The sequence below is a fragment of the Lytechinus pictus genome, chromosome 5, assembly GCF_037042905.1.
Source record: "Lytechinus pictus isolate F3 Inbred chromosome 5, Lp3.0, whole genome shotgun sequence".
NCBI lineage: Eukaryota > Metazoa > Echinodermata > Echinoidea > Temnopleuroida > Toxopneustidae > Lytechinus > Lytechinus pictus.
In genome coordinates this window covers 21,850,045-21,910,992 of record NC_087249.1, presented here as the reverse complement: position 1 = coordinate 21,910,992, position 60,948 = coordinate 21,850,045, and the positions used below count along the sequence as shown (strand labels likewise).

Here is a 60,948-nt window from a genome sequence, read left to right as displayed (position 1 = left end):
TCAAAGTTCGTTGACCCTAAATGACCTTTGACCTTAATAATGTGACCTGAAACTTGCACTAGCTGGATACACTGTTAGAAAATGTCTACGTATAAAAACAAAGGCACAAAAATTCCTGCAGCAGAGTCTCGAGAACACCTGTTATCTTACTGCACTGTTTCATCTTACATGCATTTGTGTAAAATTACAGAAAATTGGTATTTGGTGTATGTAACCTTACAAATTTATTGTAATTAAACTGTTTTCCATTTTTTTAAACAGACCTGTTCTGTAAAATTGTAGAAAATCTTTCCTGTTATAACAATTTACAGAATGATTTGGTTATTTCTTTCTGTAAAATCTGTTTTTTTTTCTTCTGTAAAATCTTCTGTTTTTTTCTAACAGTGTATTCTGGGGTACATCTCATGTCCAAGTTTCAATAGTTATGATGACAATTCCACAAATACCCCCAATATTATCATTGACCCTAATATAGTAAATGACCTTTGAACTTGGTCATGTGACCTGAAACTCGCACAGGGTGTTCAGGGATACTTAATTGCTCTTTTATATGTTTAGTTTCACGAACTAGATCCATACAATTTTAAAGTTATGACGACAATTCCACAAAGTCCACCAACATAGCCAAAGTTCATTGACCCTAAGTGACCTTTGAACTTGGTAATGTGACCTGAACCTCAGGCAGGATCTTTACTTATACACTATTAGCCTTATGTCTAAGTTTCATGTACAAGGTCCACATACTTTCTAAGTTATGATGACTTTTCAAAAACTTAACTTAAGATTTCAATGTTGATGACCCCATAAAGTTGAGATTGATCGAATCACTCGTAGTTCTATAACTCTTTATATGTGGCCCTGATCTCGATGGAGAAGAAGAAGGGGGGGGGGGGGGTGAGGAGAGGGAAAATGAGCTAGATTATGCCAAAGCCTTTAGCGGCCTTTTTATTTTCTTCTATTTCGTTTTGTAGGAAGGCCTACATAATTATTCTAATTTGACCTTTTAAACCTCTTTTTGAACCATATTTCTTAATTTCTTATCTTTTAGAGAGCGCGTCATAAGCCACATTCCTTCATCAAATAATCGAAATAATATCTTATAGTCATCCAAATTTCTTATCTCTGTTTAATTCTTATCCGTTTTGTGGCGCTATCATATTTGAAATGAAAGTATTTTGAAAAACTGACCAAGCCTTATTTACGTCAATGCATTTTGTCAAATTTGACCAATCAGTATCAGACAGTTTAAGCATGGATCTAGGCCTACTAACGGAGATTGAATGATTCCTTTTCGCTATATTTTTTTTCAACAATCTAAAAGTATAATTTCGTAATCTTTCTTTAATGTATCGAGAATACTTGACATCTTCTCAATAAACTGCTTGTTTTTCGGAGGCCTAAATGACGCCAGCTATGATTGGTTTTGATCTTGGTAGAAGCAAATTAATCCACTGTGATGCAGAATCACCTTGTACTTAAAACATCTATGATATTGAATGCAATATCACTTCTGACTGACATAAAAACATACACCACCCCATGAAGAGCCTGATAATCTATCATTGTATAACTTTGTATCCATCTATATTAATTTCTTCGTTCACCGAGTCATTTAACCATATTTCTGTGAAAACATGCAATGACTGCAAGATTCTTTCTCTTTAAAAGAATTCGAAGTTCTGAATTTTTTGGTAAAAAATAGATCTAACTTGAGATGCACAAAGTGCGAAGACCTTTTACAGCAAATGTGTTTTCAAAATCTTGATAAAGTGTGGTTGAATCCTTTTTTGTTGTATATTTGACTCTGGAATATTTTCGGGTACCCGAATTTCTTTCTCACAGCTTTCTATAATATTATCATAGTCGTCAAATAAAGATTCACAAAAGAAGGAGGAGAAGAAGAAGCCAGACTTTGGCCATGATTCCATATGTTTTTTTTTTTAAATATAATAAAAGTGTATTTTTGATTGACTGAAGTAACTATGCCGACAAAAATAATTAAGTCAAAAGCCAACTTTCAACATGCTTAACTTTATCGACCGTTTCATCCAATTACCTAAACGACAACGAATTTGTCTATCATGACCTTGCTGTGTATCGAGGCAGATCGTTATGAAAGATATTGTGTGACTGTGGAGCTATTTACCGGGTTTTAATAACATTGATAATTACAGTTTACTAACTTCATCAAAATATATACAATGATGCAATATACCTACCCTAATTAATTTGTTAACTCTTTATGGATCCAGGGAGCCAAATAGAGTAGGCCTATATACATCTCTACCTAAACGCACAAATTCTCTTCCAATAACTTTGTCCTCAGATGACGCTCCAATGGTTACTGTGCATCAGTATCTGCAAATCGAATATTTTCCACTTTTATATTGAGTGGCAAGAAACTGTGTGTGTACACGAGTTCGGTGACGTATTTTTTGCCTGTGCATGCATCTTAAACATTTAGCAAAATAATTATTTTTTATTATATGATCAAGCGTTGTGTTTTTAATACAATTAAACACATTTTCCTTAATATACGCATTGGATCACCGGTTGGATCATATATAATATGCTTTCGGGAACATTAGGCAAGACGAAATCATATAATTACACTATATTGTGCTATGAGATTATTTTAACTCACAGTCTGGTCAGCCAGATCAGTGGTGCAATGCATGAGGCAACAATTTTGAGGGGTTCAGTACGTACAGGAGGCCTGTGCTCTCTGCCAGATTTTGCGCGAGCTATAGTCCCAAAATGTTTTCATATAACTAAATGACTTTGTCATACATTTAAGGAGTAAAATTTATGAAATGGAAAACAAAATATATCGTCGAAAATTGCAAAGATTGGATCTAAGGGGGCGATTACTACATAACCCTCGAACAGGCATATTCACATCGGGTATTCAGAAGTGATGATGTATTTTCAATTTTCAATTTATGCAGGCTAAATACTCGTCTACTGAATATTTTATGACACAATACAGTTTTACGGTGGTGGACAGTTGTAAAGGATTTCATTTCTGAAAATGTTCGATCTGTTTGACCGATCAAAATGGTGAGTAGGCCTAGAGATACTTGTCTTTTTACATTGTAATTTATTTCATATACACTTAAGATAATTGGAATGGTTACCATTCACTAAATTTATTAAATGGGTAATTTATTCGTTTAATAAGTGTAAAATTGAATATTGTAATGACCGAATGTACTAGTAATTGAAATGTCTTTTGGTTGTACGACGCGTTATGTTTTAAACATAATGATGCCGATTTTTGTTCTTTCTTTCCTTAGCAATTGTTTTTTTTCTCTCAGAAAACGTGCCCCTCGATCTCGGCCTTGTATCCAAATCACTCCATTGATAGTTAAACACTTAATGAGATTCGTCTCATACAGGACCAGCAAAGTTAAGAGTTTTATATGTTTTTACATATAAAAAAGCCAGTATACGATGTGTGATTTTTGGTTCGGTGTGCCATCCGAAACGACATTATTTTTTAATAAATCACATTTTGCATTAAATATGAAAGTTAAAAAAAATTAGTTTATTTGAAGTTTGGCATAATGTTAGGAACAATTAATGAAATCATAATATTGCTTTGCGGCAATACAAGTCCTGTAATCCAGATTCAAGTCACAGCCGATGATGACTTCATTACGATTTGGAATTGAATTTGCTTTTATTCATACATTGAGGCTCGAACTACATTTAATTTTGAATTCAGTAGTCCTAGCCTACAACTATTCCATATGCGGATCCAGGGGGGGCCCGAGGGGCCCGGGCCCCCCTATTGGCGGAGCAAAAGAAAAAGAAAAAAAGGAAAGAAAGAAAAAAAGGGGAAAAGGAGGGAAAAGATAGGAGAAAAAAGAAGAAGAGGAAGATGAGTTAATAAAATAAGATGAGGGGAAGACTTGGAAAATAAAAAGAATCTTTCATGTCACTGTATAAAATTTTTGCTCGCGCTTCGCGCTCGCATTGCCTTTTAGGTGGTTTTCATATCTTGTTCAATATGGAGTTTAAATATCAAGTTTGGAAGTCAATATACAAAACATATTTCACCCTGGAAATCGAACTTTCATTATTTTGTGTGATTTACAAATTGTTTTTATAAAGTTTCAGATCACAATATCAAACATTTTCCGCTCACGATTTGTGCTCGCATTATTAATGTAGATAGACCCCCTATTACTCATTCTTTTCATGATTTACAAATCATGAATAGAGTGTCCCGTTTTAAGGTCTAAATCTCGATTTTTTCCGCTCGCGCTTCGCGCTCGGATCAATTGTTTAGTTATAATCCTGTTCACGATTACAAAAATTGATTAAAATTTTACATTCTTTATGTAGAAAAATCAAAAAATTTCAACTCGCGCTTCGCGCTCGCATTATTTGATTGTTGAAATATGTAACGTCTTCATGGCTAATTGCAAGCAGTCCTTAACAGGTACATTTTCGATCAGTTCAAAACGTATTTAAAAAATTTCTGCTCGCGCTCTGCGCTCGCATTATTAATGTAAGGAAGATCCCCACTTACTCATCCTTTTCATGATTTACAAAACCTGAATAGAGTGTCTCGTTCAGTAGGTTTAAATCTCGAATTTTTCCGCCCGCACTTCGCGCTCGCATCATTATTGTTTAGTTATACCTATTCTTTTTAAGTTACAAAAAGTGCTTAGAATTTCCATTCCTTAGGTAAAGTTGTAAAAAAAATTCAGCTGGCGCTTCGCGCTCGCATTATTTGATTTTTAAAATATGTAGCGTCTTCATATGGCTAACTGCAAGCAGTCTTTAACAGTACCTTTTCCATCAGTTCGATTCTGCTCGCGCTTCACGTTTGTAGTAATTTTTCATTTGCATACACCTCTTTTTCAGGATAACAAACATTGCCCAGAATGTTCAAGATTTTAGAAAAAAAAAACATATTTCCCAAAAAATGTTAGCTCGCACTTCGCGCTCGCATTGTATAAATAAGGATTATGGTATTATATATTTATGTTTATTCATAAGAATAAAGCTAAGAAGTGACTATTAGGACTACCCCTTCAAAGCAACCAAAAATCCCGGCAAAAATCATCTTCGAGCGGCCGATCGGGGAAAATATTGCTGAAAAAAATTCCGGCCCCCCCCCCCCCTATTGGCGAAGGCTGGATCCGCCCCTGTATTCTGACCTCGGATCGCTAAGATTTTATTGGTTGGAAAGTTCATGTTAAATGTTATGAGGATTTCTTTGAAAATCTGATCGCAACGAATCGCATAGTGTGAGCCGGGCAAAAGAGGGGGGGGGGGGGGGAGGCGTGTCTAGTTTAGATGTGATACCGGTGCGGTATCAATACGCCATGAGATAAACGAATTTTAATAAAAAGATAGAGAGGCGTAAATTTTGATAATAGTGTTTATGTGATGTTTTTTAAAACTTTGTACCTTTCAGCGAATTTGGCACCTTCAACGATTTCCTCAGCATGTTTGCATCATACCAGTATTCATCACACTTGTCTTCTCGACAGGTAATGAGGAACGATTTACCAAATATTTTGTTTTCTAATACATTATACAAAATTAGGGCATATTAGGTCCTATTTTGAGACCATTACGGGTAACATTGTAACATAAATAATTTATTCATGGAAAAAAAAACAATAGAGATTACGCGGTTAACACCGCAGAGGTGTCAATATAATAAATCTCCGGGGATAATGCATGTTCACTTGCGAAAATCTTAACTCAAAAGCACTATATATCTTTAGTGTCCCCGATTCATTATGATAAACCACTGTAAATTCATCATCAATTTACACATGGACGCTTGAAGTGTGTGGGAGGGGGGGGGGGTCGCCCAATACCCTCTGCAAAAAATCAAAATCTTAATTGAATTCTTGTTCAATGGTTAGGCCTAATTGCAGGATTGGGTTCAGAAATCGAGAAAAGGACGCGACGGGAAATATCAGAATCGCCGAGTTCATCTGAAGGCTTGGTCATCCTGCCACGAGGAGTTTCATGTCAGTCGATTACAAATTTGGATGGGACAAAAATACAACTTCTACCCAAACTCATCTTCGTATCACAATTCCATCTAGGCCTATCGGTTCAGCATCTCCTTTGCCGATTACCTGGTTAGCAGACACTGCTCTTTCTCACTTTTACCTCTCCCCCTCCACCTCACACACTGACACACCCACCCACCCTCACACACACACCCTCACTCACAAAGACACACATACACCTTCACCCCTTTTACGTGTAGACCAGGCCGGGGAGCGTTTCATGAAAGGCCTTGTCGGACGTTTTATCTGACAAGTCCTGTTTTATCCGACAGTTGTCATAGGGACACTGCTTCTCGATCAGCCAATCAAAATCAAGGAAAGTTGTCAGATCTGAAAACTTGTCTGATGTTGATGAAACGCTCCCCTGCCTATACCGGCGAGGACGTCCTCAGTATACGCGGGCCCATTTCAAACGGATGCTAGTGGTCCTAAATCATCCCTTTTATGCAGTTGCTTGTTATCATGCATGGTACGGTCAAAGTGTCCTCGCTTGTTTGATAAAATATGGAGTGATGATTTTTTTTTTCTCTGATAACACGTCCTTGATTACCTCCTTTTGAATTTGTACAAGATTGTGTATGTGCGTGTGCCTTGTGGGCAATTATTTCGTAATTTACGGCCTTGAATTTATGTAAATTATTTGAATGAAATCCTTGATAAAAACATGCATGTTGCAATATATACGAGCATCTTGGTTTTCCACGTATTGGCAATAATAAGACATCAAATGCGAAACAAACGATAATTTTTACGAGTAATGCAAATTCTCAATACCAACAAGTTCTTTATTATTGTGTGTATATATATATATATATTATAGATTGCTACAAAAGACCGTGTACGAATGGAAATTGTGAAGAAACAATTGACGGGCGCAGGTGTGTTTGTTCCCCAGGATCAATGGGAGAAAACTGCGAAATTGGTAAATATACATTAATTTCCATTATCATACTTCCTATAAGTGATAGGAGCAATTTTAGTTATTTGAAAAATTGTGTTTCCCAATTTTCAATGAAGAAGGTACAATCTTGAGTCTTTTATTAGTCCTATATTCTGATATTGAGATTAGGTGGACTTCACGAAATTTTAAAGCATTGTATTTGTACTCTAATTCTTTATTACATTGTCGAGGATATAGTTCTATTTTTTTATCATTTTTATTTAAATCAGAGTCAGCTACTACAACATCTGCTACCCTTACCAATAGGCCTACTACGAGTAGTCATATAATACAGGATGCAACAACATTGTCTTTATCAGAATTCATCAGCACACAAATTACAACGACAGCAATCTGTAAGAAAAACTTAATCTCATTCTCTCTATATTCATATCTTAATAATATCTATAGACCAACCTTATAAAGATAATGGCCATGAGTTATAGTATGGTGGTTCCTTAAAAACAAGATATGTATCTTACTAAAAAAAAGGCCTTATATTGTGAACGCGAAGCGCGAGCTGTTTTTTTAGACCTAAAACTGTTACATGTAGCTATCTAACAATGGATGCGCGAAGCGCAAGCTAAAAAATACTGATATTCCAACTAAAAATTGATTTTCTAATTAAGCACTTTTGTAAACATGAATAGGAAAGGTCGTTAACTTATTCATGCACCGCAAAGCGTGAATTTGAATTTTTTAATAGTTCGATAATGAAAACAAGACAATTTAATTTTGTTTTTAAATAAAGGAGTTGTGTCCCTATAGGCCTATATCAATGGACAATTAATGCGAGCGAAAAGCGCGACTTGAAATTTTTGATACATCACTGTCTCAAAAGGGATCACGATAGGCACCGTTGAGAATGAAATGTAAATTTTGAAGAAGATGTGGATCTCATTAATGGTCCGAGCGTGAAGCACGAGCAGAGTTTTCTATTTCGATTTAGACATAAAACCGGGATATTCTAAGCATTTTTTTTTTTTTTGGGGGGGGGGGGAATTCACGAAAATGAGGATGCGTACCTCACTTTCGATGCAGAGAGCTCGCAAAGTCACAATTTCCAATTGCAATCACGAATAAAAGAGTAAAATTTCACATTAACCGACAAGGATGGTGCAACAGGTCCTCGAAGCAATTGGAACAGCTCTGCAGTGACTCGACAGTTTATCATTTTTCTGACAGGCGAAAATTTATCGTTTTCCCAACTCGATCCCTATTTGTATAATTACACAGATACTTTAATCTTCTTTCTTTTTTATCCTTCCTTGATTTATGTATTCCTCTTTCTCTCTGGTTTTCTCCATTATTCTCGGCGGTAGTGCAATTTTATCATATCCAGGTCCCCCCCCCCTTTAGTGGCTGCCCTGGGCACAACGCAATGATTATGGCCACTGGTCATAGTACCACCTTTCTATCAAATCGTCAGTTTATCATCTTTCTTGTGATGTAATGTATAAGGGTTCATCTGTCATGTTTGTAAAGCGCATATAGATCACGAATATTATGCGCGTTATAAGTACCCTATTATTAGTGTCATCATCATTATATATCTCCATCTATCTATCTGTCTATCTATCTATCTTTATTCTATTTTATTTTTATTTCATTTTATTTTATTTTATATTCGGAATATCTTCTCCCTATATGATTTCCTGATGTTTGATTATATCATAATTTCATGAAGCTCTTTATCTTTGACCATATTATACTGGTAGTATTGCCGTTTTAACCACTTCCAATTCTTTGTGTTTTCTTCCCAATCAATTCTGGTTCTCCCTTTGACGTGATAGCTTTATTTTGGTGCCGTTTATTATTTCTCCAAATTATTTGATTCCCTCCCATAACTCACAAAACCAATTGAAATGTCCCTGCTTTTACTGGTCGTCATCCAAATTCCGAAAAAGTTACTATTTTCTATGGAGTTGTTTAATCACCGAGTGGTTTGCTCTGCACACGAAAGGATACCATAATTTTACAAAACCAATTTAAATTAGATCCGTTTCAGTAGTTGACGGCGAAATTGATCAACTGATGATGAGATAATACTTATATTACTGTAATAGAACAACTCATCAGGCTAATTGATCTGCTTTATGGAAGAGTATACTGGCATTGATGAAATTAAATAGTCCATGACATGTTACAGACCACTGACGTGTGAAAGCGAGGACAGGACTATCCTGTACCAACTTCATAACACAATTGCCACTGTTGTATTTTATCTTAAAGGTCAAGTCCACCACAGAAAATGTTGATTAATATCAAATAGAGGAAAATCAAACAAGCATAACAATGAATGAAAATTTCATCAAAATTGGATGTAAAATAAGAAAGTTATGACATTTCAAAATTTCGCTTTCGTGATAAGCAAAAACTGTTCATTAATACATTTTGCCAAGACACAAGACGTGTTCTTATAGGTCCGAAAAAGTGGAACAATTTATCTAAAGACATCAGAAATGCACCATCTTTGAATTACTTTTAGACAGACAAAAATTATGTCCGGTCTCTAAATTGAGTGATTTGCTTAGTTTCAGTTGCAGGATGTTGGTTTGACGATTTATTTACTCTTTCATTTGATATTATGTATATAAAGTTGCCCTCAGTTTTGCCCCCCTTTTTTTATTTTTATTTTATGTATAATGTCTCCCCGCGTGTTATGCTACTGATTAAAACAACTTCTGGTAATCTTGTCATTAATTTTAATGAATACGATTTAAACATCCGCTTACCCGATGTGTTTATAACCCAAACCAATAGGCCCTATGGATTTCTTTTTTGGTATAGTTCTTCGATTTAATCCATCACATTTTCATTTAACATGTTTAAATTGTTCTTTCACAGCGGCTTAGCAACAAACTGTAATCATGGCAATATCTATAATCACCGGAGCAAGCCAATTGTTTCTCTCCCTTTTTTTTCAGCATCGAATGTAAAGATCTTTGTTACAGATATCGATAGGAAAGAGATATTCGTAACGGATCTGACGGATAGTAAGTTACGCTTCATGTCTATCAATGCAACAAGGGAACCGGATGGATATATCACATACTACTCCGCAGGGAGTAGAATCTGCTGGACATACACGAAGACTCGCATCTATTGTGCTGACGAGAATGGCGCCAACATGATGACGACTTATAGTTTTTACGAAAAGGGCACAGAACAGAACGGTAAAAAGTATATGCCTACATGTATGGGCGGATCCAAGATTTCAAAGGAGGGGGGGGGGACATTTTTGTACAGGAAAAATATGACAAGCAAAAAAAAAACACGAAAAGGCGTAACTACTAAAGGAGGACATTTCGTTCCAGAACAAAACTTAATAAGCAAAAAAGAAGGAGGGGGGGGGGGAAGGATCCTCACTTGCATAAGAATGCTGGCATATATATTCTATGTGGAACCGCCAGTGCATGATGTGGATGTAGTGTAAGGGGAAGTCCATCCTAAGAAAATATTATTTTTTAATGAAAACAGAAAAAAAATCAAAGCTTAATTTTTAGACTAGGAATTTCTTTCCCTTTCACCTGCCCTCCCCCGCCTGTTGCGCCACTGATTTCTTTAGGCTAGTTTGACACCTGAGAAGACGGCGGGGGTATATTAAAAGCCGATAAATAGACAAAAGCACTTAAGGTTGGGGACAAATCCATCAAAGTAACAACTGTTAAGAGCTTTATGCATTGATTTCTTTATGTTTAGAAACAGAAATACGAGGACTTGCTGTAGCAGAGGAATCTCACAATCTCTACATGGCGAGTACAGACCCTCCAAAAATAATATATACATACATTGGTCCGGCGGAAACTGGGTTTCATGGGGATTTTGCGTTGTTGTCTGATGAACCAGGATCTTTAGAAGTTGATGACGAACTAGGGTGAGTGATATATTTTGGTATATCCACGATGCATATAACTTTATAATTCGTTTCCAATGGTCCATTATATTTCCTTTTCTACCAAAATGACTAACCACGACATATTTTTATGGATTGTGCGATTTAAATATTTAGACAATCAAAGCCGCACGCAGCGGGGTGGGGGTGGAAGAAATAAAATTGTAGTCAAAATCAATTTTGTACTTTTCCCCTTCAATTTTTTTGCGAAAACCCACGTAAAGTGTGATACTTTTCATTTCAATTTAATGTGCAAAAAAGTCTTTGTGGCCTTGAAGTTTGGTGGCTCTTCTCCCTCAATCAGTTTAGATAGTTCATTTTATTTTATCATTAATCTTAATACGTGGTAGTTTAAAGAACATAACAAGATAAAACAGATTGTCAGCATAACAAATATAGAGTGAATTGTTTACATAAAATCAATATTTTGAAAGAAATAGAAGCTGGGCTTGTCTGAACAAGTTCTCCAAATATTCTACCTCTTGAAATCATCTTGTGTAAGGCTATGTTTAAATGTGATCAATGCGATTATTACCCCCCAAAAAATGTTGAACTTTGTGGAAGTAGCTAGACGCAGCGGATTCATGAGATTTCAATAGCTTTTGTGAGATGGAAATTAATGGGTTCCAAAATGCATAGGGCCATTAAACCCCATATGGCGCCGCCCATGATCAAGTGTATAATCATATCTACCGGTACATACATGGGGACAGGCTCTGGCATAGTGGACGGAATGTTGCCAACAGTACAAAACAGTCTTGATTTTCACAGGTTCCTGTATTGGTCAATGAAAGGAAACATCCAACGCAAACGTCTCATGCCAGAAGACGGTTTCATACAAACCATATACAACGACACCAAGAACACAGACCTCCTCGAGATCACTGGACTAAGTATTGATCTCAGCCGTATGTATTTAAATAAATAATTTGAATGATTTAGACAAAACTTTTTATTTCACTATTTAAGATTCAATACTGCATCTATTGTATATTAAAGGTCAAGTCCACCTCAGAAAAAAATGTCGATTTGAATCAATAGAGAAAAATCATGCAAGCGTAACGCTAAAAATTTCATCAAAATCGGATTTAAAATAAAAAAGCTATGACATTTTGTAGATACGCTTATTTTTCACAAAACAATTATATGCACAAATCAGTGAGATTCGGGATTCGATGATGTCCCTCACTCACTAGTTCTTTCTTTTTTTGTTTGAATTATACAATTTTTCAATTTTTACAGATTTTACAATAAGGACCAACAGACTGAACAATAAAATGTTAATGGCAGTTGTACATGTTCAGGGAAGAAAAACTTGGTTTCACATGACAACAAGGAGAAAGTTTGAATATTTTAATAAAATACAAAAGGCATAGTGAGTGGATGACGTCATCATTACCTCATTTGCATACCAACGAAATTAAACGTCATAAATTTCTCATTTTACATCCGATTTGGATGAAATTTTCAGTGTTATGCTTGTTAGATTTTTCTCTTTTTATATTCAAATCAACTTTTTGTTGGGGTGGACTTGTTAGGCTTACAGTGCAATTGCGTAACATGGAGGTACGTGGTCGATTGATTGATTGAATCTAACAAAATCCTACAATATACGCATGTTGAAGAATTAATCAGTAAACATGAGATTTGACAATTAAAAACTCAATATTTCAAGTCAGATTTTTTATGTGTTCCAAATCCTTAGATGTCAAGGAAATCATCTAAGATATTTCAAATCAAATGTTCAAAAAGGTTTTGAAGGGGATTTTCAACACCCGAACCATCAAACTACTATACAGGCCCACAATAGTTCCATCTTATAATCTTTCAAACTTTACCTTTTCCCTTTCACTTTTAGGGGCCCACTTACATCTTTTATTTTGACCAGGCCCCTCCATATTCAAAGAAAGTCAGGATTTTTGAATGAATATCACAATCATATCCCTATCAATTATGCTGGGGTTACATAACTTTTTATTTTTTACTGTTACAGTAATTGTATTTTTGTGAGCTGTTGTTAAGAAAATCTAATAGGCCCTAATCCTGAATTAGGCATTTTTCATGGTACATAATGATCCGAAAACTGAAAGATTCTTTTAATTTTGTAAATTATAACTTATATAATTTGAACATTTCATTTTGAATATTAAAAAGTTTCCATGTAAGCTTTTTCTTAAGTTTCCCCAGGAAATCCACGACGCATATTTTTCTGCGACTTCGACCAAATTTTTTACAAGGACGTGACATCACCTTTCTACATATATGAAGCAGTGGAAATAGCTGGTGACATGATGAACCTTAGAGAAATCAGATTCTTCAATGGCATGCTCTATTGGACAAAAGCATTAGAGGATACAGCGATCGCTGTATTGACAGATTATGAAAACACCAACAGATCATTCAACACCCTCCAAAACACTGACGGAGTAAAACCCTTCAAGTTTGTCATTGTTAAAACTTAGTTCCATTCAATAAGGATTGACAGAAAGCATATGCTCTCTCATTTTACATACTAAATGCTAGGTGAATGATTGGGTTTGTGTTGGAGTTGTTTGATTATAAGTGTTTAAATACCTTATGATCACAAATAAATTATACTGGCAGCTCTAATACTATTTTAATACTGTGTAAATATGTGCAAGTATGCTGTAACTAAATCTATGTGCTTCATATTTCATTTTTTGTTTAAATGGTCCTCTAGCTAGTCGGCCTATTTGAGCACGGTATGTTTTGAAGGGGTGTGCATCATAAAACTCTGAAATTGGTGTCCAAGGAACTGACTACAAGGGTACAAAACAAATCATGGTGCAGTTGGAATTAACTTATTTTTTATTATCAAGAGAAATGGACAAAGGGTAACCCCAAAACACAATGCATTCCTGCAACCCACCTAGTGAGCAGAGGCATAACACGAATTGGTAATCACAATATATAAATATTTTTTTCTTTAGAATCGTGATTCATAATCATGCTCTTGAAAAGAAAGACAATCAAAGATACATGTTATCATTTTGATATAAATCAATGTGCTCCTAAAGACATTATTACTTTGTGGTCTTTAGTTATTGTGAATATCGTTGATTATAACATGTGGCACAACCAACAGGTTGGTAGACCAGCAATTCATCATCACATTTCCTCTGACAACTTTTCTAGATTTTCATTGGCTGAGAAGCACAGTTCCTATGGCAACTGTCGGATAAAACAGGACTTGTCGGATAAAACGTCTAGCTGACAAGTCCTTTCATGAGACACTCCCCTAATGTTATACTTGTGCATGATTTCTATCAAATAAAGAGTGATTTTATCATTATTCCATATAATTTGTGTAAAGTGTTTTTTTAATGTCTATAATGACATTAATATCATGTTAGCTACAAAATTGTAGCTGAATTTTGAACATAATAATGGACTCTTTTTGTATTATAATAAAGTGGGGGCCAAGTTGGACACCATGATAATACACAAAAGCAAATAAAAAGGGATGTTTTTCACGGCAGGGCCGGTATATGTGTACAAAGAAAAAAAATATAGAAAAAAAAAACGGAAAATCCTGAAAAACATTGTACACTTTTAAAACAGCTTGAATGTGTGTTAAGGCTATGTATTTTACCCTTTAATGAAAACAAAATATAGAGAGCATTGATAATTCAGGGTAAGGAAAACATACCAGAACAATAGGGAAAATATACCAGTAAAGGGTATTCTGAGATGTATACACAAAAGGTATAAAAATTGCAAAAATGAAAATCCTGAAAAACATTGTACACTTTTCAAACAGCTTGAATATGTGTTAAGGGTATGTGTTTCACCCTTTAATGAAAACAAAATATTGAGAGCATTGATTATTCAGGGTAGGGAAAACATACCAGAACAATATACTTGTTAAGGGTATTCTGAGATCAAAGGATAATTTAGGGTCTCCTTTGAAATCTCATGTTTATGCATGGTTCTACCGTATTCTAATGACAATGTATCCCCTGGTCCCACTTGGAACGATAAATTATACAAATTACTATTATACAGACAGGTCAAAACAGACACAAATTCTGAGAATTCATACACGTATATCTAGTTTGCCATACAAAACTTTTCATGCAACAATAATGATTGCAAGAATTTACGTACAGAATTAATATACCAAGTGAGTCAGAAATTTTTTTAAAAGAGTGTCGATGGGGCGAGCACATAATACCCCTGCCTGTAGCGTGGAAAACGGACTTGGATTGAATTGGATTTTTATTCATTAAGCCGTGGTACAATGAAGAAACAGTCTAAAGTCCCCAACACAATTAAAGGTTGGTTCACTTTTGATCATATTCAGATTTTCCAAGGTGGGGATCAAGTGCTTTCTTAGCAGTCAGGTAAAACAACCTCGGTATAACCTCGGTATAAAGTCATTTTACAATTCAACATCATTTCCTGGAAATGCTTACACCTACTTTTTTTACAAGTGCAAAGAGGAAAATCATTCAAATCGACTTTGGTCTCTTTTGATAGTAAAATTATTTGAAAGACAAGATTAAAGGAGAATGAAACCCTGGGAACAAGTTAGCTTGTGTGAAAACAGAAAAATCAAAGAAACAAATCAATGAAAATTTGAGAAAAAATGAACAAAAAAAAAGGTTATGAGCCTTTGAATGTTGACATCACTAATGATGTGGACATCAGCCCATTGGCAATGCAACCAACACTTATGCAACGTTAGAGTTGCACAACTCCCCAATCACCTTTCTACAAATTTCACTTTAATTGCGAATTTTATCAAGTCAACTGATACAGGGTGTCTTCAACTGTTATTTTTTGTCAACATTTATTAATAATTTATTTTCCTCATATTTTATTTAAAATTTCTAGTAAAACAATATATAAGTTAACAAATTAGTTTTGTTCAGACAGCAATGAATTCCATTTGTGTACTTGCTTATTTCTAACAGCTAAAATTCTAAATTTTCATATTCTCCATTGATGAAATTGGAATGGAATTTTCTCTTTTTGGCTTCTCTTAACAATTCTAAACATCAAAGAATAATTCCCCTTCCACAGAAAACCACTGGTTTGCATAAAATATCCTTACATATGACTATCACACGAGAACATGTATCATGATGTCTTGTCTTGCGGTCTACCACGTCTTGTCCTAACCGTGGATTTATCTTCTGTTGATGGGTCCATACTTGTTCCAGTGCTTACCGATTTGGGTTTTCTCTTTGACGATGGTTCGGTGTCAGATGCTGATAAATGAGAATGAAATCAAGAGAATAAGAACTAACAGAGATATGATAGGACTTACTTACAGGCAGCAGTTTTACATGGGATCAATGTTCACTGATGTTCATCACAAGCATTGATTACCTAACTGGATAGTGTAAATCAGGGGCGGATCCAGGATTTCTCAAAGGGGGGGGGGGCACATTTTCCCAATGAAAATTTTGACACGCCAACAAAAGAAAAAGGTTTCTACCTAAAATTGTTGGGTCATTTCGTCTGCGAAAAATTTGACAAGCAAAAAAAAAGGTCTTCACTTTCAAAAGGGGGGGGGGGGGGCACGGGCCGGATAAGCCCCCTCCCCCTGGATCCGCCACTGGTGTACATGAATATTTGTTGGTATTATTCAGCATACGCACATTTAGAAAATCACGTACAGATGCACAACCTATTGAAATTCATGCAATACTTTCCTGTTAATTCCATTTATCCCCACACACATACCTTTTCCAATCCAGACTGTGCATTTGGCACTATATACATACATTGTGTAGGTTACATTTATGATAATAAAGTAATATCAATGTGTCGATCTAAATTGCACAATCTCTAGAAAAGCATTATACTAAAGACAACATTACCATACAGTGCAAAGTGCACTATACATAGGTTACATTTATGATATTGATAATTTGTCAATCTACATTGCACAATTTCCAGAAAAGCATTACATCATGTATACTCAAAAGAACATTATTATACAGACTATGCAAAGAATTTCATACTATTCTGAAATTAAATATAATATAAAAATGTTAATGGAATGTTGACCAACAGAGTCTTGACAAACTATTGTATAACAGATTCAATTAGAAAATATGATCTCTAAGCCATGTAAATCTTTATATTCAATGTAACTAGAGTTTTTAGTTAAGGTTACATACATGTATATGGCTTGGTGAAAGTCTAATGGTGAGTATACCCTAAAGAAGTCTCATGATGAAAAAGAAAATTATGTTACAAACTGTATTTGCCTAATTCAAAACTCTGTTCTCTAATCCATGTAAATCTTTATATCCAATGTGACTAGAGTTTTTGTCATATGTAACCTTAACTAAACAATATGTGCAAGTTACTTTGTCTTGTGTTTTCATTACCGCTGGAAGAAACATAAAGTGCAAAAAAATACCAGTTTAACATTATGAGGTATAAGGAGCATTGTCTCACATGAAGTACAATGAAGGGTCATCTTAATGTTAGAAGTTCACTAAGATAAACATTACAGGTACATGTGCTAACCATTCATTTAAATTGACCTTGCCTTCCTTCAATTCAAGTTCAACACGTTTTTCATCATATGCATACAAATGTAGGTAGATATCTTTCATAACTTACTAAATGGAAATAAATCATCAGGAGCTATCAATCTTTGGTTTCTGTCATTTTCTAGCATAGTGATATACTTCTTGGCAAGTTCTGTCCCGGCATAACCCCATGCAGAAAACAGTATAAATTTCAGGAATACATTCTGGAGGAGAAAAAAATGATATATATATATTAGAAAATAAATTTTTGGAGTTGCAGTCAATGTTATTCCTATTGAATTGAACCCATTCAATATGAAATGCAAAATTGCATGCCATCAAAGCTGGAAGTGTCGGCTTCATGAGCAAAAAAAAAAGCCCAACAAAGAAACATGCTAGCAGACTGAGCAGTCATTGAAAAAGATTGATTTTGTGATCAATAAAATATGCAATATGACCTTTTGACCCCTATATGACATTTGACCCCATCATCCTTAACAACACACATGTTGTATTGCCCAAGGATCATTTGAAAGTATGATCAAAATTGATGAAGAAATGAATAAATGAGAGCAAGTTGAAAAAACACATTATTGTATTTACAGACTAACAGGGAGAAAAAAGATCACTAGGTCTCTGCCGAACTTTGTTCAGGCAAGATGAAAACTATCAAAACATCAAATTGCCCAGTTGTATGAAAGTGATACAATTTTATTTCCAGAACTTCCTTCTCTTTCGTAACAAGGATCCTTATATTTATGAAAATTGTTTGAAACTGATGCCAGCACATATACACCAGCACATTCACTGCATTGGTATGTACTGTTAAAATTAATTCAAGATCGCTATACATTTCAATAAGAGCAAAATAAGAACACTGAAAATGATAATTCTGGTTGATGAAGACTCAATTTACCTCACCTTTACTATTGGATTTGGAAGCAGAAAGTCATTAGCAGCTACAGCAAGAGCACCAACTAAACATCCAAAGAAGAAACCTTTAATAACTCTGCCTCTATTTGCTGACACAAGAAAGGGTCAAAACAAATGAAATTAAAGTAAAGATATAAAGTTCTGAATATGCATTACATTTTCTCACTTACAATATCTAAGCATATCAAATGAGAAAAATTTGTTCATTCAGAAGGCATTATAACACTTGTCACTTTGAGCATACAAATGAGCTGAGAATTTCTGAAGAATTATCTGCCTAGATAAATTTTCTATTACAGAATGCCCCCCTCCTTCTTCTTGTCTTCTTCTTTTTCTTCTTTGCCTTTTCTTCTCCTTTGCTTTCTTCTTCTTTCCCTTCTTCTTTGCCACCACCTCCTTCTTCTCCTCCCCCTCTTTCTTCTCCTTCTTGGTTATTACACTGATTACTATATGAAGAAATGTGTTGTGCAGTGCTCACTTTGCATAATTTTTTTTCTAAATTAGAATTTAATTTTAACAAAATGATTGCCCATTAAAATATCTAAAATTGAATCTCTACTAAAACAATATACTAGGAAACTTTCATCTTACACAGAGAAAAACTTACTCATTCTATTAGAAAATATTGCTCTGTTTGCTTGCTTTAATGCTTTTAACAAAGCTTCATCTGGTTCATGCTGTAACCCATTCTGTGAATATATTACAAGGAAGATGAGAAAGATGACAATAACGTGTGATAAATGCAATGATAATAATGATTAATAACATGCAAACCTCAGCTCTTCACTTACATGTAACTTGCTAATGGTAAATCATCTCTTTTCATTCAGACAAAACTTAATTGATTAACCTTCAAACTGTAATACCTGGGGGACGTTTCATAAAGCTGTTAGTAAGATAAGAGCGACTTTAAGAACGACTGGTGAACCTTTCTAACACACTTAACCATTGCCAACGAACATTTTGCTTCATACCATTTTCCACAAATAAGGATCACCAGTCGTTCTTAAAGTCGCTCTTACTTAGGAACAGCTTTATGAAACACCGACCAGGACAATGTTTAACCCTATCTAGGCCGGGGGGGGGGGGGCCTCCGAGGCCGCCCCCCCTCAATGATTCAAGCAATATTTTTGCCGCGCGAATTTTTTGACCGCGCCGCTCGCTGACTTTTTACTTTTAAGTCTTGCGCAACTTTTGAGACCAATTTTGCGTCACCCGGGTACGTGGTTCCGAAATTACGCAACATTATGTAAGTGCATGTCAGACCAAAAATTGCTCAAAATCGTAATTTTGTGTACAAAGTCAATGCAAATTGTGTTTTCAACCAAAAATCATAAATGTATGATTATTTTTAGTTTTGCTGGTCTAAATGTATTTATTTTATGCTTTTTATGATCTCAGAAGAGTCCTAAAAATTTTCATTTAAAAAAACAATGAAAAATAAAAGGTCAAAAAACAAAGAAATACATAAAAAATTGCAAAAAACAATACATAAGAAAATGATTTGATATCACAATTTTGTTCATGTACACTTGCTAATAACACCACAAAGAGTTTCTATACCTAAAATTAGAACATTTGGAGCTTTATTTAGGGAGTTAGAGGAAAAAGTATGATTTCGCATACTAATTACGCATAAATTAGTATAATCATTTAATAGCGATTCGTATGAAATAAATTACTATGTAATTTTGTAGATCATGTCCCAGACAACCCGCGTGCCAATTTTCGGCGCGATCGCACGATCGACGGCCGAGATCTCAAGGGGGGCCTGGGAGGCCCATCCCCGGCCATATGAACTCCAAAAATACCCCGGCCTATATAGGGTTAATACATAAAACTTGTTTGTTATTAATTGCAAGTTACAATGTAAAACTATAAATAACAGCTTTCATTCTCTTGGTTGGCTTAGAGCTTATATGTAATTCTAGTATTCGTTACTGATATCAAGCTTAGTCCTGTAGGCTTCATCAGAAAAGCATTCAATATATGTTTCATGAAATGTCTTGTCAAACATTTTATCCAAGAATTCCTGTTTTATCTTGACATTTACCATAGAAACTGGGCTTCTCTACCAATCAAAATCAGGGGGAAATGCTCCCCTGAAATGACAATCTGTTTAACTTCCCATGGGCCATCCTTTGCAGTGACTTTAAATTCTTTTTAAACAGTGTTAGTGTGTAATATACCAGCTGGAATTTCAAATTTGGTGTGTGTGTGTGTGTGAATGTGATATGCTTACCTCAAATGATTCTACCGCTGCTCTATAGTGTTCTGCACCAAACTCGGCTAACCCTTTGTAGTAATAACCCTGGGGAACATACAAATAGAAACATGAGCTTTAGACATAGATTTCATTAATATTTATCTGATATTATCACTATGTAGAAGAATAAACTTCATGTCAATCACCGCCATCATCAATTATTAGCATCGTCATAATCATCAACACCACAACCACTACTACCACAGTTATCATAACCATCATCATCACCATGTTTCATCACCACAACCACCATCATCACTATCAAGAAACAGACCACCGTTACCATCATAATAATCATTAAACTATTATCACCCACCACCACCATCATTGTATGCATCGCCACCACCACCACCATTACCACCACCATTATCATCATCACGACCACTTCAACAATGCTTCAACCAATATCCTCACTACCATCATCATCACCGACACTGACATCACTTCCCACAACACTATCCCTCCCATCATTAGCAACATCCTCATCATCGCTATCACAACCATCATTGACATACATGTAATCAGCCTCACCAATACCACCACGAGGCCATCACAATCACCACTAATCACCAAAATCACTTCCACCACCACATCCATCATGGCCTAAAGCATCATTGTCATATTTTAACCATAAATATTATTCACATAATTTCACAGCTTCACTTGCAAATTGGCCAGTGAAATCATCGACCGTATGTCTATCGTTATCATCATTCCTTGACACCACCCAGTGTTACCTTGTACCAGTCTGGCCTTAGGTCAATGACCTTATCTGCATCCCTGACTGCGTGGTAATGCTGCTGGATGATCCTGAAGCATTCTGAACGTTGGGCGTACAACAGAGCATTGTCTGGATCTCCTTTGATCTCTTTGGTGAGCTCGATGATGGAACCCACTCCTCCTGGGCCAGGGCGGTATGTCTCTTCTTCCCCCATGTTCAGTCACGCCTTAAGATTGGTTTGTATCTCTAAGCAAAAGATTGCAATCAAGAAGCTTTTGTTATTCAGAGGCAAGAGGAAAATTTTTTCTAGAGGGAGGGGGGGGGGGGGGCAAGACGTGTACATCCAATTTTTAAGAGCCTGTAAGCATTGGGAGTGAAGCATGTCCTGATAGCGCTTTTGCATCTTCTTAAGTGCAATTGTAGGATTTCGTGCACACTTTTGGTGAATATTTCAAAATTGCTGGGGGGGGGGGGGGAGCTGCATATTGCCATGTTCAGAGTTAGCATTTAACGAGGATGAAGAAATATTGTACATCATTAAAGCGGTCCCACAGGCCACAACTCATCCATCTTCAAGGGGGGGGGGCCGGGGCAAAATGCTTATTTAACATAGTACATACCCTGCCAAAAGAAAGCTCAGTGCCTTATTTGATTCACTATCTTTAAGAAACCTTTTTCAGGCCTAAAATCAGTCTATATTGGGGAGGGATATGCTCTGCTGAGACTTACTTCTGGCTCCGCAGCCTCCCCTTTGTCAAACAATAGTCAGAGACAGAAGCTTTTGGTCTATACTTTTATTATTTCTAGTTTAAAATTTGCCCCAAAATTTTAAGCTCTAGTCTCTGTACATTGGTTGTTCTGCTGAACTATGTTGGCTCCTCTCACTAATACAGAAATCGTTAAATAATCCCCAGAAACGATGGTAATTCATGTAGATTATGAGGTGAGAAAAGTTTGAAAAAAGCCTAAAAAGTAAAAATTAAAAAAGAAAGGGTAGGGTGTCTAGTCTAGATCTACTAGCCCAATACTGCCCAAACCAAAATCCATACTACCATAGACTCTAATTAATTGGTGAGTGGAAGCCAACGGAGCTGAGTTCAGCGGAACAACCAATTGAGAGACCGAAGTTCTAACTCGATCTGTATAGGGACTCAATGGCCATATGTTCATGTATTAAATTCGGATAAACCAGGGAATGGGAGTTGCACGACAGCCGAAGTTAGGCCTACTGTTTTTTCCTTTTAAGTTTTAAATTTTTTCCCGTTTTGGTGCATTTCAGGCCAAAATGGAATATTAATCCTATTTTTGGTCCAGCTCTTTTTACATATATTTATGAAAAAAAAAAAAAATCGATGAGCCCTGTCTGGGGGATTTTGCATTGTTAACCCCCTAATGGCGGCTGCACGGCCGCGAGCCGTCTGTGTACGAGAAATATTTTTTTTTTTAAACTCCTCGAAACAGACGGCTGCCAGCTGTCTAATAGTACTACCATCTGACCATAGCTGGATTCAGGACGTACATTTATTCATAAGACGCATAAAGGAAAGGACGACGAACAGACAGGGACCAGGCCAGGGTTCAGGAATGGGATAAATCATAAACGGCCATGGCCCGGGCCATGGCCATGGGCATGAGATTGAGATTTGAGATGACGAGGATCGAGCTGGCGGGGCTCAGAAATTTCTAGACAGGAATAACCGTCGTTTCTGGGGATTTATCTAGCAATTTCTGACATTTTACTATCATCCCAACCAAAATACAGAGTGAAGCTTTTGTTCTAAGATTTCTTGCTCTCACTTCTCATCTCAGACTCAGATCTCCGAGTCCGATAACAACATGCTGCCGACAAGGCGCGGCGCTAACCCAAAGCGAGGTCGGTTCTCCACCGGAATGGCAGGGGTGGTGGATGGGCTGGACTCTCCGACTCTGACGTTAATGTGCATGTCATGGTGCCGGTTGCTGCGTGACGGATTTTGATAACATGAAATTCCATACCTTACCAAACTATCAGTGCCAAGTAAAAAAATGACGTGTATTATCATTTCAGCAAAACTACAACCATATACAAATTCTTACCACAATTCTGCAAGTAACAAATCCCGAAATAGTAACAGTTAAGACAGGAATAGAACGCAGCTAACTCGACAAAAAGTGGGCGGGGTTTGTCCAGTAAATTAATTGACCTGGGCGTGGCCCCGTGGTATGTATATAAGTTCTGCATTTATAATACTGTTTTCTGGCAAAATATACGAAACTTGAGAAGATAACTACCTTTCTTAATTTATTTTTCTAATTTCGATGAACTTTTCAACATATTCTTGTTATTCAGCATATCCACTTTTTCTTCGAGTGGACATGCCCCCCCCCCTTGCATCGCTTTTTTGCCCCTATTTTCGAGTTGACCAGCTTTTATTTATAAACATTCCGATAAACATGTGGTTTGATAACGATTTTTTTTATTTGGGATCCGAAAGAACCTTTGAACTTCTTTGGTCCAAATGATCGGTTAGTGAACAGATTGATTAATCATGTTAATATTTAACCAAGCCTTCATGATTGTTAAAATGCAATTCTCATAATAGCCTAATGACCTTTCGGCGCAAAACTTGAAGGAAACCTCTTAATAAATGAATAGCACAATGGAAGATAAATGTACAAATCCCAGCTATTTGAATATAGGGCCAGTCTTTAAAAAAGGACAAGGTCTCTTAATAATTATTATAATAATAACATCAACAACAACAACATGTTAGCATCAATGATAATACTAAGTGATAACAACAATATTAATGTTATAATAAAAATGATGATACTACTACTACTATACTACTACTACTACTAATAATAATAATGATAATAATGGACAATACAGAGAGAACATATATATATGCTGACCCTATAGGTGATTGCTTTTTAATATATAAGTGATAGATGCCGAACTTGACCTTCATTTCACAATATAGTCAAGCACTGACGGTCTCATAGGCCATGTACAAGAACTGCATGGAAAAAGTTGAAAAGTACAAGGGTGTTTTTTTTTGGTTGATTCGTGTTCTAGATGGGCATTGAAGTAAATTCAGCGTGGTTGCCACCATGATCATTCTGGTTAATGAGCCTTATTAGCATAGTATAGCATATATGCAATATGTATGCTACTACTATTACACCAGAAAGACAGAAAACATAGATAATACAATTTTCCAGGGTTCCTGTCATGAAGAATTCATTCATTGCAATATTTGCTATTTTCAAGTAATGCAATCATCCTAATTAGCCAGCGGCGTAACAGGGGTCGTTGGCCAGGGGGGGGGGGGGGGGGCAAGAGCCAAAAATTTCCCGGTCATATCATCAACAGGCGTAATGAGGCGACTTTTTTGAGAAGGCCAGATAAAATTTTTGACCTTTTTGATACAAAAGTCCATTTTTGTGATAGATTTTGACATTATATCCAGAGAATAATATATTTCACTCTTGAATTCTCTCTTTAGATTCCCTTTGTTGTGGTCTGTACGTGAACAGGATTCTTTGCGGCAGTATATACTTCGCGTGAAGAGTAAAAAATAAAGAAATAAAAAAACGAGGGGCACAGTATAGCCCATGTGCTAAAAAGCTGCTTTATATAAGTCCCGAGCCAGCGAAGCGAGCGAGAAAATATCACCTTTTCATGAGAATCTAACTTTGATCTATTTTTTTTTACATTATATTCAGTAAATAAAATCATATTCTACACTTTTCCTTTGCTTATCTTTCCTCCTTTTTTAATTTTTGTTCTTGTTTGTAGAAGTTTTTGGGGCCATGGCTCAACCCTTCTATACGCAGTGCTGTGCGGTTGGGGTCCGGGGCGGAGCCCCCGGAACTTCTTGATATCAAAGCCATTTAAACCTCGCAGATTGCCGCTATTTTAATCAAATCGCGGGCATATACAGAATATAGCTTTTACACAACACATTTATTCAACCTAGTTACGTAATGAACCAAATATTTTGAGGGGGCAAAACATAGCAATGTGGGAAAAATTTGTAAAAAGTTGCCAGTGTGCAAAGCGAGCTGGAAAAAAAATGCCTATTGAAATTAAATTCAAATTATGTGATAGATTTTTCCATTATATTCAGCAAATAACACATTTCATTGTTTCCATTAATTTAATTATACGTTGTCTCCTATTATTTCTTTTATTTCCTCTTGGGTGTGGAACCAAGACCCCCCCTCCCCTCATGTCAGTGATTGAACGGGTGGCGTTATAGAGCCATTTGAAAGTTATAAGTGAAGAGCCCATACTGCGTGGGGTCTGGGGCAAAGCCCCGGTAGCTTATTTGCATAAAATTTAGCAAGCTTATACAGCACCATGTTGTTTGCAGTACATCTTTCTTCCCGCTTTTTAATTTCAATCATCGGCAGCCCGGTCGTGTTATTATTTTGTTTTTATTGTCCCTTTTCTTTGTTTTCCAATTTAGCTTTTGACTAATTACATTCTACTTTCGTTTCCCGCTATAATTTGCCATTTTGTCATCTTTTAATTTATTTCCCACCTTGCTATTGCATGACATATAGGCCTATTTCGGAATGATTTGTTCTTTCTCAAATGTTTTTCTTTCGTTCATTTTCCCACTTTCCTTCCTTTTCCACTAAAAAAAAGGTTTTCTTCGTTTTCTTTTCACTTTTCCCTTTTCCCCTTTCCGTTTCTTTTCCCTCCTTTTTTTCCTTTTCCCGTTTTTCTTTTATTTTCCCGTTGAAATCCCGCCTGTTACGCCACTGTAATTAGCATAATGAGCTAATTAGTACGTATGAAGTGTAATATATATGTATTTGTGATTGTCTATCCAGAAACCTCCAAAACATAGATAATGCAGCCCTTCAAAGGTTTTTCTATGGCGAGGAATTCATTTATGCAATAGTTTTCCATAATTGTAGTAATTAGCATAATCAATGCGGTAATTAACATATATATGTGCAAAAATATATATTCTTTGGTAATTTTATTTTTTGAGAATACCTGAAAACATCATGAATAATACATCTATCATATTGTTTTCTATGATGAGGAATTAATTAATGACATTATTTTCCCTTTTAACCAATGTAGGCATTGTGATAAGCATAATTAACATGATAAGCTAATTAAGATTTTATTGTCAAAGTATTGTCTACAACGGCCTGAAAACATAAATAATACAGCTAATCTTATGTTTTCTATGAGAAATTCATTTATCACACTAAATGTCCCTTTTAACCAATGAAAAAGTCTTAATTAGAATATTCAGCATAATATATGTGCAATATATATGTAAATATACATTCCTTTGTCACTTTATTTTCAGAATACCTACAAACATGAATAATACAGCTATCCCAATTTTATTGTATCCTATACGGTTTTATATGACAAGGAATTCATCTATGACATTATTTACTATTTGAATCAATTTAGGCATTTTAATTAGCATAATGCAAAAATTAGCATAAATGTGCAACATATAGATTTATCTAAAACAGCTTGAAAACAAGGATAAAACATCTGTTCTCAAGTTTTGCACAACAGGGAATACATTTATGACTCTAGTTTTAATTTTTAATCAATGTTATTGTTTTAATGAGCATAATGCACTAGTTTGCATAATTATGTTCAGTAAATCAACTGTGAATCAAGAAAGCCTGAAAATATAAATAATAAGGCATAGATCATACGGCTTTCTATGACTTTGGTCCTGCAGTTCCTATGGTTGTTAACTGGGATCCTAACTCTATTGCACCTATATGTTATAATTAGCACATTATGTTAGTTACGTTAATTACAATAACATTGGTGTAAAGGGAAACCTATTTTGTGTCATGAATGAATTCGTCATCTAGGAAACCTTTATAAGAGCTGTATCATTCATGTTTTTAGGGTTTCTAGATATTACAGTTACAATTAAATCTATACATTGCACTTATAGGTTAATTAGCACAGTATGCTAATTACACTGCCTACATTTGTTCAAATGGAAAAAAATAATGCCATTAATGAATTCCTTGTCATACAAAACCATATAATAGCTGTATTATTCATGTTTTCTCAATATAAAAGGAATAGTTATTAATTCATGTATATATATATTTCACATATACATTAATTAGTGCATTATCATAATTATTCTAATTAAGACATTGTCATTGGTTAAAAGGGAAATCTATTGTCATAAATGAATTCCTCATCATAGAAAAAATTCGAAGAGTTGTATTGTGTATGTCTTTCAGGCCACTGTAGACCACATTTTGACAAAGAAATCTATATATTGCACATATATGCTACTGAACACATGCTTATTATGCTAATTAGTGTCATAAATGAATTCCTCTAAATAGAAAACCCCAAAAGAGCTGTTTATCTGTGTTTTGGGGTTTTCTGGATAGACATTCACAAATACATATATTACACTAAAGCTAATTATGTTGATTACAATGATTGCATTACTTAAAAATGAAAACTATTGTCATGAATGAATACCTTAGAAAAATTGTAACATTTATGTTTTCAGTCTCTCTGGTTTAAGATTAGGAGCATATGCTAATTAAGGTAAAAAAAATTGCTCAAGGTTGCCATGGTGGCAACCAAGCTGAATTCCCATCTAGTCCATGAATCAACAAAAACTTTCCAGGTGTAAACATTTCTTCTGGACTATTATGAAACAACATAATGGTCCTTGTGAGTTTATATATAGTGATCCTCATGATCCAAATATATTCTGACAAGAAATCTGGTCAATATTCACTCAGTCTACGTCTCATCAGGTTTTGGTCTAAAATACACCCGGGGGCCACTTACATTGGCGAGTGGATACCATGCGCGACTAAAAAAACATGTAGAGGATGTCTTTTTCCAGATAGGGCATGTTACGTACGTAACGTAATAAGGGTGTCAAAAACACTAAAATAATGAAAAAAGGGTATCTATTTTTCGCTAGGAAAGCTACGTGTTTAGGGTCAAATTTGCGAGGGTGTAAAAAATTAAGAATAAAATGTTTCATAAAGAATGTACTTTTTGCCCCAATAGTCAACACTACGTGTTTAGGGTACGATTTGCGCGAGATGTAGGAGGTGGGGCATTACTAAACCCTATGATAGGTAAAGGTAAAACTGAGTTAACTGACGACCGACGTCCGTGACATAACAATAAAAATATCGCTGTACTTGTTTAGGGGTTCAATTCAGGGAGTACTTGGCAAGAGTATCGTTTTGTTGCCAATACTTGTTAAGGGTAGGGTTTCACACGCCAATACTTGTTAAGGGGTGCATTTTCAGAATATGGAAAATACGTGTTTCGGGTGCTTTTCGAGACCCCATGGTCGCGCATGGTATCCACTCGTCAATGGAAGTGGCCCCCCCCCCCCCGGGAAAATACACTTGGTCTAATACCAAGATGGTCTAATTTCCACTTGGTCTACTTATCACTTTGCACACTGACAAATGGAAATGTGATTCATTAACAGGTTGTCTATGATACTAGACTAAATGGTGTTTGACCAAGTGAATAATATACAAAATGGGTATAACCAAACTAGAATTTGACAAATTGGAATGTCGGACTACATGACAGTTAGACCAAATGGTCAATTCACAAACTGGAAGTAGAATTACCGGGATTAGACCATGTAGTACGAGACCAAATGGAAAATAGACAAAGTGGGTGTCCACCAAATGGAAATTTAAAAAGGAAATTTCAGTTATGACTAGCTATCATTAGAAATGTGGTACTTATATCTATAGTGGTCTTCACTCATCTAAAATTGGTAATCAATTGACTAATTCATGGCTAAGAGCAAAAATAAGAAAAAGATGATCACAGTTAGAAATCCAATACTCAAAGTTTAACAGAAATCAGACAAGAAATAAAGAGAAAAATGATCACTAAATCTAATAAATTAAATAAAGAAAATTGGCAATTTACACATAAATACAAAAATATTAACAATTCATTAAGTCACTAGGACATATTGTTAAATATACGTTAAGGGATATCTACTAATGCTACAGAGAATAAATTGACCTATAATTGTATTTGCATAGAGAAACTAGAATGTTTCGAGAGGAAAATTGTTTCTCTTCTTGTTAACATGATTATTGCAGTATTAATGTACTGAGTAGTTGATTAACATATCATTCAACTGGGTCTATATTACTTGACTACACTAGCATTATGGGTAGGGAAACTGGCCAGGTATGAGTAGTTGAGGATTCGAGATGGCGCTATTGGTTCGTATCTACTTTAAATTTTCCATTAGAATTAAATACAGGAACCACACAGGATCTTAGAATTCATGTTTTATTAAAAATATACAGAAGTATTTACATTATTTGAAGTACGAATACAAGAAACATAATAATAAAAATAAGTGCAACTTATACGTATGATAACATGAAATAGTCATGTTGTGAACCCCACTCTAAAACAAAACTTGAGGATGTATCTATCTGACCCATCACTGACATAAGTTTTACTTTCACTCCTTTTTAAATTCACCGTTCCACATACCCATGTATTATTGTACCTAAATTCTTGAAATTACCTTGATGTTCCAAATGCATAAATACCAGTGATTCTGTTCTGTTATTTTAGGCTGATGAGGTGTGAACCTCGAAACATGTTCCATTTATAAAAAATTTATGTTCTTTTCCTTATTTTTTTTGTCTCTAAGTTGGTATCGTGTCTTTCTTTTGGAAAAATTGAGGATGTAATGTATGTTAATTACATCGGGTCTATCAAGGCAGTTAGTAAGGTTTTCCGGCATTCACAATCAAAATCACCTTTCCAGCTACTGTTGTAATTATAATTGTAGATCTTAAGGACAGAATCACTTGAGCTTTACAGATTAAGCGATTATTCACGCATATTCATAGAGATGTTTCAAGGAATAGAAAGTTCATGTCTCATTAGCCTATCGCCATTCCATTAAGAAAAGAAGTTTTTTAAAATATTCATGACGAAATGAAATATCCATAGTAGTTGATTTAGCACCTAATGTAATGTGAAAAGACATGCATCACATATTCAATAATATATCAATACATAATCAATACTTAATCAATACTTCTACAGAAAGTATAACAGGAAACTGTTTGTTTACCAACTCCAACTTTCTTAATAAAGTATTACTCATTTTTCTTCTAGCTAAACTTCTGATGCACACACATTTTATGGGTTTTTTATTCACTACATTCCTCCTTTTCACTAAAAGGTTCACTCCAGAGTAAAGTTATGGCGTGCAGATTGTTTAGGTCAAGGGTCCAAGGTTGATCAATAGCTGTTTGGCTGAAGAGAGTCTCGACCAGAACATTATAAAAAGAGTTCATTTGTCAACGCAAGTCAGATTGGTTGCAGATTACAGAATGGTTTTGAGATTAGAGATTGGGTTTTAGAGCTACAGAAGAGTTTATATTTTATAGTACATCAGTTTGCAGCATTTATTTTATCTTCATCTTCAGAGTATAGTCACCATTTGACTTACTCATGTATATGTCATCATCATCAAGTTATACTTATCTTCAATAAATATAAGAACTGTACACCTTCCATTGCTTTGTCTTCATTTAAGACTGGTTGAAAATAAATGCGCAATAGATCCAATGATAACATAACACTAAGAACAGGTTCCGGTCAAGTTCTAAGTTGCGAACTTACCTTACACACAGCTTAATTCATCATAATTGATTATCCTTGATTTATTGCAGTACAATGCCATTACCATGGCACCACAGTTCCAACACATACATATAAACAAAGTACATGAAGTTGAACCCATCTTCTTGATCATCTGGAGTCCACTACATGTGTAAGTTTGCCAAGTCTCAAGACCAAATGACAAAGTACCGAGATGAGCATCATTTTCCCAATTAATGAAAAATTGTCTTATGGCAACACTGCTTTGGGTACATTTACAATTGATAATCCCTTGCACATCTTCAAAATAAACCTAATCTGCAATTTCTCCTGATTTCTATCAACTTTGTAATTCATGCAGATCCTGGTATAGTGAAAAAATACTCATTTTTCAGCTCTTCATTGAAAGATCAAATGAACAAGGCTTGAAAAGTATTAAGGGTGCAGTTTTTTAACTGTAATATTTTCCAATGATCTAATGCAATCATGCTGTTAGCAGACATTTTCTGCCACATCAACATGGTATGTCTGGCATGTCTAGGTATACAATACAATGGTATCAAATATTGGAATAATTTACATAACTCAATCCAGGAAAGTACTACTTTATCTAGATTTAAAAAACTCTGTAAAAAACAATTACTTAATGAAATATAGGATCCTTGTTTGCATGTGTGTCTGTGAGTGTATGGGTGTTTCTAGGTTGTGTATGTATGTAAGTATTTCTTAATCGATTAGTTGTTAATTTAATTTGTTGACATTGTTTTCATCATGTATTTTATATATTTTATGTAAAGGGCCAATATTCACAAGCTTCGGCTTCATTTTGGTCCTAACCATCTTATGATATATGTTTTGTATTTGATTTTATATTGTTTATTGGTTTTAATAAATGAAATAGAACTGAACTTCATTCTTCAGCTATGTGTGCTGCATTTTCTGGAATATTGTTTGAAAATGGAAAACCGAACTGGATTCACAATGTTATTACAGCGGCACAGCCATTGTAAAACACGAACGTTGAAATGTTTCAATTTATTTGAGAAAACCCTCAGCCTTCTCAAATCAATCTGAATCATGAAAAATACAAATACATGTAGCTTTAATAACTTAATACCTGCAATGTGAGAAAATGTAACAAAAAATATCAAACTACATGTAAGCTCTGAAGTAAAAATATTACCGTTTTATAGAGTTGTCAACTATGAAACAAAAACCTCCCCCGATAGTATACAAGCTCTTTTCCTGCATCTACTTATAATGAGATAAAAACAGTTTAATCATTTTTTTTCTGCTTTAGTCTTTGGTCATAATACTCTATTAATTCAGCAACATACAAGCGTATGACTGCGTGAATGCAAGTTCTTTCACCGAAGAGACATTTAATCCAAATGAATCTTTCTCATTGCTTTCACTAATAAATGTACACAAAGAGGTATTTTAGTCAAATGACAGAGTTACATGTACATTTAGGAAACTTTTTTTTTTCTTTCATCAACACCTAACCTACAATAATGAATCAAAGTGGGTATGCACTTATTATAATACATGTAAATAGACTCCATTTACAGTACTTAACCAATTCCTGGCTTTCAGAAAAGAACATCTAAATGAATTCTTTTCAGGGGAAACTCTGTCTCATGTTTCATCCAAGTCCAAACCTGTCTTCATTATTAGAATGTAGAACAAATTTTAGTCCACTGAAAAGATTCCAATTAAGAAACCGTCGCTTTCAGCTTCCATCAAGTTCTATCCTTCACTCATGAACTCGTCCCCAAACAAGGATTTCTTTTCGATGAATAGAAGTCATTTGGAATGGGGGGGAAACCTCATTGCCGCCTTACACGGAGTCCTTGCATTCATTAGTGGATGTCCAGAATGTGACATTGATATCACTTGGGAGTCCTTCTGTTTGAGCTACATGTATTCTGATCCGGCATATCAATGACGATAGAACCCCTATCCGATGTGCTTCCACTGATGTTCTCCATTGTAGTATGGCCAGTCACACCAATTTCATCATTCGCTTTTGAGTAGAATCCAATTCAGTCAGTATTTTACGCAGTAGTTTTGTCCCTCATCTTCAATCAGGTCGAAAACCCATTTCCTTTTGCATCTGCAGACAGGTCCGCACTTGACCGACCCGCATTCCTTGCATGGATAGTGACATCCTGGGCAGTCTTTACCTAAACAATCACACAGATCTTGACCGTTGGATGATAAATGACCATTAGCATCATACATGGTTCGATTCCTGTAAGAATGAAAGGCAGATCAGATTTTCAGATAGCAAATTTTTTTTTTTTTTTTTGGGGGGGGGGCAAATTAGTGTTTCAATTTCAATGTTTCACAAAATATATATATCAAAAGAATGACATATGATCCCCCTGCACAAGTTGTGTATATCCCCCAAAATAATTATGATAATAATGAATAAATATAAATAAAACTTGAATAAAATTAAAATCAAATTGAATAATATAAAATTAAATATATTACAAGTAAAAAAAAATTAACCCTGAAAAACTGCCAAATAATTGTATCAATAATTTTTCAGGGAAGTTATATATATGCAATCATATGGAAAGCTGAAGCTGAATAACCACAAAATATATGACATAACTTTGAGAGGACAATGGATATTTTATTATATTTGATGTAATGTTTCTTAAAGGAAAAGTCCACCCCAACAAAAAGTTAATAAAAAGAGAAAAATTCAACAAGCATAACACTGAAAATTTCATCAAAATCAGATGTAAAATAAGAAAATTATGACATTTTAAGGTTTCGCTTCATTTCTCAAAACAGTTCCTGGTAGGTATGCAATTGAGGAGACTGATGATGTCATCCACTCACTATCACATGTGGAATTAGCACTATTTAATACTATATGGTTCAGTCAAGTTGGTCCTATTGTCAAATATGTAAAAATGAAATATTCATATCGTATAATTCAAACAATAAAAAACAAAAGAAATAGTGAGGGACATCATCGTCTGTCTCATTTGCATTTCACTGAGTTGTGCATATCACTGTTTTGTGAAAATTAAGCGAAAATTGAAAATGCCATAACATTCTTATTTTACATCCGATTTTGATGAAATTTTCAGCGTTATGCTACATGTAGTTTGATTTTTCTCTATTTTTATTCAAGCAACATTTTTCTGGGGTGGACTTGACCTTTAAAAACATCAACCTTAGATTTGCCAATGGTATAATGAGATTATCCACTCTACCACATGTATGACATGATGACATGAGTTATGTTGTCTGATGCATAAAAAAAAGAAGAAGTTCATTAAGGAGTATCACTGGCTTTCATCGAAAATGACTATTAACCCTAAATAGACTGGGCTATTTTGATGCCTAAGAAGACTGGGGGGGGGGGGGGGGCTGATTCAGCCCCCCCCTATGATCTCGGCCGTCGACTGCGCGATTGCGACAAAAATAGGCACGTGCATTACCCATGGCATAATCTCCAAGACTGTAGGATCAAATTTTCCGAAAAATCTCATAATTCATTAATTATGCTAAGTTATGTGTAAAATCAAAGATTTGGTCTAATTAACTAAATAAGGCCTCTAAACTGATATATTCCCTACATCAATTGAAAATATCAACTGTCGTGTTCGGGTAACATTTGATTAACAAATTAATAAAATTTATGATATATTGAAAATAAAATAGCTCATTCCTGCTAAATAAAGGAAACTGGAAAACGTGCTTACTGCAAGTGGCGTTGATACTCTTCTTCCTGTAGTCGACGAAGTTTACGCTTTTCCCTCTCACTTTCTTCTGGTTTGAAGTTAGCAAACTCTGCTACTTTCCTGCCAGGGTTCTTGAACATTAAACTCTCTAAGATTTTTGAGTTCTGTTTAATAAAGGGTGATAAATAAAGCATTTAATTACTTTAAAAAGAATTCACATGAGTTATATGTTACCTTTATTGACTTAATATATTATCTCTAATTGTATGTGAAAATTGTGAAGTATTTCTAAATAAAATTAATAACAACCGAACCAATCTTTGAAAATGATCTCAAAAAATATTTTTGATCGCTTTATCTATATATGTAATCTAGGCAAATCAAGCATTTCATTTTTGTCTAGGTTATCACAGAGAATAAATTTGCTCTACAAATTTGAATAGCATTTTTGGTCATAAGAGAAAAGCTCTCAACAAATAATGTACAGTCATATGTAAAAATATGCTATACAAAATACTTTATGCATAGCAGTCTTCAAAATTGTGGAGGATATTGCGATGCGATACCAAGAAAGTTATTCCCCGTTTCATTATATACATGTACATGTACTAATATCATTGCCACATCATGCAGCCAAAGTAATCATACCTCTCTTCTACTGCTGCGTGATCTATTCCTGCTTTCTGCCATATTAACTTCAGATCTCTGCTCTTCAACTCTGATCAAGACTTGATTTATCCAAGTTCCGATTTCAATATATCTTTCAAGTAAAAAAAAAAATGGAAAAAGGAAACAGGTAAATTCAGCCTGCGTTTAGCCCCAACCACTACTAAAAATGAAATTAACAAATCAACATTTTTTTTCTACTGTTCATGGGGTCAGTAATTCGGTCAGGGTGGACTTCCCCATACTACTTTTTAGATACAGTATTCTAGACTAGGCCTACACTTCAACAAGTGAGTAGCCCACAGACTCTGTCTCTAGTACATTAGGCTGGACACTCATCCAATGTATGACTACATTGCGATTCATCTGAAAGAGTTCCTCTTGCTACAACCACCCAAAATAACAAAAGATTGTCGCGACTTCCGGTTCATTCACTTCCTGTTTCTTTATCATTTTTTTTTAGTGTTTCTTCCCGCTATGCTAGCTAATATCGCAAGGGGTTTTCTGGCGATCATAAGTCTATACTTCGACTAGTCTAGGCTTTCAGACCCTTTAGACTCTACCAAGAAGCTGACTACATAAACTGATGTCTATTACCCACACTCGATTCTGCTCGATTTTGACGGAATTAAGTCATATTTTGATATGTATTCCACTCTCCCATCTCAGGCCTTAAATTTCATCATTTTTAGGGCAAGGCCAGTGTGGCCTTGAAATACCTCATATTTTGGAGGGCACCAAGGCCAAAACCTTTTTCCAAGAAGGGCATCGAAAGCCAATTTTTTTTCGGTATCCTTTTTTTTTAGGATGTCAAATGTACTTACTCTTGTACAGGGTGCTACATAACTTTTTTGAAGCACTTGCCCAGTTTTGAAATAATTGGAAAATACTTGCCCGAATATATATTTCACTTGCCCCCCCCCAAAAAAAAAATCTTTCAAAACAAGATTTTACCGCTTCAAAAGAAAGTAGTGCTGTTCTATGTACATGTACCATTGCCCTTTTCCTCTCTATTTAACATGAACTGATGTACCTTGTATTTGTAAAATTGTATTTTTTTTTCAAAGTGACTTTATCTTGCCTGCCATGACCGAAATTAGTGTGCTGATAGTGCGTTGATGTGTGCTCATATATTTTTTTGTACTTTTGTCAGTTTTGTGACCATGGCACAAAAATAAAAAAGGGAATCACTGAAAATGATTATAAAGAAAGAAAGGAAGTGAAGGAAGGAAGAAAGAAAGAAAAGAGAAAAATCCAAGAAAGGAAAAAATAGAAAAGAAAAGGGAGTGTGAATGAATGGATGAAAGAATGAAGGAGATAAAGAAATGAGAGGAATGGAGAAGAAAGAAAGTAAAAATGAAAGAGAAAATGAAGTAAAGAAAATTAAGGAGAAAAAATAAAGAAAAAAGTGAAATGAAAGAAAGTTAGAATAAAAGAAGGATGAAAGAAATAATAAAGGAAAGAAAAAAGGTTTCCTTCATTCTTTGAAATAAATAAAGAAAAAAGGGAAAGAAAGGAAGGGAAGATGAATTAATGTTGGAAAGAAAAAACAGAAATGAAAAAGAGAGTAAAAAAAAGAGGATGAAAGAATGAATGAAGCAAAGAAAATTTTTCCTTCATTCTTTGAAAGAAAGAAAAAAAACAGGAAAGGAGGAAGGAAATATGTAAATTTATAAGAAAATAAAGAATGAAAGAAACAATGAAAGAGAGGGAGGAAAGAATGAATGGAGAGAATGTAAAAAAAGGAAAATTAATGGAAACAGAGAAAGAATGAAAAGAAAAAGGAGAGGAAGTGAGAAGGAAATATAGAAAACTCAAGAAGAAAGAAGGAAATTTAAAAAATAAGGAAAGTAAGAGAAAGAAGGAGAGAAAAAAAAAACAATGATGGACTTAAAGAAGGAAGAAAATAAATGAACACAGAAAGGAAATGATAAGAAATAAAGATAGATGGAATGGAAAAAGGAATTCAGGAAGGATAGGATGAAGAAAAAGGAATGGAAAAAAGAAAGAGAAAAAAAATCAGGAAGGTAAAAAAGAACAAAGGGGAAAAGGGAAGGAAAGAATGAATGAAGAGAGAATGAAAGTAAGAAAGGAATGGAAGAAAAAAGAAAGATGACAGAAAGAATGGAAAGTAAAAGGAGAGGAAGGGAGCAAAGAAAATTTTAAGAAAGAGGAATTAAGAAAAAAGAAAAGGAAAGAAAGAAAAACGAACAGAGAGAAAGGATCAGGAAAGAAAGCTAGGAAAGCTTGGAAATAAAGATAGATGGAACAAAAAAAAGGCAAGCAGGAATTAAAGAAGAAAAGTTGAAGAACGATAGAAAAGAAAGAAAAAATGAAAGAGGAAAAAAGTTCAAACTTCAAGCAAAGAAAAATGTAACCATGAACTAACGAAAATCTTACTGATTTTTTTTTTTTTTCAAATTGTTAGAAAACTAAAAATGTTTTAAAAATGAAAAGATTTCAAAGTGAAACCTTATTTGATTTTTAAATCAAACTTAAAAATTAGGTGAAACATCGCGGCATCACACGTGTGTATGTAAAAGAAAATAGCGGAAAAATGGCTTGCAAATGCAATTTGAATTGAGGGAAGTTGTTAACTTTTTTTTCTCTCTCTCTCTCTTCTGCATTTCTTGTGAAATATTAAGAGATCTTTGTATTAAAAACTTAAATTTCAGTGAGAAAGGTCACGGCCGGCTAGCGGCTTGCCTTTGGAGTTTGAGTTTGAAAAAAGGGCACGCGCGTCTCCAGTTTCAAAGAGGTCATGAATTGATCAGTCAGCTCCCACAAACAACACAATTGTCAGTATATCGGACCACACATAATTCAATAAACTTTAAGTAACGTTAGTTTCAGAATCGGGTAATCATGGTAATGATTAGTAATGTGTTATGACTTATGTGATCAGTCAGCTGACTCAGCTCCCACAAACAACACAATTGTCATTGTATCGGACCACACATAATTTAATAAGTTTCAGTTTAGTTTCAGAATCGGGTAGCATATAAATGAATCGCAAAGTAAGAAATCTTAATGGTAGTACGTCAGTTGTCGGGCTTCAAAATACAGTCTCGGTACTTCAACACTTACTGACTGGCTTGAGCTCGAGGTCCTATGGATCTAACTCTTTAACCATAATTTAGCATTGAAAAACGACATACCGTTACACCATGTAAGCTGCCATGTTTGGCTCGTTTCATTAAACAAAGTATATTTATCATCAAGCCAATATTTTATTTATTTTTACTATTGTATTCATATAGTAAATAATATTTTAATTGTAAATTTTAAAAATAATTGAAAAATGAACAAGAATGTAATAAAAAATAATTGTTTAAATCTTAAATTTTAATACTGATTGGCAAATGTGTCAGTGACGGGTTTCATAATTTGGTTGCACGCTCGTACGTACCGGCACTGGCTGAGTTTCTCCGCTAGCCATTTTTGCAATAGGACAGACCAGAAAGATGGCCCAGGTTTCTGTTCGTTTAGCTGCGGCCGCAGCTAGGAGTTTGTCTCGGCAAGCTCCTCAGGTAAATTATCGCTTTTTGTTTTATCAAATAATCCAGCACCAAGTAATATTATTATGCAAGTGAAAATAGCGAGGACATTTTCTAGACCCTTGTCGATCATCGACCTGAAAAATTTTCAGCGGTGAGCAGGTGAGCGCTAGCTAGCACTAGTAGCAGGCGCCGTCGCCGCGCTGTCCGCAGGCGCATCTCGCTCGCGATCTTCATCATGATCTGAGACCCCCGCGTTGCGTTGGCCGCGGCCGGCCCGGGGTCTACCTCGGGTAGGAAAGAAATCAGATATATATATACATCTTAAACTTACCATGGGCTACCTTTACTTGGCTTTAAATCTAGAGAACCTACCTGACTCCCAAGATCTACCACCTCAACTGCTCCAAGTCGACTAGACAGCTGGCAGCCGTCTGTTTCGAGGAGTTTGTTAACTTTTTTTTTTTTTTTTTTTCTCCTCGTACACAGACGGCTCGCTAGCTAGACAGGAATAACCGTCGTTTCTGGGGATTTATTCAACAATTTCTGACATTTTACTGTAATCCCCATTTACCGACGGTAGGGTGTACGTGTGGGCTCGCATGTGTTCTCATTCCCTCCCTTTTGTCAATTCACAGTCCAAAGTTTGATGTAATTTTACACATCGAATTTACAATCTAAGGATGTATAAACAACAAACTTTTAATTATTTATATTCCAACATTTAAATACTTTAAACGATATAGATGAAAAAGGCATGAAAAATATACTTTACCGATGTTTAATTGGGTTGAACACGATAAAAAAGGTCAAAATGGCAGCCAAACTATAAAATATTTACAAACGAACGTCAACAATCACGAATGTGATATCGATATTGCTTTCGATATTATACGATCTGCTCCATATGCGAACGAAACCGAAGATAAACGATACTAGTTATACTAGTACTAGTACTAGTTATAATCGCGATATATCGATTCGAGACATTAAGTTAATAACGATAATGACGTCATTCAAGATGGCAACTTGCAAGAAAAACCGTCAGGTCAGGTGAAAATCACTTGTTCACTGCAACCATCCTGCCTGTGGAGAATCTACAGGTAGGACTATGGCATGCCAATGCTGTACACAGCACACACTTTAAAAAATGATTAAAATATCACTTTTGTGACCAAAATTACTAATTTCCATACAGTTGCAATTTATTTTTCATCAGTAACTTGGGAATAATTTTTGTATTCACTAGAGCGCTCAAAAACTTGAATTTTGGGCATATTTTTGTGTACGCCCTCTATTGATAGAAAATAATATGGCAAGAAAATTTTCATTTTTTAATCTCTATTTTTAATTAAGAAAAAATAATTTAAAGAATCAAATTTACTTAAGGGCCAAGTTGTATGACGAATAACTGTGATGGAAACTGTCAGTGTAAAAAAATCAAGCATTTTTCCCAAAGAAAAAGAGAAAATAAGCCAAACATTGCCATCCTTATTTTGCCACACATGGAGATATAACTGAGAACAAGGTTATATCATAACCTTGTTCATTGAATGAGTGGTGAAAATGTCTTAGATGACAGATTTCTCAATCATCCAGAGGATTTTTTTCAATAACTCCGGCCCAAGGTATGCAATTACTTAATTTATTTATATTTCCCTGATAATGGAAACCATGAAACTTTCAATTTTGCTTAAAAAACAGTTTTAAATCGCGATCTATCAAACGCTAGTTCACTATACGTTGGCTGTAGGTACGGGGCCCCATCCCCTTCAGTCTATGTATGGTGAGTGGAGCCAACGTAGTTCAGCGGAACAACCAAAATACAGAGACTGAAGCTTTTGGTCTACTCGCTAGCGTGCAGCCACCATTAGGGGACTTGCAATGCAAAATCCCCCCGTCGGGGCTCTTCAATTTTTGTCTTTAATGAATAAAAATTTTGAAAATTAAAGCGACCAAAATGAAAATTGATATTCCCTCTTGTAGTCTTGTCATTAATTGCCAAAAAACGAAGAAAAATCAAGTTAAAAGGAACAAAAACAGTGACTTACCTCGGCTGTCGCGCAAATTCACTTCCCCGTTTTATCCGATCTTAAGTACATAAACATATTGCCATTGAGTCCCCTGTACAGATCGCGCTAGAACTTCGGTCTCTGTATTTGGTGAGTGAAGCCAACGGAGTTCAGCTGAACAACCAACATAACAGAGACCGAAGCTTTTGGTCTACAAGTCGACAAGAGGTAGTCTTGAGACTTGGCCGGTCCTCTCTCGGGCAGGCTCCGGGCCGGCCCCATTCCACCGATTTGCAGATGTAAATAATGCAAACCTAAAGTCGTCATGTAACTCAAACCCAAGTCGGTCCGTTCGCCAGCTGTCGCAAATTACGTCTAGCAACGCAAATTTCCAGATAATCTAACCTAGTCTAAGAGGGGAAAAGTGTGATTAGCGAGAGGAAGAAGATAAAAATGGAAGACCGAAGAGAAAGGAGAAGCAGCAGGAGGAGAAGGGAAAGGAGATGTAAAGGAAGAAGAGGAATAAGATAAAAGAAGAGGAAAAGAAGAAGAGAAGAGGAGGAAGGAGAAGAATAGTCTAGTACATTTTAATAAGAGAAGAAGGGGGGGGGGGGGGAAGAAGGAGGAGAAAAAAAGAGGAAGAAGAGGAAAGAGAAGTAGAGGTCCATAGGCATTTAGGCAAGAGTGGAATACAAAGTATCGTGAATAAGATGATATTGCATTATTAAAGGGATGCTGTGCCGGGCTGAAAATATTTATACAATAGCTAAATAAATATGAGTAAAATTGACAGAGCAAAATTACTGAAAATTTCATCAAAATCAGATAAGTTATGCCTTATGGAATTTCAAAGATTTGCATTATTCTGGTGAAACAGTTCTAGGAATAGGGTGTCTGGAGAAAAAACAATTTTTCTTATTTCAAGAAAATATCGCATTTTCTTTGTGAATTTGAAGAGAAATAACCATCAGACTGACAGAAATATAACATTTTTTGTTTAAAGTGATTGGTTAACATTGGTTTGACTTGTAAAAAATCTGAGCTAGAACTTAAGGTCACACTTGTCGCTAGTCACTGTGTCTGTGGGTCCCGTGTCTGTGATATGTTACAAAAATGAAGCCCAGAAAAAATTGCGTTCGAAAATAATTATTTAGTGCTTCAAAAATTGAAATATAAAGTGACCGAAAACACCATCTTAATTTCATCTCATACACTTATGTGTACTATTTACAAAATCGGGGTTTGCCTTGTAGTTTTAGCTTTTCATTGTCAATAATGGTTGTTTTCATGGTTTAAAACTAATACATGCACTTGTACACATGTTTCAGCTTGGTTTGAGAATTTTTTTAATCGGCTGCTCACAAAGTTAAACAATACCTTTAAATCCAATTATTGGCTGCAAAAAAAGAAGAATGAAATTAGGTCAATTTTCAGCAGTTCCCTGCCATAGACTGTGTAGTTAAGAAATGGACACACACAGATCCAAATTTTTAGCTTCCGAGGGCTGTTATAAATTTATTACAGAGATGCCAACTTTTGGAAATCAGAATTAGGGAGGATTTGCAACCGACACCAAATTATGTGCGCGTAGCGCACATCTCGAGCGCGGAGCTCTCGACCCTTGCGGCCGGGGACCCGCCTTAGGGCCCTGGAAGCTCTGGGTTTCTAGATGCTCTCTGGTGCAATCTGACCCTTATTTTGGAGCATTTCACATGATTTAAAAAAAACATTGTTCCCACTTTTTTAACATAAAAATTAAAGAAAAATATCAAATATGCATTTTTACATGTAAAAAAAATGATTGGACAATAGAAGAAAAGTACCTGTTCAACAATAATAATGAGGAATTATCCTCTTTATTATTATTAAAGCGCGGGTAACGTCTTCCTCCTCGCTGGTCCCTTGCTTGGTGAAATAAGTCAACAGGGTACTAGTGGAGCTCGAAGATCTCGTCTTCGCAATGTCCGTATGCCGTTTGCTCCCTACGTGCTTCCGAATATCTTCACGACCTCCGTGCTCAACTGAAATGTCCACGCTGCAAATTGTGCAAAATGCATGGTAAATTCCTCTTTCCGACTTCCGAATGCACGGGTACTGGAGACTGTATTCAGTCTTATACTTCTGAGACCATTTCTTGGTCTTCTTTTGTTGATTTTCCGCCATTTCGTGTCAATATCAACCCATCGATACACCGAAATCACACACCGATATTCCACCGCACGACTCGACAAATCCAGCGGCCGCGAGCGCACACGCTTCGCGAAGCTAGCCGGGCCTACCGACCTGGTGCACAGTGGATTCCCGTTGGGCATATCACATGCACCAGCTTTTCGCTGCTCCTTATTTGTCTCCCTTTCACACAGAATTTAGTAGCAGCGAACGTAATGGAGTTACTACATGCTAAAGTTAGCAGACGATGCATGTACTTCCAATCCAATTTGATCATTGCAAAAAAAATCGTAATTTTGGGAGGATAAGGATGGTAATCGTAAGGGCGGGAGTTGGGATGAATTTTTGGGAGCCTCCCGATGAAATCGGGAGGGTTGGCATCTCTGTTATTATTAATGCCAAGAACTTGTCCATAAAGTGCCTAATAGGAATTTTTATGCTCTTTCTGATGGTATGATTTTTATAAAGATTTGGAAACCAGATCACAATGAAAAATTGCGACAAAGTAAAAAAAATTGTGCAAAACAAAAATTTCATTTTCCCATAGAAAACGCATGGGGGAAATGGCAATCTCAACACACACACAAATAAGGGTTTGTAATTTATCTCTAAATCCTCATTTCAAATAATCCTATAAACTTGTCCGTACTGTCAAAAGAAGCCCCTGAATTTTCTCTCTCCATACATACACCAAACACAAGTTAATAATTAATTCAGATCACATTTTTATAGCAGCCTGAATTTCCAGAAAAAATGTGCCATATTTTCCCCTAAATCAGCCTGTTTTATGCTGACACTTTTCAGTGTGGCTTCAGACACCCTACTATGAAACAGGGGTGTGAGAGTTCAGATTTTTTTTTTTTTGATTTTCAGCTTAATTTCAGCTTATTTTTGGCTTTCCTCTGTACAAAAAGTATGGGAGCTCTTTCTATTTCAGACTTTTTCAACACTCTACAGCTTTCTTCAGATCTTTTTATTTGTGACCACTCACACCCCTGCTATGAATGTCTTCATGAATATTCATTAAGTGGGCTGAAGATGTCAGATCCCCACTTCCCTTTTAATGTTATTACATGAAATCATAATTGTTTCATTTAAAAAAAAAAAATAAATGATTTGTCTCCATTATTATGAAATAAGTTGCAGCAAGAAATTACTAATGCACTTAAAGGGATGGTCCAGGCTAGAGATATTTATATCTCAATAAATAGAGTAAAATTCACAAAGCAAAATGCTGAAATTTGATCAAAATCGGGTTACAAATAACAAAGTTATTGAATTTTAAAGATTTGCATTATTCCGGTAAACAGTTTGATTAAAGAGAGAATAACGAAATGAGCATTACACTGAAAATTTAAGTAAAACGTATGTTACAGTAAGGACATTTTGAAATATTTTTTTTTTAAATACAGTGATATATGCAAATGAGAGAGTTGATTTCACCTTTTCCTATGCATTGTTTGAATTATTACATATTTTTTTTTTTTTTCAGGTATCAAGACTTAATAAAATCACAATAGGTTGCAACATTACCAATTACACAAATTCAGGGAGGAACCAAACTCTTTTTCATAATGAAATTTATCACATCTTAATGAGATGAAAATCAAATTAAAGAATAGTGAGTGGTTGACATCATTGGTTCCCTTATTTGCATACTGGCCAGTAAAGGATTATCACTACCCTGTATAGGCCTATATTGAATGATACCACTTAACTCTTAAAACCCTTGATGTTCTTATTCGCTTTTATTGATTTTTTTTCCTTCCTCGTACTTGATGTATCCTTTATTTACACACTCTCTTGCATTTTTTACCATGTACATGTATTTGAAGTAACCCAATCAGTCTATCCTTATCCTTATTTGCAATCCTGTTTTCATTATGTGACCTTGATAATGAATTTGAGACATTATGATTTCCAGGTTGCCAAGAGATGTATAGGTGCCGCCTTTGTATCACACAGAAATCTCACAACATCATCGCCGAGGCCGAGTAAGAAGAATTTTTTGAAAAGATTTCGATTTCTTGAAACACTTCTTGTGTTGAAACCTATATTTGATAGTAACAGGTCAAAGTCTTGTACATTTGCATTTGGTTTCAAGCTTCTTGATGACGTGTATTTCCCCCATTTTCATTGAGCAATGAAAAATATGGTATATTGGTAAATAGGTTTTTTATCAATAGAATGGGCTTGCATGTTTTTGTTATATCAACAACAGGTCTAACTTTTAATGTGAAATATTTTAGATCAGGCTATTGAAGAGGGATTTAAATTTCATCTGGATGTAGTAGAAAAAAATTAGTTTCTTTAGAAAAATAGTTCATCTTTGATTTGTTCAAATTGTGCATTATTTGTCAACAAAATATTCTTGGTAAATGAATGATCTTTCACTTTATAAGAATCAAAGAAAATTTACTATTCATGTGTCTAGAATTCTTTTAAATCATGGAAGTCATTGTTATGCTCTGTCTATCTTATTTTTCTAGGTACGGCCGAGGTGTCTAGCATATTAGAAGAAAGAATTCTTGGTCACACACCCAAAGAAAACCTTGAAGAAACGGGGCGTGTATTGTCAATCGGAGATGGTATTGCTCGTGTGTACGGTCTGAAAAACATTCAGGCAGAAGAAATGGTAGAATTCTCCAGTGGTCTCAAGGTAATTTTTATTTAAATTAAAAAAAAAGAAGGAAAAAGTCTGATTTGTTGGGCATCTTTTTCTTTGATTTATTATTTAAGGATGAGATAACCATATTCAGAATTTTGAATTATTAGAATATGTGAAGGTAAATTTCTGATTTCAAATTGCTTTTAAGAGCCATTTTTACAAAACACTTGCATGTAACCACTAGGGACAGTGTTCTTCTATTTATCAGTACTTTCATATAAAAATTCATTGAATTTACCATTGCAAAACTGAAATGATTTTGCTGTGTAAATTTTCTGTGACAATGGAATTTCCATTTTAGATCCAGTTTGAAATGAAATTGCAGGTCTTCAGAAATGGGGGATTTTTTAAAAGGAAAATCGCTATCCACAAACCACTCCTCCCTCCCCCTCTCCCCTAGAGGAAAAGAATAAATTTCAGCTTATTATTTCAATGTATTATAATTTATTGGTTGGGCTGCCTTATGTATTTGACAAAGTGTTATTACCTTGATGCGAGTTACATTTTTAGGTATATTTTAGCTCTTAGCAAACAAGAATAAAAGCAGGAAGCATTTTATGGCAACCTAATTTAGACGAAGAACTAGTATGAAAATAATTTCAGAGAGCGGATATTTTCTGTCTTTTTTGTACTTTCATGATTATGCCGAGATATATACTTGATATTTGCAGGGTATGGCATTGAATTTGGAACCCGACAACGTTGGTGTTGTAGTGTTCGGTAACGACAAACTCATCAAAGAAGGTGATGTTGTCAAGAGGTCAGGAGCTATCGTAGACGTTCCAGTTGGTGAGCAGATCTTGGGCAGAGTAGTTGATGCCTTGGGTACACCCATTGATGGCAAGGTGAGTCATTGTTGTGGTATTGTAGTAAGGCACAGTGCACTCAAGCTTCTTCTATTGTCCTTGCGGGTTCATTCTTCACATTTAATGATCTAAACCATTTGGCACTGTGAAAATATTAACTAACTTCTTGAATTACATGAGCTTGCATGCAGAAGATTTAAAATGAATTCAACTTTGAGAAATTCTTGAAAACTCATACAGATATTTAACTCTTATAAATCCTCTACCAGTTGGCTAAACATTTTTTATCCAAATGTTAAATGGATTCTGAAACTTCCAACATTTGATTGAAATTTAAAGGAAAATGGTTCTGTATTTTTTTCAAGTTTGTACTTGAGAATGCTACAAGTGTATGTTACCTAGTGTGTCAAGAACAACAATGTTGATGATGCAATATTCTAGAGTTATTTCCAATTTAAACACATTTTGTTGTATATGTACATTAAAAGAGTCATTCAGTTCAACCATTTTCTAATATTCCCTTGTGATTCTCCAGGGTCCACTCAACACAGAACAGCGTGCCCGTGTAGGTACCAAGGCCCCTGGTATCATCCCCCGTATCTCAGTACGTGAGCCTATGCAGACGGGTATCAAGGCTGTAGATAGTCTGGTACCCATCGGAAGAGGACAGAGAGAACTCATCATTGGTGACAGACAGACAGGGTAAATTGATGGCCATATTTTGCAGAAATGTTACTTTTCCAAATGGCTGAAAATATAAGAAAATTGCAAGTCTTCTTACCTTGACAATCAAATATTGCCATGTTTATGTTAAAAGTGCAGCATTTTAAACTTTGAATTTGGGATTGAGGATATTTTAGTGATTGGAAAATATAGAAGGATGGTTAAAACGTTTTTATTCTTGAGAAAAAAAAACACCTTAGATGAAAAAAAATATTGCATATTTTTCCCCTCCATGTTTTTACCCATATGGGCACTTTATTTGAAATGAGTGTAAAACAGACGAAAAATAAAAGTACACGTTAGATATGTATATCATTGTTTCAACCTGAATTTTAAAATAAATTTCCTGTAATCTCAATCTGCCTTGCGTATTTTCATAAAATTAGGCAGTATGCATTTTAAATGTTTATCCATTCCAAAATGGTCATTATCTGTAGGAAAGGAGCTGCAGGAAGCTTGCTATGCATGATTCATCAGGAATTTGACGTCTAAAGGAGTTAAGTTTTTTAAAACATTTTTTAAGCTATAGCTGAAATTGATTTGCTTTGTCCTATTAAGTAACTTGTGAATCTTTTTTTATCTTGTAGAAAAACTGCTGTAGCCATCGACACAATCATCAACCAGAAGAGGTTCAATGAAGGAGCTGAGGAGAAGAACAAACTCTATTGTATCTATGTTGCCATCGGACAGAAGAGATCAACTGTAGCACAGATTGTCAAGAGGCTACAAGACTCTGGTATGTTGTTTAGAAATTGAATAGAGGGGAGTGGTGGGGTGGGTGGATCTGTCTAAGTTATTTGCCTGCCTTCGTTGTGTATTTTTTTGTCCGGTGGAATCTAGTTAAAAGTGAACAAGAGAAGAATAATCTGGCATTATCAACTAAGTAAGTTTCATGATATCATCTTTTTGTTATATCTTGAACATTTTTGCCAATGTTTGATGTGTGTAATAAAAGCAACCAAAGCATTGTTAGTTTATATGATGTTATAGTTTATATGATGTAAATTAAAATAGCTTTTTAACTAAATCAACTAAATGTTGGATTTTATTGTCCAACTTAAAGTTTTTTAATAAAAATGAATACATAATGAAGTTACTGTTTTATCAGTCTAATGGAGTTTATTCTTGATTACCAGATGCCTTGAAATACACCATCATCGTGTCTGCCACTGCTTCTGATGCTGCCCCTCTACAGTACCTTGCTCCCTACTCTGGATGTGCCATGGGAGAATTCTTCAGGGATAACGGCAAGCACGCCCTCATCATCTATGACGATCTTTCCAAACAGGTACGTCATTTTCTAGTTGGATATCGAGGTACATGTAGATCATGGTCCTGTTTGATTAGATTTGGTAGTGTAGGGTGCAAAGTGATTTATTTGAAGTTTAGAATGTCCTCATCCAGTGAGGGTAATCATATCATGAACTCTAATTGCAATGACAAATCAAATCGCTGACCACATACATATATGATATCACAGTAGAAATCTTCACAGTTGAACAAATTGTTTGCAAAGGTCATCCGTCACATTCCATTGCCTTTTGGAAATGCAAAAAAAATTATTGAACACATTTATTATGCCAAACATAGATAGCTATACTATCCAGATCAAAGAAGAACATTTGAATTAATTGTATTTTTTTTTACATCGTTCAGACACCAATGCAAGACGACACCAAATTGTAATTAATAAATGGCAGCTGGCTGTAAACCCCAGACACCCCATGTTCAACCTTCCTCAGTTCAGGGGAAAGGGTCGTAAAAAGTGTAAAATCTAACCTTATCCACTTTTTCCATGTTTCTCCCTTTCCCCCAAGTATGCTACATTGTAACGCTAATGAGTGAGCTCTTTTTGTTGTGTGTAACATAGGCTGTAGCCTACCGTCAGATGTCACTGCTTCTGCGTCGTCCCCCTGGTCGTGAGGCCTACCCTGGTGATGTGTTCTACCTTCACTCCCGTCTCTTGGAGAGAGCCGCCAAGATGAACCCTGACTTCGGTGGTGGATCGCTGACTGCCCTGCCTGTCATCGAGACCCAGGCTGGAGATGTGTCTGCTTACATCCCTACCAATGTGATCTCCATCACTGATGGACAGGTACGGCTCTTACTCTACATTATAATTTTAAGATGCTTCAACAAGGCAGTTTAATTCACCTTCATTTTGTTCATGAAAAAAAAAGAATACATGCCATAGGGATTGACAGGGAGAATAATTAGTGACACTTTAAGTGGAAAATGTTTGTATTTGAGGATTCAAAGAGTTTTTAAGTGTTCTTAGATTCATATTTATCATTTTATAGAGCCTTTGTAATCCTTCAGACAGCTTACATTTTTCATGAATGTTTGGATTAAATACATATTCTGTCAGCACTTGAAATAATATCCTTAGGATGTCAACCAGGTGCACCTGGCATCTGACTCAATACAGGTACATGGCATACAAAAATCTTTCAAGATAGTGGAAGCAAGATTTAGCGTTAGATGGTATGTCTTCGTCTCTTTCATGATTGTCATAATGATTATCTTGCAGATCTTCTTGGAGACCGAGTTGTTCTACAAGGGTATCCGCCCAGCCATCAACGTCGGTCTTTCTGTGAGCCGGGTAGGTTCAGCTGCTCAAGTCAAGGCCATGAAGCAGGTAAATATTACACTCGACTTTGCCTCAAGCACACAGCATTATAATTAGTTATCTACCCATTGATTGACATCTGTTATGATGCTAGAGGTTATTGGACAATGTTTGCCATCCCTACTTTAGTTGAAGCGATTTTCTTGCTGTCGTCCAAGTAACTTGCAAACTTAGTGAATTGGCAATATCTTGATCAATTGTAATTTCTCCAATTGTAAGTTTAATTACCTATATAGCTTTTTAAATCCAGTGTTATTGACTTGCATATACTACAAGCAAGGATAAGTAGTATTCAATCATTGTGTGTAAATCTTGCCTTTTCTCTTGTAAGTTTGGAGCAGTGCAGCTTTAGCTAACAATTATATTATGCACCCATGTGTTCCAGGTTGCTGGTTCCATGAAGCTTGATCTGGCCCAGTACCGTGAGGTAGCTGCCTTCGCCCAGTTTGGTTCCGATTTGGATGCTGCCACACAGAACCTTCTCAACCGTGGAGTCCGTCTCACCGAGCTCCTCAAACAAGGACAGTACAGTAAGTTTATTGTCATTTACGCTCATTATGAATCGTACGGTAGAGATGTGTTTGTCCCAAGTTGGAGAGGTTGGCCTTTCTGAAATGCTATACTAGATACCAAGCAACATCCCCTGTGTTTTGATGGTGTGTAGAGTGTATGGAAGTGTAGGTTATCTTTGGAAGTCAAATTAATGTAAAGGCATGTAGAGTTTTATAACACACTTTCATCCAGAACTTTTTGAGTACATTTATAAAATTTGTCATATATTGCAATCAACAATAATTTACCTTTTGAATAGCTGCAGATTTGTATGTAATGGGTAGATGATGGGTTATCATGTCATGTCTAATTATTTGGGTGCTCTGGGATTAGGTAAATGATTATTGTTTTAATTATGATCATAGAGCATTTGTAAAATAAAAGGGGTTTCCGTCCTGTCCAAAAGGTTGTGTTTCCTGATTAGATCATATGCTAAAGTTATGCCATTTGATTCTTGCATTACCAGCTCCTATGGCTGTAGAGGACCAAGTTGCTGTCCTCTTCGCTGGTGTCCGTGGCCATCTGGACAAGATCGACCCCGCCAAGGTTACCAAGTTTGAAGAACAATTCCTTGCTCACATCCGCTCTAGCCACCAAGGTCTCTTGGATACCATCCGCAGTGAAGGTCAGCTCAGCCAACAGACCGAGGAGAAGCTCAAGGATGTTGTAACCAAGTTCCTAGATACCTTCGAGGCATAAGGGACCACTTCTCTTCCCCTCCTTCTTGGAAGGGAACCTCTTCAAACCAAAATCAAATCCCACGAGAGATGGTCATCGGAATGATGAGTGATGTCTCTTGCAGTATTTGATCAGATTTATTATTGTATGTATAAATAGACCTACCAGTGAAAATGAGATTTATGACATGAATTGCAGATTTATTCCATGATTGAACTTGAAAAGTTGAATGGAATCATTGCATTACAGTAGCTTGCTACATTCTCAATAGTCCCAAAATGATCCTGTCATGTTGCTGTGCACTAGTACACATTTTTTATATTCTGAAATGAATAGACATTGTCTTAAAAGAGCCACCTGAAATCCCAACAAAATCGTTGATAGAATCTGTTCAACTTGTTGTACCAGGCCTAGAAGTATCCTAAAGATTGAAGATTTATTTATCGTTCAGATTTGGTAGGTCATATTTTTGTCCATGTATTCCTTCTTCATGGCCGTACAGAAATATTTGCAAGGTAAATTATGTACTGTTGTTTCCTTATTTTGCACAGTTGCAGATAGAAGGTTCAAGAATGTAGTGTGAAAATGTTTGAACCGTGTTATGTGACAGGTTCTCCTAATAAAGAGATTTATTGATGAGAAAAATGGAAATAACATTGCTTGGTGTGATTTTTGGGGCAAGTTTTGCAAATGATTAAGATAAGTAGAAGAAAGAGAAGGTGCATGAAGTGTCAGACTGGCTTTGAGATGGATGATAATGAAGAGGATAAAAGATGGACAGAATGCTTGAATGTTGACCAATCTGACCGCAGATTGTTTATTCAGTAACAGATGAAGTCCATTGTCCAAAATGGAATCTACTTACTTGACCATCGGACCTACATGTAATGAATTTCACTTTCTCTGGCAAAAAATGCCCAAACAAGTAAGTGAAAGAAAATTGGGACAGCTAATTTTAGCTGAGCTTTAGACAAGTGTTACCAAAGGCATTTCCAGTGCTATTCATAATTTGGAATCTGCAAATTGTAATCTACTCCCCATTCTAGATGACCTATGAAGTGGTTGATTTACATTCAAGAAAAAAAAATGAAAATGATGTAAATACCATCTTTTGGAATTGATTTTAAAAGGTGAAAAATTAAAGTATGCACAACATGGGCAGTATATAAATAAAGAAAGTTAACCTATATGACATCACTCATGTACTCTTAGTATTTGAATAATTTCAAATACGATTCAATTTCATAATTTGTAATATTCAATGTTTAATTTTTCCCTCCTGTTGGGTGTTTCATAAAGCTGTTCGTAAGTTAAGAGCGACTGGTGATCTGTTCTTGTGGTAAATGGTATATAGGATCACCAGTCATTCTTAAAACAGCTTTATGAAACGCCCCTCAGTAATGTAATATATATTGATTGGGTTCCTCATAAAACCTGCAAATTCAATGTCCTTAGATTCTCTACATCATTAAATGTAGAAAATATAATATTTCAATAAATCATGTATTAAAATACATGTACAAGAATAAAAAAGTGTGATGTCATCAGCTCCCTATTTCAATACTAAGCCCACAGATGTGCATAAATCTATTTTGTGAAAAAAAAGGGAGTTTGAAAATGCAATTCAAAGGGGAATCCAGCTTTGGTCATAAAATGTTTTAGAAAGAAATATAACAGAATGGTGAAAGTGAAAGAAATTGGACAAGCAAGAAGAGTTATGGCTGCTTTAAAATGAGTAGATTTCAATTTGGCAACTGAGTAAGAAAATTTTGTCAAGGGACAAGGACAACTTTCCCATAGGCCTTGTACTTACAGTACTCCGGGCTGAAATCATATCTAAATAAACTGAGTAAAATTCACAATGCAAAATCCTGATAATTTCATCAAAATCTGATAACAAATAATGAAGTTATTGAATTTTAAAGGTTATGCACATCATCATGAATATTCATTATGTGGACTGATGATGTCACATCCCCACTTTCCTTTTTTCTTATGTTATTACATGAAATCATAATGGTTTCATTTTTTCATACATGTGTGAGTAATGTGTCTCCTTTATAATGAAATAAGTTGCCGCGATGAATATCTCATGCACTAAAGTCCATCACTCTGACATGACATATGCATCCAATTTGAAGTCTCCATGGGTAAAGTGACTACCAATGTTTACAACTTTTAAAATTTATAACTTTATTTTTTGTCCGATATTGTTCAAACTGTCACATATCAACTTGTCTGATTTTTCTTATTCCTCTAAAAACCAGTTTTTATTTGGGTTGGATTCCCCATTAACTTTTTTTTGTCTTTATATAATTCTTAATGAAACAAAGTGCTATGCTAGTCTGATTTTTCCATTTGTTCAAATTAACTTTTTCATTTTGTTGGGATGGTCTTGGTCATTTATGTAACAAAAATATGAGCATTTGTTTATGCAGGTAACTGCCTAAATCAAATCTCAAGGACTACTAAAATCTATTTGACTTACGAGAAATTCTAATTAGAAGAGGTATGTGACACTTTTGTAATAATGGGGGGGGGGGTTGTTTCAGAAAGATTCAAGTATGACAGAGTTGCACTTAAATCCGACACGTATATGATAGGCAACGTTCAATCATATTTATCATTACGCACTAGTGCGCGTTCTCTTGGCATGATCTAACCAATGCGGTGACGTATTTCATACCGCACGCAATTGTGAATTTAAGTGCGACTCTTTAAGTCGTACTCAAATCTTTTTGAAACACCCACAGGTCTAAAAATATGCTTCAACTTAAAGCTAATATTCGACCTATGGAAGGTCGATTAAGGTAGCTACCCGTATGTTTAACATGAATCTAAAAATAATCTCTTCTGAAGTGCAGTATCAATTACACTGGTTTTAGCCCGAGCTGCTGTTTCCAGCACAACAATTAAAATAATCCTCATGTTGACAATCCATAAACCCCCTTTTAATTTTATACATAGAAATAAATGATCCACACTTTATTTTCTGCTCTCCACAATGCACTACCCCGTCTGTCTTTCTTATCTCTTCTCCTTTTCACTCTCCCTCACACTTTACTTTCCTTCTTCATCCCTTTCTATTGGTTTATTTCCAATTAGTCTACTGCCAATTTGTCCAACTTGTCTACCATCATTTGGTCTACCATCAATAAATCCACTCACCACATGGTCTACTTTCATTTAGTCTAATGTCATTCCGTCTAACAACCAGTTGGTCCAATAGCCATTTAGTCCATTTACCATTAGGTCTAATTGGACTAAGTTTTAATTTTGCAAAATGAATGAAATGGATATTAGACCAACTGGTTATATGAGACGAAATGGTGATTAGACGAAGTAATGATTGGACCAAATGGTTGTTAGACGAAATGTTGATGGACGCAACAGCATTAGACTAGATGAAAGTAGACCATGTCGTGAGTGGACGAGTTGGCAGTAGACGAATTGGCAATTTACCTTTCCATCTTCCACCCTCTCTCTTTTTGTCTCCTTTCTGACAAATTCAATCTCTCGATTTCTCTTCTCTCTCTTCCTCCCTCTTCTCATCCACATTAGCTAATGGCAAAGATCGAAATACACATATTTGTATCTGTTTATATGTGCTTTGTCAAAACCTGACAGTTAAACCTTTGAAAAGCCATGCTCACTTCTCTCGAAATACAATTTCAGTTCGATTATATTTGTATTTAATTCAGTTTACTGTGCTATACGTGTGGACACACCTGTACAAATACACAAATGATATCAATTACTTTTAAATTCATTTTTTATTCAGTGTATGCAAGGTTTTCTTCAAAATTACAAAATAAATTGGGTACAAAAGAGCAATTACTCCAATTATGACAAATTATTTGGAAGCTTCCAAAATATGTTTCGCCGAGGGAACTTAATCACTTTTGACCAGGCTATCTTTTCCTGGGCTTTATTCTTCATTAATTCTAAACTGAATATCATTTGACAAACAAACCCCTTTTATACAACTCACTCGAAAGTCTTGATTCAAATGGAGGTAGATAGAATGGGCAAGGAAATCAGAATATGAAAGAATTTGCATGACTTAAACAAACTGACATTTGGTGGCTTATTCAGTAAAGTTCTTGGCTGTTTGAGATAGAAGTTCTTTCCACTGCATCTGGAACTGGTCACAGCATCATTTCCCTGCATGCCTGAGGCTCGATTGTTCCTGTTCAGGTTATAGCTTGGTCTTCCTAGAACCCCATCATTTCCCTTCATGCCTGAGGCTCAATTATTCCTGTTCAGGTTATAGCTTGGTCTTCCAAGAACATCAAGAGAAGTTATTAGAAAGATGGCTTGAGACTTTAAAGATGAATACCTGTTGTAACGATCTCAAAATGAATTGAAACAGAATCCAATAAAATTACCACCCAAGTGTTTGTATGTATAGATAAAAAATATGTGCTGAATGGCTGTGGAAGAAAATGTGTAATTGCTGAGAAATGAACAAAATTAAGCACGGAATTCCATAAAATGTCGGGCATTTTTCCAAACAATATTAATACACCGTCCCACATATGCCTTTTTGTGTTAGTGATCATCAGAATTAACGGTTTCCAGCTAAGATTTTGTGAATTCACAAATATAAGGTTATTTTAATACATCAAAATTAGATCTATAATAATATGGTGACATTCAACCTTGATTTCGAAGATTTTCTCATGAAATAATAATTGCTTGCTTCAACTACTTTCTTTTACCTTCATTACAAGAATCTTAAGTGGAACTTCAGGGCTTGAACTTTCTTTTCCTTTTCTTCAAGATATCAGTCACGCTTTCTCTGTAAAAATGCAGAAAAGATAAAATAATATGACTAAATAGGCTTTAATAATTGGTTGTGTGTAAAATAAATAGTAAACAAATGATATTCACACCCAACTGCGAATGCCAGTTAATGTATGGATGACAAGCCAACAGCACAAGGTGGCTTCATGTGAGAAAACAAGTGGAACGCCTCTGGCAGTCTCGCCTCCAAATCAAGATTCGATATAGCAGCAGTGCGGACTTTGAAAACAGCTATCAAATAATTATTCACAAAACAAAATATTCACTATGATAATAAAATACTATGTCCATTGACCCAAAATGACTTTTGACCATGTGACCTAAAACATGTGCAAAACAATCATTCATACTTGATTACCATTGTGTCTATGTTTCATGAACTAGATCCATAAACTTTTTAAGTTATATTGCAAATTCAACAAACACCCCCAACATGGCCAAAATTCATTGACCTTAAATGACCTTTGATCTTGGTCATATAACCCGAAACACGCACAGGATGTTCAGGGAAAATTTACTGCTCTTATGTCGAAGTTTCATGAACTAAATCCATAAAATTTGTTAGGATGACGATTCCACAAATACCCCCACACATGGCCAAAGTTTGTTGACCCTAAGTGACCTTTGACCTTGGTCATTTGCCCTGAAACTCAGGCAGGATCTTCAGTGACACACCATTATGTCTAAGTTTCATGAACTAGGTCTATATACTTTCTAAGTTATGACGACTGTTCAAAAACTTAACCTTGGTTAAGAATTCAATGTTAATGCTGCAGCCATCGGAAAATATTCTTGCTATGCTATGCAGGCGAGACAAAAATGGGTTATGTGCAACTAGAAAAGGGGTTATAAAAGATTAATTGAGTTTCTGGCGATACAATGATTGAAAAGATAAAATCTTTTTCAATATCATGGAATTTATATCACATAAAGCACACTGGTGTCGATCCCTGACGTCACACTATAAACAAGGGGGGGATGAAACAATAGATCAAACCCCCTTGAACAAATGATTCACAACACAAATCGACACCCATGATAAATAACATGTATGTGATAGCCACTGACGAAGACTGGCATATGACATGAATAAACACGTGACCGAGTTAATCATCAATGGATTTCGTCAAACCTTCAGTGGTGGCACAGTCATATTTCCAGCAAGTCAAAAATAGCCGTTATGATATTTGTACCAGCTACATGTAAGTGGTCCATTTAGAATAAAACGGCCGTTTTCAACACACCATGCTAGCACCGTAGGGGACACGAGATGGCAGCATATGTTATTCCCATTTTTCTATCACCCAAACCAAGTTTTGTATCAAGATGAACTTCCCCTGAGAGATATATTTAAGAAACTAACCTGTCTCTATTCCGCTTGGTGTGATGGTATCCACTGCCTCCAGGCATGCGACGTGAAGCATCCACCTGCCTGTCCCTTGACCTATGCTGCTGTCTCTGATAGCTAAGATGGGGTGAGTTGATCAGCTCGGGAGGTAGCAGGACACCCAGAGGTTTCAGCAGGCTGGTCAACTGTAGGAAGAGCTGTACAATCTTATGGTCAAGGAAAATAGGATGTATTGATAGAAATGCCATCTACTTCTTTCTCACACCACCTAACCCTGACCAATAAACTGAAACTTGAACCCTGTTTTGAAATGTTTACACACCACATGAATACTGTAAAAGCTAGATCAGCTCGACTGCATGCAGTCTAATACCTCTGTAACGTTTCACCTTTGGAATACCAAATCTAATCAGATTACCACCACTCCCAAATCAATAAATGAGTCAAGTTTGATGTTGATCCCTCAAATGGTTGTCTGGTTATCAACTTTGGGAACAATTATGTATTTTCATGTATAAAGACTGCTGTGACCTATGAAATCATGTATCTAATCAGATCATTGTCACTCCAATATAAATTTGATACGTCAAACGGTTCTTAGTCATGGCGAGAATGAAAACAAGACAGATGAACAACCCGATAACATAATGCCTCAAACAACCACATATGGTGGGCGAAGGCATAAAAAGTTCTAAACTCACAGATTGCATTTTTATTGAAAGTTTCAATCATTTAAGTGTGGAGCAATAAACCCAGTACTGAACTTAACAGGAAAGAATGATCAACATTGTTGATGCAATGCCCTTTACTTTTGCTTGCAAGTAAACTCCCTGGCCAATATTCTGGATATAAATAATTTCAATTAAAATAAACCATGGTCTATGTCGTAAACTATGGGCATCCAGTTAATAAAAACAATTGTTCATTATTTTGACAGCACATTGGTACGAATTCTTAAGGTATATTCAATTGTACCACGTTACAAAAGCATGGACTGAGCAAAGTTTGTGAGCATAAATTACTCTTATTTCGTCACGATTAAGAAACTTGTGATCATAAATGTGCACTTTTTGGCAAAGGATGTTACATTCATGCTTTAATAATTGAAGCACGATAATACAATAAATCTTCATAGTCCATGGTTATGAACCATGGTACACTTGATACCTCTTTTGAGAATATGGGCCTTTATGTCTCACTACTTCAATGGCCAAAAAATCTATTACATACAAATTGGAGTGAAAGAATTGCTAATAAATCAATTATCCACCTGTTTTTTGGCCCCATAAAACCCTTAACTTTAGAGCATGGTTTAAAGCCCTGATTATGCTCAGGTCACATTGCAGCTACTGCCATGTTAATCTCATTTCATTATTTTTTTCATGCACTTTTTTTTTTTTTTTTTTTTTTTTTTTTTTGGGGGGGGGGGGGGCATTTTAGATTATTAGTCTATAAGATATGTGCTCACATTATCTATATGCATCATGCATTTTCTTATGCAATGGCGAGGCTGTACAGAGCCTTTGCATAGATTAAACAGGATTTGTGCTATCGCCCTGTGATCTTCAAAGCCTCTATCAAAAAATTGTCACAGAGTACCAAAGTGTGACATCAATTTTCTTTTTATGCATGATGCAAATGCTCCACACACCAAACTTAACATGATTTGGTTTATGGTGATCCAAGGTATGGCAAATGAAAACATGACATAGGCTCCAATGAAATCAATGTGGATTGATTGGCCCAGTTCATAACCATTTGCAACCAGGCCAATTGAGATTGATTTCAAAGGGGGGTAAGTAGGTAATCATACATACACATCTCTGGCCCCCATTGGATCAATACCCACCAAATTTGGGTTTGAGCTTTTTTTCAATCATTCATTGTTGATACATGCCATTAATAACTTTGAAATGTCAGAAAAAAAATGTTTTTGTGACCTCATCTCTTCTGATTGTACAATTTTTGTGCAGAGGCTTTACAGACACCATGCAGATGCCTTGCAATCTACATACTTATAGGCCCGTATTCTGAAGTCAGGTTTAAGTTAAACTCAGGTTTAAAGTTGTGGTTTAAGTATGGACAGCCAAAAGTATCAATTCTTTTTATTAAGTTGTACGTTTCTTATGTTTGCTGTGCTCTTTCCTGATTCATCGATGGTGAAGACAATAATCTATATATACTCCCTAGACAATTACGAATGATTTGAGAGCCAAATGAGCTGAAATATTATATCCCTACTGTTAGTGATATATGTAACAATTGGCTGTCCATACTTAAACCACAACTTTAAACCCGAGTTTAAGTTAAACCCGACTTCAGAATACGGGCCATTGTGTTTACCCTGCAATTCTATTCAAATTCCACAATCACTGTATGATCATCCAATAACAGTTAAAAGCTACTGAAATTTTTCAATCTGATTGAACGATAGTCAATTTGTTATAGAAATTAAGCATTTGTTACAAGTCTTTATGAGATGAGACCCAACGCGGCTTCCCTGAAGTACCTTTGCAATGATGTTGCAATGCCATGATGAGGTCTACAGGCCATCGTCTGATATTTTGTAAAATAACTTTGCCGCACTTTACAAAACCATAGAGGCTACTATGGCAATAGAGGGCCTGTGAAATTGTACAAGAATAGCACAGTCAGAGTTTGCCTTCCAATAGAGGCTGTTTGAGATATGTTTATGCATTCTGTGCGGTCATGTAGGTGAAATGTGATTGAGGCATAAGTTTTGGTTTATTCAATTTTGGAGCTATTTGAAAATCCACATGACGAACTTCAGGAATTTGGAAATAATAAACATCATCATCATCATCCGTTAAAGTACAGTCCACCAGGTTGGTGTATCATCGTACAACCTTTATGTCTCAAATCATAAGTGCTGTGAGGTCGGTGTTGAGCTTAAGATTTGCCTTATTATGAACACAGAAGGATCAAGAACACTAATTAAAAAACTTAATGGGCACCATTTCATTTGTACCATAGATGAAGAAAAATATTCCATCCTAAATTGCAAAAGAGTTATTGCTATTTGGTTCATTAGGAAATGTATATTGGAATGAACAGATCCAGGGGGCCCATAACACAAAGTTTAGCAATGATCGTAGACACAGACCTGCCAACCTCTGGGAAAGAAAAACTGTATTCTGTGATACAAAAAAATGTATTTTCCCCCCAAAAAGTGTATTTCATAATAAAATGCTTGGCGCACTCGCCCATCACGGCGCTCAAGCTGCATGCAAGGTAAAATGCGCACTGCTCTTGCAGATGAAAAAAAAAAACCATTGAAACTTGTGTATATCTCACCCTGGTTTTTACAAAATGATTGAAAAAAAAAACAAGTTACCTGAAATTACATTGATCTAATAACCATATGTGTGTACGTTTTATGAAATAGAGACATATAGAGATGATTTTTCTTAATAAATTACGATTTTGTAAAAAAAAAAAACGTACTGCCGTATTTTGGTTGCAAAAACGTACTAAATACGGCTAAAACGAACTGGTTGGCAGGTCTGTAGACACATTTTTCCATGATTGATTTCATTGACTACAATGTACAATCAGTCGTAAAAATCAAGCGTACGATTAATCTCTAACCTTTGTGTTACGGGACTCAGATCTAGTAAATATAGCCCCAATATAAAAAGTCCCACCCCCTTTCATTCTTCACAGCATCTAAGGCAACGACCCCCCTTTACAAATTCAGGTGAAACACTGTCCAAGTCAA

The 60,948-nt window shown here is 35.5% G+C and overlaps 5 protein-coding genes and 1 long non-coding RNA gene across 12 annotated transcripts in view; 2 read left to right on the top strand and 4 right to left on the bottom strand.

The window, feature by feature from the left end:
- The first annotated feature begins 2,327 nt into the window (after positions 1–2,327).
- Positions 2,328–14,196, top strand: LOC129260395 (uncharacterized). Its single transcript, XM_054898379.2, has 10 exons — positions 2,328–2,406; positions 2,990–3,060; positions 5,432–5,507; positions 5,892–6,113; positions 6,865–6,966; positions 7,215–7,340; positions 9,912–10,160; positions 10,687–10,861; positions 11,651–11,787; positions 13,067–14,196. The coding sequence occupies exons 2-10, from the start codon at positions 3,058–3,060 to the stop codon at positions 13,339–13,341; spliced, it is 1,365 nt and encodes a 454-aa protein (XP_054754354.2). The 5' UTR covers positions 2,328–2,406; positions 2,990–3,057; the 3' UTR covers positions 13,342–14,196.
- On the bottom strand, positions 13,680–23,781 carry LOC129260396 (uncharacterized). Of its 2 annotated transcripts, none has more exons than XM_064100030.1 (7): positions 23,583–23,781; positions 21,328–21,557; positions 20,567–20,635; positions 18,932–19,013; positions 18,313–18,413; positions 17,483–17,615; positions 13,680–16,113 (listed from the first exon to the last, which is right to left on the bottom strand). In XM_064100030.1, exons 2-7 carry the CDS (start codon positions 21,523–21,525, stop codon positions 15,983–15,985), a joined length of 714 nt encoding a protein of 237 aa, XP_063956100.1. In that variant the 5' UTR covers positions 21,526–21,557; positions 23,583–23,781; the 3' UTR covers positions 13,680–15,982. The 2 variants fall into 2 exon arrangements, with proteins under 2 accessions (XP_063956100.1, XP_054754355.2); XM_054898380.2 differs by having other exon boundaries at positions 23,388–23,608.
- Positions 23,782–29,599: 5,818 nt separating this feature from the next.
- Positions 29,600–39,040, bottom strand: LOC129262273 (ARL14 effector protein-like). 4 transcript variants are annotated; one of them, XM_064100029.1, is made up of 4 exons: positions 38,731–39,040; positions 35,304–35,415; positions 34,677–34,819; positions 29,600–33,202 (listed from the first exon to the last, which is right to left on the bottom strand). In XM_064100029.1, exons 2-4 carry the CDS (start codon positions 35,343–35,345, stop codon positions 32,998–33,000), a joined length of 390 nt encoding a protein of 129 aa, XP_063956099.1. In that variant the 5' UTR covers positions 35,346–35,415; positions 38,731–39,040; the 3' UTR covers positions 29,600–32,997. The 4 variants fall into 4 exon arrangements, with proteins under 4 accessions (XP_063956099.1, XP_054756339.1, XP_054756338.1 ...); XM_054900364.2 differs by lacking the exon at positions 38,731–39,040 and adding an exon at positions 38,480–38,543; XM_054900363.2 differs by lacking the exon at positions 38,731–39,040 and adding an exon at positions 38,409–38,523.
- On the top strand, positions 38,669–51,700 carry LOC129262275 (ATP synthase subunit alpha, mitochondrial-like). Its single transcript, XM_054900365.2, has 11 exons — positions 38,669–38,851; positions 44,924–44,993; positions 45,489–45,658; positions 46,339–46,512; positions 47,009–47,175; positions 47,784–47,932; positions 48,333–48,484; positions 49,067–49,291; positions 49,727–49,834; positions 50,211–50,355; positions 50,844–51,700. The coding sequence occupies exons 1-11, from the start codon at positions 38,786–38,788 to the stop codon at positions 51,074–51,076; spliced, it is 1,659 nt and encodes a 552-aa protein (XP_054756340.2). The 5' UTR covers positions 38,669–38,785; the 3' UTR covers positions 51,077–51,700.
- Positions 51,701–54,809: 3,109 nt separating this feature from the next.
- Positions 54,810–60,948, bottom strand: part of LOC129262276 (probable ATP-dependent RNA helicase DDX59) — a 27,284-nt gene continuing 21,145 nt past the window's right edge. The window contains exons 15-17 of one of the 3 annotated variants that reach the window (XM_064100024.1): positions 57,225–57,408; positions 55,777–55,856; positions 54,810–55,407 (exon numbers count right to left, since the gene is read on the bottom strand). In XM_064100024.1, coding sequence (XP_063956094.1) covers positions 55,805–55,856; positions 57,225–57,408 — 236 coding nt within the window. In that variant the 3' untranslated portion in view covers positions 54,810–55,407; positions 55,777–55,804. The remainder of the gene's footprint in view (positions 55,408–55,776; positions 55,857–57,224; positions 57,409–60,948) is intronic. The other 2 variants (XM_064100025.1, XM_064100026.1) reach the window with 2 other exon arrangements.
- The window catches only part of LOC135154261 (uncharacterized), a 3,409-nt gene continuing 1,094 nt past the window's right edge, over positions 58,634–60,948 (bottom strand). The window contains exon 2 of the long non-coding RNA XR_010293695.1: positions 58,634–59,833. This is a non-coding gene — a long non-coding RNA (uncharacterized LOC135154261). The remainder of the gene's footprint in view (positions 59,834–60,948) is intronic.

Excerpts from the sequence above, each read along its gene's own strand:
- LOC129262273 (XM_064100029.1), bottom strand. The coding sequence starts at position 35,345 with ATGGCAGAAAGCAGGAATAGATCACGCAGCAGTAGAAGAGAG. Across the intron at positions 34,820-35,303 it reads CACGCAGCAGTAGAAGAGAG|AACTCAAAAATCTTAGAGAG; the intron begins GTATGATTACTT and ends TTTATTAAACAG. Across the intron at positions 33,203-34,676 it reads GAGTATCAACGCCACTTGCA|GAATCGAACCATGTATGATG; the intron begins GTAAGCACGTTT and ends TCATTCTTACAG.
- LOC129260395 (XM_054898379.2), top strand. Across the intron at positions 5,508-5,891 it reads CACACTTGTCTTCTCGACAG|GCCTAATTGCAGGATTGGGT; the intron begins GTAATGAGGAAC and ends TTCAATGGTTAG. Across the intron at positions 6,114-6,864 it reads TCTCCTTTGCCGATTACCTG|ATTGCTACAAAAGACCGTGT; the intron begins GTTAGCAGACAC and ends TATATATTATAG.
- LOC129262275 (XM_054900365.2), top strand. The coding sequence starts at position 38,786 with ATGGCCCAGGTTTCTGTTCGTTTAGCTGCGGCCGCAGCTAGGAGTTTG. Across the intron at positions 47,933-48,332 it reads CAAGAGGCTACAAGACTCTG|ATGCCTTGAAATACACCATC; the intron begins GTATGTTGTTTA and ends CTTGATTACCAG. Across the intron at positions 50,356-50,843 it reads CCTCAAACAAGGACAGTACA|CTCCTATGGCTGTAGAGGAC; the intron begins GTAAGTTTATTG and ends TTGCATTACCAG.
- LOC129260396 (XM_064100030.1), bottom strand. The coding sequence starts at position 21,525 with ATGGGGGAAGAAGAGACATACCGCCCTGGCCCAGGAGGAGTGGGTTCC. Across the intron at positions 19,014-20,566 it reads CAGCGGTAGAATCATTTGAG|AATGGGTTACAGCATGAACC; the intron begins GTAAGCATATCA and ends ATATATTCACAG. Across the intron at positions 16,114-17,482 it reads TGATGATTTATTTCCATTTA|CATCTGACACCGAACCATCG; the intron begins GTAAGTTATGAA and ends CTCATTTATCAG.